This window comes from Haliotis rufescens, unplaced genomic scaffold (assembly GCF_023055435.1).
Source record: "Haliotis rufescens isolate VD_foot unplaced genomic scaffold, xgHalRufe1.0.p SCAF_17, whole genome shotgun sequence".
Lineage (NCBI taxonomy): Eukaryota > Metazoa > Mollusca > Gastropoda > Lepetellida > Haliotidae > Haliotis > Haliotis rufescens.
The window spans coordinates 27,670,590-27,742,678 of record NW_025963857.1 but is presented as its reverse complement, the minus strand read 5'-3'; the positions used below and the strand labels follow the sequence as shown (position 1 = coordinate 27,742,678).

General features: G+C 41.4%; 2 protein-coding genes across 2 annotated transcripts; one reads left to right on the top strand and one right to left on the bottom strand.

Annotated features, from left to right (window-relative positions):
- Nucleotides 1-27,968: 27,968 nt before the first annotated feature.
- LOC124138625 (growth hormone secretagogue receptor type 1-like) lies at nucleotides 27,969-53,167 on the top strand. The gene is made up of 3 exons (XM_046505362.2): nucleotides 27,969-28,070; nucleotides 47,163-47,484; nucleotides 51,339-53,167. The coding sequence occupies exons 2-3, from the start codon at nucleotides 47,172-47,174 to the stop codon at nucleotides 52,202-52,204; spliced, it is 1,179 nt and encodes a 392-aa protein (XP_046361318.1). The 5' UTR covers nucleotides 27,969-28,070; nucleotides 47,163-47,171; the 3' UTR covers nucleotides 52,205-53,167.
- On the bottom strand, nucleotides 42,570-45,044 carry LOC124138627 (probable inactive protein kinase DDB_G0270444). The gene is made up of 2 exons (XM_048397255.1): nucleotides 45,030-45,044; nucleotides 42,570-43,220 (listed from the first exon to the last, which is right to left on the bottom strand). The coding sequence occupies exons 1-2, from the start codon at nucleotides 45,042-45,044 to the stop codon at nucleotides 42,570-42,572; spliced, it is 666 nt and encodes a 221-aa protein (XP_048253212.1).
- Nucleotides 53,168-72,089: the final 18,922 nt, after the last annotated feature.

Here is a 72,089-nt window from a genome sequence, read left to right as displayed (position 1 = left end):
ATCATTTAATCCCTCAGTCGGGCATTTTAGTTTCATTTGATTTGTCATTTTGTCATCCACAGTTAGCCTTATACAATTAAGAAATTAGGGTGTTGACTGTATGTATATTGATGCGATACGTAAAGCTTGGGTCTTTATTCACAGCAGTTTCATTTTACATAAGTCAGTTTCAAAAGGTTTGGAAATAGCGTTAAAACAGTATCTATAAAATGTTATACAATTTCATGACATATTTCAACAAAAGGACTATTTTAGTTCGTACACGTTCTTTCAAATTATTATTTGCTACAACAAAATATTGCTTACACTTATTTACGCTTTTATGGCCCACCTCTCAGGCAACAACGTTATCTAAATTCGAAATAAAAGCAACATACCACAGCTGTTACCTGTGACACCTACATTAATGCAGCTATTTTGCTGCAATTAATGTATGTATTAATGTATTAATGTTTTGTAGCTTGTTCCAACGTTCAATTTAATAACTATCAAATACACTCGTCGATTTTGCACGTGGGTGTCGCACTCACTGTTTGTTGCGTGAGTGAGTAGGTTGGTTCAACGCCGCTGTGAACAGTATTCCACTACATTACGGCGTGTCAGTTTAACGTGGTTGTAAAGCCCCAAGTGATGCTGGTCCCAGACGTCGGACAACTTCGGTGAAACCCACGAGCTCGGTTATGGTGCTGACAAACCTAGAAACATAATCGGGGCGAGCCGGGATTCGAACCCAAAAATCATAGGTTTCTGGCGTGCCCAAGGGACGCAAATTTGCACAGTGAATTCAGGCGCCTCAGACGACTGGGCCGCCCTTGCCCCAATTTGTTCAATAGAAAATAAGGTTAATTGGACGTTGCAGTCACCTCCAAGAGTGTCCGTCATCTGATTATACAGATGTCAAGTTAAATGTTGACTTCTGTCAATCACTTTGACCACTTACCTCGTTTTTACACATGGATTGTGGCGCCATAGACGACTGGACAACCCGTGCTCCCCATCTTTTATTGAAACTGGTAGGCATGGCAGCAATCGGGTTCCACGGGAGGAATGATTGTGTATCATGAAAGCTTGACCCTTTTCTTGGTAGCAAATTCTTTTATTCCTTGTCACAAAGATAATGAATAAAAGAATTTGCTATCCATGACAAGTGTGTTTGTGCATCGCAACATCTTTTATGTCTTGTTACAAAGACAAAGAATAAAAGAAGTTGCTATCCATAAAAAGATTTATGTATTCATGTTCTTCCAACTTCCAATGTCCTATCAAAGACTTCACTGTGTGTCAGCGCTCTCAGTCTGCTAACCTTCAAATTAACAAAAATGTGCATGATCGTTTTGTTATTGTCTTCGTTTACGTCCGTGTTCATCTAAGGTATTAGTGATTTCAAAAGACCGATGCCAGTCAAATAAGCACTGTTGCTTTTTAACCGATACCACCTTGTGGTAATTGGATTGATGTATGTCCAAGTGCACAGCACACCATCACGTTATGTTTCATCATTGGGAGCGGTCGGGTAGCCTGGTGGTTAAAGCGTTTGCTCGTCACGCCGAAGACTCGGATTCGATTCCCGACATGGGTACAGAGTGTGAAGCCCATTTCTGGTGACCCCGCCGTGATATCGTGGAATATTGCTAAAAGCGGCGTAAAACCACACACACACACACACACACACACACACACACACACACACACACACACACACACACACTGTTTCATCATTGGGTGAGTTGCGGGTGCCGCCGGGAGAGCAGGGCCAGCCTATCATTTTCGCGAACACCTGGTGTCACTTATTTGAAATGATCCCTTTATATAATTTACTTCAATATTTTGCCCTAAACGCACTATGGAATCTGTTTCGACAGATATTCGAGACTGAAAAATATCGGTTTGAATTTAAGGTGCATGAGCTTCTGGTGGATAACACTAGAATAGTGATAGTGTGATACGAGAACTATGAGGGGTTGTAAATGTGGTGTTACCTGCGAAACACGCATCTTTTGTCGGATTGCAATATTGTCGCATGCAACATTCTAGTCCATTCTGGCTCGTAACAGGTTTGCATGTGAATCTGAATGTAAATGACTTGGGATTTCCATCGCATGCTACAAAAAGGTGGTCAATATCGCACCGTGTCAAACCTGTTGAAGGATTAGCTCCAAGCATGGCTTGGTAGATTTCCGTGATGTGGATGCTTCAACTTAATCTGGAATCTGCATGTGAGTGAGACAGGAGTCTGCATTCCCTATAGACTTTGACATTTTGATCAGTGGTGTGAGGAGATGTTCGGTTGAAAGTCATTTCCGATTTCCATTTCTGCGACTTGATTGACGAATTAGGTCGCCTTAATTTTTTTTAACGCAGTGCTGTATGTTCAAATACGTACTCATTATTTCCTTTCCGAGTAAGGCTAAAAAAATGTTTCCCAAGGATCGGCATGTGTCACTTTAAATCATTTAAATCCAGTTCATTTAATTGCAAAAAAAAATACTTCTACGTCATATGGGGGTAAAATAAAAAGGGTTCCTCCCGCATACAAATGTTTTTTTCAATACAAAGGGAGGTGGATTAGCCCAGTGGTTGAAGCGTCACACATAGTACCCATGTGGAAGCCCATTTCTGGTGTCCGCCGCCGTGATGTTGCTGGGATATTGCTAAAAGCGGCGTAAAACCACTACCTCACTCTTTCAATAAAGAAAAAATATACACATTCAATCCAACCGCCCTCGTGAGAAAAATGTGCTTGAAATAGTGGTTGAATGTAATGCCTACAACACTGTCAGTCATGCCATCAAGCAGAGAGCATCGCTCAAACAGAATGACACATTGTAACCTAATATCATGAATGCCCTTGCCAGTAATCGATAGACCTGTGACGATCCGGTTTAGAATTGGTCTTCAGCAACCCATGCTTGTCGCAAGGGGCGACTACGCTTGGCGATTAACGGGATCGGGTGGTCAGGATTGGTGACTTCGTCTTATCTCAATTGCGTAGAACGGTGCTCATGATGTCAACCACTGGATTGTCTGGTCAAGAATCGATTATTTACAGACCGTGGTCATATAGCTGGAACATCACTGAATGGAGCGTTAAACAAACTACAGCAATCGATATTGCTCATGTGAAGTCTCGTACATACAGTAATCTTTGTCAGAAAACGAGGTAAGTACTAGTGGTCGAAGTGATAGACATTTGTCAAAATAGTACTTATGCAGACATTAGTGTATTCAGAAGGCGGACACTCTTGGAGGTGACTGCAGCTTCCAGTTAACCTAATGTTCTATTGAACTGTCACTGAGCAAATTGGGGCACGGCTGTTCTCTGGGGCAACGCAATTCGCTGTGCAGATACGCGTCCCTTGGGCACGCCAGAAACCTATGATTATAAGTTCGAATCCCGATTATGTTTCTAGGTTTGTCAGCACCATATCCGTATTGTAGATGTCTCCTCCATATTCCCTCGTTGTCATTCAATCAAGCCGCTGGGCTGAAGCCTAGCATATACGTGTGGCAGTTTTAATGTCATATTTTTCTATGCCTGGATGAAAGGAGAATTTGAAGTTTCTCCATTTCAAGTAACCGTTATCGTCATTTTGAACGACCGGGTGCAGACTTAATATCAAAGTGTTCAGATGAAGAGGAATATCAAAGCCCATATAAGCTCTAAAACGAAATATGACTTTCTTTTTAAACCTTTGTCCACACAGCTTTTTGAAAGGGTACATGATAGTAATATTCATCAAATCAATATCCGTTAGAAGACACGGGCATTGGTACATGTACAAATTTAATGATATTTGAAGCATCAATTCTCCATATAACGATGTCTGAATCTCACCAGTGTCAACAATTGAACCATGTTTGACTAAACTGGATACTTCTTTTACATCATAGTCTTGTGGAAAAACAAATTGCCACAAACCATCAGTCAACAGAGATCAAGGCTGTTTCATCCAATCCGCCTACTGTGAATTCATTAAGCACTAATTCCCGCATCTATGGAACTAGTCCTGTTCAATTGTTACTGTTAATCCTCCACCACTATATATATTCTGTACAATGTTCCTCATTCATTCTTGCAACACAACGGTATAAGGATCTATACCGAAACGTCGCCTTTACGGTATTAAAGACGTTGTTGTCCATTAATTGTGTCTACTCTGTCAACCGTCAACTACTAAGTAATACCTATCAAACAATTTAAACCAACACCATCCGAAGAGAACGACCAATCCCAATGTACTCGACTGCAATCAACATCTGGAAATATTCTTTGAAAGGAAGATATACGATATTATTTACACATGTATGTTTAGTGTTTACTCCGGACATGGAATCTTGAAGCCTTCATTCCACGTGCATGAAATGCTGACAAATAACCCTCTTTCTTCCTGTGCAATTTCCTAACATCAGTGCAATTTGTGTCAATATATGCCGATGAGAAATACTGAAAAATTCAGTTTTGTTATATTGTCTTGTAGTTTTCAGAGGCACTCGATGCTCATGATATCAATCAATATCAACATCAATCACTGGATTGTCTGGTCCAGACTACAGACCTCCGTCATATAGCTGGAATATTGTTGAGTGCGTTTTACAGCAAAAAAAAAACAAAAAACAAACATGTGCTGGGACAGTTACTGACTATCACTGATATTTATTTAAGATTTGATTCTCACTTTGTATAAGTTCACTGGTGTGAGGGCAAAACTGTATGAACGTCGAACATGGCGTTGACCTTCATACAATATCTGGAAACCTTGAAGTTTAGCTCCATCACGATGAACGGCGGAGCGAGTTCAGCATTAAAGCAATGTTGTTCATTAGTCCTCCAGTAATTTGACATTTCATTCATGCAAGAGATAAGATGTAGCTCGAACGGCGCTAATTAAGTCACAGCGAAACATCACGTTGCACGTATTAGAGATATTATCACAGTTTGATGTAATGTTATTCATGTTCATAGAAATCATGTTAGGTGTGCAGGCAATTCAGTGACAACTGATGCCTGTTTTATACGGGACATGCCTTATGGCAAGTTATATTTAGGTAAATACAGAAAATATACCATCGATCTACTTATGACAACCTTAAATGCAGTTGACCTTAAAGGAAGTATACATTAAATCATCGTATTCGACTGTTGTGTACCGCAATGACAAGTGACTGTAATGACCAAGACAAATTGTCATGACCAATGCAATGTTTGTTCCTTACTTTATATACGAGACTTCACATGAACAATGTCGATTGCTGTTGTTTGTTCAACGCCGCACTCAGCAAAACTCCAGCTATATGACGGCGGTCTGTAAATAATCGAGTCTGGACCAGACAACCCAGTGATTGACATCATGAGCATCGATCCACGCAATTGAAATACGATGACATGCATCAACCAAGTCAGCGAGCCTGACCACCCGATCCTTTTAGTCGCCTCTTACGACAAGCACAGTCGCCTTTAACGGTAAGCGTGGGTTGCTGAAAACCTATTCTGCCCCGGATCTTCACGGGCGTCAATGTTATGAGCATCCAATTCGCCGCTGCAGCTGTGGTAACAAGGAAGGTTGATGGCAAAGTGACACCATTGCTTTGTACTATTTGTTGCTCCTCACAGTGAGAACCAGACTATACAATGTGTCGTTGAAAGAAATCAAAAGAAATCAGCACGTAAGAGACCACAGTATCTGTTCTGGTGAGTATCGTTTTTGATGTTGCTTTTAAACGTTTGGCCAAGTTAGAACATGATGGATGATTTGGGGCATACAGATAACAAACTGTTTTTATAACGACGAAGTGCTTTTATTGATATTCATTTACTGAATTCTATGATGACAACGGCTCTCTTAATTGTAAGTGACAAGCACACATACTAACATACATACACACATTGACTGGTGCCACTGTCAGTGGAACATATATTACCTAGTTCGATCAGCATAACAGATTAGATTATGTGCAGTCTCCACTGACACATTATCACTTTCCTGACAACGGCTTTCAACAAGTGAGACAGAGGACTTAATACATATAGATTATTCAGATTATAGTATTGATGAAAGGCTCGGGCGAACAAAGATTCATACAAAAAATCGTCTATTATGTCAAAATGATTATCGTCCACAATATTTATTTTTTTTAAAGAAAAGCTCAAAATATGATTTAGGTGCAAGACTTGACAAATGGTCCATGTTTCTTGAATTGACTGTGCATGGCAACTGCAAGAATTGCAACGATTGTGACCCTTCGCTTGTCTGCATCGTACGCGTGTGTGTTCTCTAATTGGTAAATCTCTCAGACCAGCTGCTTGCTTCGAGGTTTCCACAAATGTTTTTGACATGAATAACTAAAATAGCTTTCCACAAAAATGATTTTAACATGCTATAACTGAAATGACGTTAAGCAGTGATGAAGTAAATTCGCTCTCGCGCTCGAAACGTAACAATATGTACACGTCCCTGCAAGGTTAAGAACAGGATATTAAGTCAGAGTTGAAAATAACATATATATACCATAGTAACTTGAGCATGTGTTTATTAATCACTTTCAAATAATTATGATGGCTGGTGTTTGCGAAAAGTTGAGCGGATCCTGTCCCACGATGGCACCCGTCACAAACACATGCAAAGGCAAGTCGGTTGTTCATCTGAAAACACGCTTGAAAATATGGTACAAGTCAAAATAGGGAATTGCAGTGGACATTCTTTTTTTAATTAAGGTAAATATCTTTTTTACACCAATAACAGTTGGAAGATTGATCAATCTGTGAAGCCATATCGTCAACTTCCTATCAATTTTTATATGATCACTGTTTCTTTTTTACATTTGGTCATTCCAAAACATGACATAACACAACCATACATATGTAGATGTCTACGTATTTAGGTTTTTTCTAGCAGATCCGTTCTTGAAAGTCATCAAATTATCACACCTCAGAACGGTTTTCTGAGAACCGAATAATGAAAAACGCTTATATTCAGAACTCTTCAAGGAATAATGTAAATATCTGAGAGGAGGTTCTAAGAACGCGAATAATGGAACACACTTATATTCAGAACTCTGTCTTGATTGTATTATTTATGTGTTTTAGTCGTATACAACCAAAGTTATTCACATAAAGCCTAGTTGATGCTGCGAATACACACTGATTTTACATCTCGATCGATCCGGCGACGAAACTCTTCTGGACTAAGGGTGTATGTTTTATATCAGAAAGTGGGCGACCTCGCACCACAGGGAACTACACAGTACATCTTTACTTGAATCGTTAATGTGTCAGGCCTTTCGGAAAACTACATGATACCGCGTGGTTCAAGATGGAAATGTCAATTCGAGTTATTTATAACTTTAGAGCTTTATTGGCTTGAGAGTAAATGTCATTATTCATAAAAATCATAAAATGTGTTAGTCATAATTCAGATCATTAAATCCCTCAGTCTGGCATTTTAGTTTCATTTGTCATTTTGTCATCCACAATTAGTCTTAGACAATTAAGAAATTAGGGTGTTGACTGTATGTATATTGATGCGATACGTAAAGCTTGGGTCTTTATTCACAGCAGTTTCATTTACATAAGTCAGTTTCAAAAGGTTTGGAAATAGCGTTAAAACAGTATCTATAAAATGTTATACAATTTCATAACATATTTCAACAAAAGGACTATTTTAGTTCATAAACGTTCTTTTAAATTATTATTTGCTACAACAAAAATATTACTTACACTTATTAACGCTTTTATTGCCCACCTCTAACTAAACTTATCTAAATTCGAAATAAAAGCAACATACCACAGCTGTTACCTGTGACACCTACATTAATGCAGCTATTTTGCTGCAATTAATGTATGTATTAATGTTTTGTAGCTTGTTCCAACGTTCAATTTAATAACTATCAAATACACTCGTCGATTTTGCACGTGGGTGTCGCACTCACTGTTTGTTGCGTGAATGAGTAAGTTGGTTCAACGCCGCTGTGAACAGTATTCTACTACATCACGGCGTGTCAGTTTAACGTGGTTGTAAAGCCCCAAGTGATGCTGGTCCCAGACGTCGGACAACTTCGGTGAAACCCACGAGCTCGGTTATGGTGCTGACAAACCTAGAAACATAATCGGGGCGAGCCGGGATTCGAACCCAAAAATCATAGGTTTCTGGCGTGCCCAAAGGGACGCAAATTTGCACAGTGAATTAAGGCGCCTCAGACGACTGGGCCGCCCGTGCCCCCATTTGTTCAATAGAAAATAAGGTTAATTGGACGTTGCAGTCACCTCCAAGAGTGTCCATCTTCTGATTATACAGATGTCAAGTAAAATTTTGTTTTGTTAGTTGACATCTGTCAATCACTTTGACCACTTACCTCGTTTTTACACATGGGTTGTGGCGCCATAGACGACTGGACCACCCGTGCTCCCCATCTTTTAGTGAAACAGGTAGGCATGGCAGCAATCGGGTTCCACGGGAGTAATGATTGTGTATCATGAAAACTTGACCCTTTTCTGAGTAGCAAATTCTTTTATTCCTTGTCACAAAGATAATGAATAATAGAATTTGCTATCCATAACAAGTGTTTTTGTGCATTGCAACATCTTTTATGTCTTGTCACAAAGACAAAGAATAAAAGAAGTTGATCCATGAAAAGTGTTGTGTATTCATGTTCTTCCAACTTCCAATGTCCTATCAAAGATTTCACTGTGTATCAGCGCTCTCAGTCGGCTAACCTTCAAATTAACAAAAATGTGCATGATCGTTTTGTTATGGTCGTCGTTTACGTCAATATTCTGAAAAAACACTGCGACAAGGTCCGTGTCCATCTAAGGTATTCCTTTTTAACCGATACCACTTTGTGGTAATTGGATTGATGTATGTCCAACTGCGCAGCGACTTTAATAGTGTCACACTATGGTATCTTCGTTGTAATTGCCTGGCCATGCAACACATTATCTCTGTCTTCCGTTATACGGTTCCTACGCACGCCTCCAACCGCCAGAGTCTGTAAGATTCTGTATATTGTGCCAGGAGACACTCGTTCAGCCTTCGATAATTGCAACAAACAGCGATGATCACGATACACGAAGCAAAAAACGATTGAAGAGAGTAGTTAATTTACTTAATGGTGACACAGAAATATTGTAGGTGATTTTATATTTCATAAACATTTATGATACAGCACCGTAGCGTATCTCGTTATACACAAATGCGTTCACTTTAACAGCTTAAAATATATGTGTAGCACTTGTGAACATCATTATATTGATACATACACATTTATTATTTATATATACTCAAGTAATAATGATTTTCGGTGGAGATATCGGTGTATATATCCTGCAGCTGTTATATTTCTTTTCGCAAATATTGATTGGTTGCCTGGTCGCTTTCCTGATCCTCAGCTGGTTAACCGATAACATAAGACATATCAGTTCTCATACAATTCCGAAAGGATGCAGTTCTCTATCATGTTTCATCTCTAGAGAGGCCACGTTTGCTTTAAATTTTCTTTTCCTGTAAAGTTGGGTTTTTTTCAAGAAAGTTGTGAAACAAGTGAACTTAATAAATAAACAAATAATATGAAATGGTTAGGTAGAGTACGGTTTAGTAAACATATTGAGGTGAGGTGAAATGGGGTTTAACGTCGCGTTCAAGATTATTGCGCTATACTGCGACGTGCTTTTGTGTGTGGGGTGGGGGGTGTGTGTGTGGTGTGTGTGTGTGTGTATGTGTGTGTGGTGGTGGTGGGGGGGGGGGGGGGGGGTTGTTGGCTGCTTGTACGAGGTCCGGACTATTGCCGATCTCATAGTGCTTGCCCAATGAGATACCATACCGCAGTCTTGTTATATGAGCCCCTTAATGCCGAGCGCCAGGCATGGCAACAACAAGTGCTATCTTTTAACGTCTTTTGGTATGACGCGACCGGGCATAAAGATTCATTAATTATGATCATGTTGATTGCAATGTTCTTTTAACAGGACTGACTGTATATCTGTTTCTTATATAGGAGAAAAACAATTTAGAGCTATGTTACCAGCAGATTTAAGTGCGCGAAACTGAATTTGGAACCGAACGTGCAGACCGCGTGGCAATTTTTTTCACGCATATTTGTGTAGGTGTGGTTTCATTTACGGCTCGGAAAATGATGTGTGACCGAATTAAAATAGGGTAGAATTGCACTGAACTCAAAACTATTCTGTGGGCAGACCGAAGGAGCCACATTGCCACATTAAACGATATTAATCACGAACAGTAGGTTGCCTTTCCAGAAATAACAACATATTTGTAGCAAATCAGTACATTTCGCATCAGTCGTGTAATCGTTTGAAATGTATACACTGCCATTACATCCCGAAGTGATTGGTTTTCAAAGAGAAATATTTGTGTGAGTGACTTTGGTTTAAGGACTCATTGAACAACATTTCATTTATCACGGTATGTCGGGAGGAATATCCGAAGTGATGCAGCTATTATAATCAGACGTTTACCACTGAAACCAGGAAACATATTAGACAAATCTGGCATTCGCACCAACAAGTAAAGGTTTCAGAAACTGCGGCGCCTCAGACACCTGGGCCACACGTTATGGATGATGATGATGATGATGATGATGATGATTAAAACAAATCTGGCATTTGCACCCACACGTTTCAGCAAACTGCGGCGCCTCAGACATCTGAGCCACACGTCATGGATGAGGAGGAGGAGGAGGAGGAGGAGAAAGGGACGGAGGAGGAGGATGGCCCGCTCTACTGGTAGCAGTATGTTGGTGTATAGGTAACTTGACTGTGGTGATTAAACTGTTTTTGTTATGAACGTCATACAGATCATAGGTGAACACCGGTAACTGTTCAGGTGTCAGGTACTGTAACAAACGAGATCAAGTGGTGACAAACCCCGATACATACTCAGCCTGAATGTGGGTAATCAAACTAGTGGCCATTTTCTGGCAAGCGGCGCTTTGGAAGTCCCCCACAAGGCATAGACAATACTACTGACCATTGAAATACCTCGAAAGGCGGAATCTCCGCTCAGACTACAATCTCTGTTAGGATTTAACCCGGACCATTCAGTATCATTTTCTTTCCTGATACATCGATTTGATAGAGGGGAACAGTTTGGTTTTCCCCGCACTGAGCAATTTTCATTCCAGCAATATCACAACGAGGTTCGTCGAAAATCGGGAATCGAACCCCTTATGCCGCTAAGCTTCCTCACCGCCCCTTGAGTAGATGGGGTTTCACTATTGGTATCTTAACTCCTATATCTAACATGTGAAAATTAGCACGATCCGAATAATGTAATTCTGGTTCCTTGTTCTGGTTTGTCTTGGGACCTGAATTACAAATATGGAGAAATAAATCTCTTTGCGGACAACCTTGCAGATCGCAATGACAAAATCTACCCATATAAATTCGTTTGGTCTTTAGCATCTCGTCTATACTGACCAGTCGTTATTATTTGTTTTTAACTGTTGAAAATGATGCAATAGAACCAATTAGGTTAATTTAGTTAACATACACTATTGTCAATATTCCATACAAAACATTATATACTCAGCAACAAAAGAAGCTGCGAGTCCAAGTTTTTAAATAATTTCAATGAAAGTGTCTTTTTTGTTGCAAACATCATAGGTAATGTTTGAAACATACCGCTTAAACACACCAACTGCAAAGATATAAGGTAGGGATGAAAATCATGAAAAATTGGAAAGATTGTTGGATATAAAAAAATCATGCCTGGCATGTAAGCTTTTACACTTTATAGGAAACCATTAACCATCGGGAAAACGGTCGATTTATCCAACACAATTAAGCATAAGGATGCCACGCTTGTCCGAAAATAACCGTAACCATCACTGGTATGATGGATTCGGGAGCGTCTCAACAGTTCATACGTTCAACGTTCATTTGAAGACAATCTGGAACCTCTGGCAACGTTGGCAACAACAAAACCATGTAAGGGACAGACCCCGTCGTTGTAGACCACCTGTCACCATCATCAAACAGGACCCTTGTAGATACGGGGTAGAATAGGTCTTCAGCAACCCATTCGTGCCGTATAAGGCGCCTATTATTGTCGTAAGAGGCGACTAACGGGATCGGGTGGTCAGGTTGATGCATGTCATTGATCCCAATCGCTAATGATGTCAATCACTGGATTGTCTGGTCCAGACTCGATAATTTAGACCGCCGTCATATAGCTGGAATGTTGCTCTGCGCGGCGTTAAACAACAAACAAAGAAACAAACACCATCAGACAGGGCAGGTGGATTCGAAACACCAACCTACGACAACGGTTCCAATGATTAATACCAATACTATCCAAGGGCTCCGTAGCATATCGACAGCTCGACGCCGTTTACGACGTTATTGCAGGACGACTAATCTTGACTCCTAATCAGCGTTGACAGCGTTGTCAGTGGTACAGGCCAAGTGTACGCTGGACAGCTTATCAGTGGATAAGTGGAGGTGATGTTTACAGACAAATCTCGGTTTCGCCTCCACCAATCTGATGGACGTTTTCGAGTGAGCTGACGTTATGGTCAACGTCATGCCAATAACTGCCAAGGAGGAAGGTCGAGTCGGTGGGGAAGTGTTTCGGTATGGGGAGGGATAACAGCAAAGAAAAGATCACGGTGGGTGGTTTTTACCGGAAATATCAAAACGTAACAGAGATGTGATAATCCAGATTGTGGAGCTGCCTTTCCTTACCAACGTGATTTTCCAGCAAGACGACCTCATTGGCACAGCAAAGTCTTGTGCAGAATAGGGTTAATGTTCTACCCTGGCCTGTTTAATCTCCCGAACTGTCCCCCATCGAGCATAGACTTGTGAAAACATTTTTTGTTCTTCATTTTTGTGACGTCATATGGCAGTGAGTGGCCCTGCTCCTTCCTATTAATATTTTCAGTTGTTTCTCAAGTCTCTCGCTGGTCCGAATAAATGATTTCTTCATTGCCCCTTAGCGTGCAGTTATTTATATATAATTATAAACACTCCAAAGAGTCTTTGGTTGACGAGCTTACATCATAGAATGTGTTGTATAACGTTTACAAAAATAACCCCATGTGGCCGTGAATGATGAGTGGTATTAAGTTTCCCTTTACATAATGTGCAATACCGTCCTTGAAATATATTTATTAATATTTATAGGTTCTTGAAACCTATATAATGCGTCTCAGGCAAAGTGCGCACAATGACCCAAAAAAGTCTTCCACGAAAGTAGCTCTACTGAATGCACTGATGAAAAACATATTCTAGGGATTACAGTCTTGGTGAAACACAGTGAACCATGGCCACCAGCCCGGATGGAAGGAAATTGGGTTAAATGTCGCGTTCAATATTATTGCACTTGCATAGGGGCGTGCATGCACGTCTGTTTGTGTGGCTGCATGTGTCAGTCGGACTTATGCCGGGTTTATAGTTCTAGACCACTGAGATACCATGCCGCATTTCAAAATGGATACCCTCTCAGGCGCAGTGTACTGACTCCGATCCCACCGGTCTTTCTTGTATCTACTTAATGCCGAGCACCAGGCAGGGTAGCAACAAGTACCCTATTTTAACGTCTTTTGGTGTGACGCGGGCGTGAAGCAAACCACCTACCATCCGCTCTCTGTGCAGATGCTCTGTCCACTACACCACGGAGTCGGTCCTGCTCCCATTACATATTATTTAATGTGAAAATTCTACCAAATTTAGTTCAAACCGGTGTCCGATAACGGACACACGAAAACACTAAGTCTGGTCATGTGTCGTTTGAACTAGATAATCCTGTTTCAGAAGAAAGTTTCACGTTCACAGAGGATCACCACCATGATCACAAGCTAGGAGTAGACACGTGGGAGTTGATTTGCAGTATTCATGAGTGTCATCATTACGCTCGGTGCTGGATGAATACTTGTGTTGTAAATCTCTGGAGTTCATCAATTTGATATAATAGTTACACACAACAATACTACATGTAATGACCCCCTGCCCCTGAGGATTTGTACACTGCCGGTTCTCATTTCTTTCAATAGTATTACCCATTCTGCCAAGCCAGAATATCAGTCCATCTATTGATCAAGCTACGACGCTCGGGGCCATTGTTTGGAACTGTGGAACTCAAATATTTTGTATTGTGTTAATTCTAGCCTCACCACTAAGCATTAAACAACATCGTATGCAGAAGGTCTTCATACATAAAATTACGAGTGTTTGAGAAACGGACGTGGAACAATTTCTCGCGTTTGATAATGTTTTCAACAAACACTTTAATTAAATAATTTTTCATATGAAGTTTGCACCAATTACCCCTTCCGTGACAGACCAGTATCATGGCACCGAACTTAACGTTTATACGCGCATGAATTCGAACCAATCGAAACAATCTAAGGTTGCTTTTTGAAACAGGACCCAGATCTTCTACTCCGATACAATGCGTCCCTGTGCGAAGATCTGGTAACCCCTCCATAGAAGATCGCGTCATGGTCTTGAGGCGATCAGATGTCAGTTTTCTCAAATGAATCGGGTTCAATTCCTTATCATGTCTTTTAACAAACTTAAGACAAGCCACACAGAATACAGATATGCGTTGGAGTGTATGCCCTTTTAAGTGCAGATGGCAATGGCGCCCTGTAGCGACAGGGTGTATATAAAATGTCAACAACATTATAATGTCGCGGCTTAAATTATTTACATTCGGATCTAGCGGTTTAAGTTCGTTTTCGAGATAAAATAAGTCAGATAAGCAGATCAGAAAAAATGATGACCTTCACATCTTTCATTTTCTCGACATTAGAAAGGACGTAAACACTGCCGAATTACTTCTCTTTCCTGGACGAAAATACCTGGGTACCTAATGTCAAAAATATAGATCTATTCTTTGTGATATGTGCACGAAGACATCACGAAACAAGTATTTTGCATTAATGTGCATACACGTTGACTACATATCTGTACTCTTTACTTCGACCATTCCAGCACACAAAAGGAATAAATGTAGATTATATAAGGACGCCACGATAGTTTCGTTTTGAGTCCTACTTATATGATACGATGCTGTAAAAAGCCATCGAATATACTAACATAAGCGGCATTGTGAGTGATAAGACAGATGGAGAATGATGACGTATCTCATGGGGGGCAAGTATGTCCGGGGTATTTATTCTAGCTGAATGGAGAATAAAAATACTGAACAAAAAAGTATATTTGGCGGGGGGTGAAACATTTTTTGTTGTGAAGACTGAACACACAATTTCATAAACATATCCCAAAAAATATTCATGGTCCCTAACTTTTGTTGGTCTGTATATATTATTCTCTCTTTTTTCTTTAATGTTTTCCCAGAATACAGATAGCTTGATGCATACAGATGGCAACAGATGGGATGATAGCCTGGTTTCAAACATAATTGTGAGGTCTAAGTTTCACAAAATTTCCAAAGCTGATGATATTCCTCTTACACAGTGAGCATCCAGGCACCCACTCTGTGAGAAAGGTCTTGGTCTTTCTTAATGTAATCTAGCTTACATACGTTTCTTCCTGAGCCGAAACAGGTATCCGTACCAGGTTATCAAAAGATAATTACGTGGGTATTACAGGACCAAACAGACCCAAGTATGCCATGCTTGTGAGGAAAGAAAACAACACAAGTTCAAATGTGTGGTCTGGCTGATGTACTGACGAATTATGCTCAAGTTGCTAAAAAAAACGCCTATTTTGAAATGTACTCAGTCTGGTAAACTAAGAACCGACCAAGATTCCAAATGACATATTTTGGTGCCTTGACAACATGGCCTTTCCTGTCCCCCATAAGCAATGGGTTTACACGCAGAATGTTTAATATACAGTGTTGTGTGTGCAGTGCCTGTCCTTATACTCTTCAGTTTAATACACCGTTTGAGAGGAGGTGGTAGGGCTATTCGTGGCCCGATGGAAATGTCAATGGAAATATTTGTATGAAAGTTATCAGACATGCTCCAAAGGCTGACGTGGTCGTATACACAAATATTGCTAATATGGGTAAAACTGGCATAACTTGAAAATCTACGAATGAGCAAGTCGTGGACAAAGATGATTTTACAATCATACTGTTTGTGATGCTTTTATGTACAATTCCTATGAAAATCACACGAGAATATATGGAAAAAAACATGTCATGAAAACCTTTACAATCAGCCTTCTCGACACATTTTGTCCTTACCTAGCATACATTTAGTGTTGTTATTGGTCATGACGTGCAATTATTGAAATGAAAAAGGTTTAGTTCTTATTAACATTAAGATATCTCATAACTTCCACAACAATTTGTATTGCTGAATTCTTAAATTATGCAGATTCTGTGGTTGTACATCTAACACGGATGACTGAAAAGTTCTGAGCCAAACTACGAACTAGTACACACTTAACACTTTGGTTGTATTAAGTACAATACGCCCCATGCTTACATGCTGCATTTGAACTAAATATGAAACCAGACAGAATAATTCTGCCGGCATCAAAGTGACTGGGTAATTTCTGTTGATGATAATGGACAAGATTGGCTTCAATGGATCAAATTGTCATCATGTATCTCCAACTGAAAGAGCGAACGAGGATGGCCATACGTGCGGACATAGTGTCAACTTAAGGGCTATGATGCGCCGTCCCTTCCCACTGTTAGGTCAGACAAGGTGAGGTGAAATGGAGAGGAGAGAGCCTCGACGATGATCCAAGATCCGAATGACCTTCTACTCCACCACTAAGGACATGATTATGGGCTCACGACATGTGACATAGCCAATGCAGTAAGCTTCTCTCATAAAAGAGTTGAGGAAATTCTGAGGAATGAACTGGGCATATCAAAGGTCAACTGGTCAATTTGTAACTATAAATGCGTCTGGGTTCACCACAATCACCTAGAGACTAAACAACACCCAAAGTAGTGGAAACATCTAACGCCTGCTCCGAAGAAGTTGGCAAAAGTCTGTTCCATCACCGGGTAAGGTTTGGATGAAGTATTTGTCAGGTGATGGGAGGGAACTAGACTAACATTATCTCAACAAAAGTTCGGAGACTAAACAATCTGCAGCGTTATTATTGCTTGGAATTTCACAACACGTGTAAAGGTTCCTGTCGCCCATTACTCACATGCCACTGAAAGCGGGAAGATTTTTGGCCCCCATCACCTCTCCCCACCCGCTGGCAGCTGGGGGTCAGTTTAGAGGGCAGTAAGTGTCGAATGTCTAAAAATCTATTTTGAGACCAAGATCAGGGGTACCAGCTTAGGGAAAGCATTCCTATGTGATTCCTATGGCTATACCACTTGACCTCTCGAAAACTCCAAAGATACCAAAGTCGCTCAATATTCCTCCGAAGTCTTAAGGTCTTGTTTGCACAATATGTGGCAGTTTCATTGATGTAGTATTGTACAGGAGAACAATTGTGTGCCAAGTGTCTAGGTGAAGGACCTCGAGTGGACAATATTTAAGCCGACTTGTGACATCATTTGTTAAGACTGTTATTTATTTCTACCAGTCCCATGGAACTGAAGTTACAGGCTCTTCATCTGCTTTTACATACCACATGGATACCGACACCGTCAGAGAAAGTAGATTACAAATTATTATTAAACTGGCGCATGACAAACATGAAATAGGACTAATCATTTTCACTTTCGTGACAGTAATTTTGTTATGAATATGCACATGAGTGCACTCAAGTTGTACATGTCCCCACACACTTTGTAATAGGAAACGTTGTGCGGTCTCTATAACGTTTAATATTATTTATAAGAGGATATTTCATAAGAATAGAATTTGTGATCTTAATAATCACTGGATGTGACCATGTAGACAGGATCTCATTAGGGTTTGTGTTTTTGTTTAAATAGCCTGATGTGCATACTGAGTATTGCTCGGGGATACCAAAGGTAACAGTTCATTATTTGAGGAAATTGGTAGTGAATGCTAAACACCATGTAGATTTGATATCTCTAAGATTTTTAATCCTTTCTTTCACACTGAGGGAAGGAAGTCACTCAAATTGTTTATGTATTCTAGGTCAAAGAAAATCAAAGTTGGCTGCAATCCGCGTTCATCTAATACAACTTTCAGCATGTGACATTTTAGTGAACTTGACAAGTGATGATGACTTTTAATATTCATATTTCCATTAGGAAGATAATTTATGGATGTATACTTCTATAAGGAACACAACGTTTCGGGGTATATCCTTACTCCTTCGTCAGATGAATGAATGATATGACTTTACTTTACTTTACTTACTTTGGAGATTTAACGTGCGCTTTTCGACTGATGCGTATTTCGCACACGGGCCCGGCCAGGCCATTTAATGTGTTTCCGAAAGGGGCGAAAGTGGTCTGTGCAACCCAAGAGGGGGGTTTTAGGGGTTGCTTATATATAATTTGGGAATTTTGAGATTTGGAATAGATGCCGATGGGATTGGGGAGGAGAACTAAAGAGAGCTGAGTATGGTTGATGTTTGTTTGTTTATGTGATTTTGATTTGGTAGGTTATTGTGTTTTTAGATGCGTTTTATTAGTTCCGTTTTTATTAAGAATACGCCTAAGGCCTTGAAGTATTCTAGTTTATTTTGTGGGTTTAGTATTGCTTCTAGAGTTAGAGCCTTGTTTAGATTGAGGGTGGTTTGTAATGCGGTTCGATGTGTTAGGTAGTGTGTGCAGTGGATGAGTGCGTGTTCTGGGGTTTCTGGTTGTTTCATTTCTGAATGATATGAGGCAGAGGGCCTAATATATGTATACGTAGGAACAACAAGAGTAATAAGATAACAAAAGATGGAAACTAAACAAGGGAAGCCAACAGATAATTGGCGCTGATAGGCGATTAGCAACTGTAATACAGACAATGGAAGCCAACAATGTACAGTAATTAGCGCTGATAGTTATGGACAGATGGAAGCCAGACCTAAATCATCACTGATAGGTAAATGGCAATGAACAGTGGGGAAAACGGGAGGCCGGGGATTATTAGCACTGATAGGTAAACGGGAGGCCGGGGATAATTAGCACTGATAGGTAAACGGAAGGCCGGGGGTAATTAGCACTGATAGGTAAAGGAATATATATAGCAATGGGCAAATGGAAGCCAGCTAGATAATTGGCGCTGACAAAGGTGAAAGCAATAAGTCCCAAGCACTAGGCAGATAGGTTCCCTGATCACGGTTCATGGCTGGCTGGAGTCTCCTGATGTAAATGGCTTCTTGTAGTTTCCTTTGTCGCCAGTTGTTGTTGGCAGACAGGACTTTGGTGGCTTCCCACATGATGTTGTGGTCTTGGTTCTTGAGGATGTGTTCGGAAATAGCGGATTTCAGGTCTAGTTTGTTCGGATGTCCTTTGAGTCTGGTGTTGAGGGGTCTGAGGGTTTCTTCAATGTACTGGTGGCCACAGTTGCAGGGGATCTGGTATATACATTCTCGGGGGTTCGAACGTACACTGCTTGTGCCTCTGCCATTGGCTTGTAGATGGGTCTTGATGGACTTGCCGCTGGAAATGGTGACATCTATGTTGGCTTTGTTCTTGATGAGGCGGAAGATCTGATGAGTGACAGGGCCTTGGTTGGGTATGGTGATTCTGATGGGCGATGGAGCTGTTTGGGGCCTGGGGTCGGAGTTCTTGAGGGTCTTGCGGATGGTTTTGGAGACAAGGTGGGCAGGGTAACTTTTGAGGGACGTGAAGGTTGTCTTGAAGGGGTCCAATTCACTGTTGCGGACATCAGGGTGGCAAATGGATTTGGCACGTCGGGTGAGGGTGGCGATGATGGCGTGTTTGATCTTTGGATGGTGGCAGTAGTGGTGGATGAAAAGTATAGTTACTGGTGGCAGTAGAGTTGCAGTGGATGTACTCGTCCGTGTGTGTAGGCTTGCGGTACACTGATGTTCTTAATCCATCATCTGTGGTTTGGAGGGATAATGGACAGATGATGGACTAAGAACGTCAGTGTGTATCACCTCTAAATGCCTTTCAAATACTTCATATTATTATAGTTTGTCAATTGTAAATAAAAATAAGCAGGCAAAGTTACAACCGCTAGGCTACCCGACCGCACCGAATATGGCTGAGTGCGACGTTAAACAAACAAACAAACACGACGTATATATATTGTGTCTAGTGTGAGACAAAGCTCCATGAACCACAAGAAAACTTATGTGTCAGAGGACACATTACTACTGGCAGAACAACTTCACACTATGGAAATGTTTTTCATATTGACGACATGATCACATAGTTCATGATCAAATCAAAAGACCCATTACCATCCCTTAGCATGGAAGACATCCAAACTTGGATATCAGCAGTTTGAAAAAGTTTAGCAATAAACAGTTCCTTATATGAATTCATCAACTCTCCGAACTGTACGTCAAGACAGTAGGTTTTCTCCTGGTATCCTCATCAACCTCACTATCACTGGATACGTCGCCATCACCCGGCGGATCACGTCTTTCAGTTTCTGTATATAATCCTCAACATCATGCACTTGTCCTTAGTGAGTGAGTGAGTGAGTATGGTTTTACGCCGCTTTCAGCAATATTCCCGCAATATCACGACAGGGGACACCAGAAATGGGCTTCACACATTGCACCCATGTCAGGAATCCAACCCGGGTCTTCGGCGTGACGAGCGAACGCTTTAACAACTAGGCTACCCGACCGGCCCTCAGTGAATGACATGATCTACACCTTGAACATCTAGGCCAATGCTGAAGGGCCTTGATACTAAAACAACACGCTCTGTACCCTTCGGATCCATGAATGTAGAACAAATACTGTCTTTGACTTCAACGTCTTTTTTTTAGAGTGAAACATGTCAAATGGTTTATTTCGGTCACCATTGGGGCCCTCAGCTTAAACTTTGATTAAGCCTTGTCACGAAGAGAATAAATCAGATATTCCTTAAGATCACCTGTCTGACGCGTTCTGAAAATAAATTATCATTCTTAGAGTGTTCTGGCCCTTTTCAACAAGTACATCTACAAACCATGCAAAGTCTTCAGTAAGGTTGTGTTTAGTAGCACACAACCAATATTTGATAAGGCATTTATTTTGACTTACAATAACTTTTACACCTTTTTGATTGTACAATCTCCCCTATTGTCGCCCGTGTTTTTGTACATGCAGTGGCTGTAAGTGCAATCGCAGGGGCAGTTGACCTTAGCTTTCTGGTCGAAATAGAGCCTTGTTCTTTTCACTGGACATTCCACTGTAAAGACATGTGACAAGCGTATTACAGTCTATACTCATTAAAAACATGAACTAGTTCTGAACTTTAATTTCAGAGTTGTATTGATATGACTTGTGCAGTTAATTCAAATGTCAAATACTTTTTGAAAGTGTCCTAGTGTCGTGTTGACGCTTACTCTGCTTTAGGTATGAGAGTTCTTACGTGCTCATGTTGTGTTACTTTGTGTCGGTAAAAGTGATTTAAAAGTGTGTAAGTTAAGGAACATGATGAGGATCTAGTATATTGTCCAAAGCATCACAGATATATAAACGTCTGGTACAAGTATGTGTTCCGAGATAATGCATTATCCGGCTGACAATCTGCACATATTTTCATGCATATACTTATACACTTGTATTTTTAAGAGGTGCACCTGGTTCAGATTTCAATTTTAGGCATTGCCTATTATTTTGTTCAAAATGATTTGACTTTTGTGTAAAAAGAGCTGACATTTCAATTATGAAAAGAAACTCCTCTGTGCATGTATTATTTCAGCTACTGTGTGGTGTCTGTTTCTTATTACTAGTGTTAAGACAATGGATTTATCAAATACACATGTACTAGTCGCGTTAGACTCCTCCCATCCTATCCCTATCCAGGCGACTATGCTTGTCGTAAGAGGCGACTAACGGGATCGGGTGGTAAGGCTCGCTGACTTGGTTGATGCATGTCATCATATCCCAATTGTGTGGATCGATGCTCATGATTACAATCACTGGATTGTCTGGTCCAGACTCGATTATTTACAGACCGCCGTCATATAGTTCGAATATTGCTGAGTGCGGCGTCAAACAACAATAAAAAAAACTAAACCTATCCCAAAGGGCTAGCGCAAATTTCGAAAAGTAATTTCCCTCAAAAGAGAGTGAGTGTCAGCTTAATGTAGGAGGGAAGCCCGAAGTGATGCAGGTCTCAGACGTTTACCACTTCGGTGAAACCCACGAGCACGGGTATGGTGCTGACAAACCTAGAAACATAATCGGGGCGGACCGGGATTCGAACCAACAATCATTGGTTTCTGGCATGGCCAAGGGATGCAACTCTGCACAGCGAATCGCGGCGCCTTAGATGACTGGGCCACCCGTACCCCCACGAAAGAGAGAGATGCCATCTTGTATACTTACAATTTGGAAATACAGCGTGTTTCATCAATGAAAACATGTTTTTCTTTTTCCAATTCAGTCACTAAGTTCCGATGATGTCCAAGAATCGATTCTGGACTGGTGAATATTATATCAATATCTCCATCTCGTATAACATGGACAGTCATATTCTCTATAGAAGATACCAGACTGTCATCATTCGTCAGTGTTACCTCCTGTGTGACATCATTCAGGTACACAGCTTTTGATCCCCTATGACAAACATTTCTCCGTTTGTTTCTTCATTATTGCGATCAAGGGTGACACAACAATGACAGTAGCATGACTTGTTTAAACAGAGAGAAAGATCAAATGTCAATGATTTTCCCCTCCCGGTCTGAGAGTAAAACAACACATTGACCATTCAAGTACATTCCAATGACTCTCTTTTGATTTGGACGGATGATCTGAATGTCTTCTTTCATCAGTAATTAAGTAATACCTTCATCAGTGTTCCTATTATTCTTACCCAGCAATGCAAAACTTTCAGAAATCCTCCCCTCTCCTCACCAGAGGAACAATGAAACAAGGAAAGATAATATAGATATTGAGTATGTCACCAGGTCTCCAATGTAACCACATATGTTGCCTGGCAGGAGAGAGAGCTGGGCAGGAGCGAAAGGTTTTGGCTGAGTGTGGGGTCTTGGGTAGTGGTGGGGGAGCCTCGCCATGTGATAATACTAAACACTAATGACAGCTAGAGATTTACTGATAATTACAAGCTCTGTCCTCGCTTCCGAATTCAGCAGCTTTTTCCTGCAACCTCAGATATCGTGTTTAGTTTTGTTACCCACTAATTTAGCAATATTATATCATAACGTTGAAATTCAAAAGTCAACTCTGTTTTGATTGGTAATAAAGCTTCTAAAAGCATTGGTAATACTCGCATTTTTCTTTACATGTGTGCGTATGGCAATTCGGCGGCATTTTTTTATGAATAAAATTTCAATGTTTAGTTTTCGGTATATGTGCTTAAGGCAATAGTATGGCTGAATGACATTATTTTAGAGAGCCCCAGCGTGCTACTTTTCACTTGATTGATCGTATCTGATTTCGTTTGCGGCTTCCATTTCCGGTTGCCAGATAGTGGTAGTGTGCCAGATTGAGGGGTTGGCTATCTTAACGACATAGGACTGGAAGCCGCAGAGGACTTCCGCCCATGTCGATGGTGGTGATACCTATCGTAACTGATCATGAATTGTCCAATATGCATGTTTCCCCAACGTTAAGACAAATTTCTTTCTTTTAAGACCCTGTTGATATTTTGGAGTAGACTATGTCCCTAGTACACCCTTGGTGTTTCCTTGCGGGTCCATGGGAGTTAGAGAGGTTCATAGTGCTCTGACCCGTGAAGAGTAAAAGGCGACTATGATTGTCGTAAAAGGTAACTAACGGGATCGGGTGGTCAGGCTCGCTGACATGGTTTGATGCATGTCATCGTATCCCAATTGCGTGGATCGATGCTCATGATGTCAATCACAGGACTGTCTGGTCCAGACTCGATTATTTACAGACCGCCGTCATATAGCTGGAATATTGCTGAGTGCGGAGTTAAACAACAAACAAATCATAGTGCTCTTTTTGTGTTTTCCCGTGGGCTCGTTGGGATAGTATAGATTCACAGTGCTCAATTGTTGTTTTCTGAGGGGTCGTTGGGGTAGTAGTAGTAGTAGTAGTAGTAGTAGTAGTAGTAGTATATAGAGATTAAACTAAAAATGAAGCAGAGGGGTTGGGTGGTCCTGACACATCAGGATGGTTAGGCTTAGCTCAGGGCTCTAGCCCCTTCGACACGCAACCCAGACAGCACATGGTACTCCTCCTATGAAGAGCAGAAACCTGGGCATTTGCCCAATAGAAATCAAGAGGTATCAAACCGAGGTCACCGAGAACAATTGGAAATCTGACGTCTGCAGCTGTATACTTTGGATGCAAATTACATTCACTGCACAATCCTAAAGAATAAAATGTTTTGTTTCTTTTTTGTTTGTTTTTTGTTTAACGTCGCACTGAGCAATATTCTATCCATATGAGGTTAAATGTAAATGAAAGAGTCAGGACCAAACAAGCTAGTGAGCATCGCAATTGGGGAACGATGACATGTATCTGACTTACCACCCGATCCCGTTTATCGCATCTTGCGACAAGCATGGGTTGCTGAAGAATAACTGACGCGGTTCTTAATGGGGCAATAACATTTTGGAGTTGTAGTTGGAAGTGACAGGTCCTGGGCAGCCAAAGAAAGCCCTCTCTCTCTCACCTTTGAAACGGGCCGACTTCATCTAGGCTACGAAGTCAGTCGCGTTGCTATTCTGTTCGACACACTGCACATATACACGATGCAGTGGTTTCCCAGAAAGCGTCTCATCAAAGAGCTGAATCAGAGAAGCTTTGGTCATGGACTTCACCTGGTTGACTCATCTCAGTGCCGTGCATCAGTAGACATCAACAAATTAAAATTAACATCATAAAAGAGATTCTGTCCAGACGTACATTTTCATTAGGCGTGGAAGTCCCTTGCTTTCATTATGTGTGTTGATCATCCGATAAATAAATATGTACAAACTAAAATCCTGAGGAGCTTCTACATTAATCACACGCCGACCTCCAGAATTGATTAGTATAAGGATTAAGAGGCGAACGAGTGTTATGAGTTCTATTATCATACATGGTAATTTTGTGAGGCGGTCAAGACTCTTTATATCTTGTTGTCCAACTAACCACCCCACCGGAATACAAAAGGACAGGCACGTCACATGTATTGGTGGTTTGACCTAACTTCAAGGATTACGCGCTGAACTCCAGTTTTCATTAAACGAGATATATATTCTGCCCGAAGCTTAGCCTGTTTGTGGGTATTCATTCCCCGATTTGCATTGCCAAATATGCATAGTCCTGATCGTCCAAAATATGCCCAATTACTCCCTCTCTTTGTAACTCAACTGATCTACTTGCTACGGCCTTGCCACTTCTAGGTTTGATCAGTTTGTTGTTTAACTGCGCACTCAGCAATATGCCAGCTACTTGTATATTACGGCGGTCTGTAAATAATTGAGTCTGAACCAGACAATCCAGCGATTGGTATTTGTGTGCAGATACGCGCAATAGGGAAACGATGACATGCATCAACCAAGTCAGCGAGCCTGACCATCCGATACCGTAAGTCGGCTCTTACGCAAGCAAGGGTTAGTGAAGACCTATTCTAACCCGGATCTTCACGGGTAAGTGAAGGATATTACACTAGTGTGGAGTGTTGGAGATATGTGCCGAAATTATAACATCGAAATGTAGTAGAGATGCCATTTTTAGGCTAGAGTTATCCCATTTGTATTCTATTACTGTATATCATAGGTTCGCTTTGTGGGTTAAAACGATCTCTCGTCATACAGTATGTACACGTTGTAGGTCATCTGTGTGGTTTAGGTCTAACAATATGATTTTGAATAATACTTGACAGTGCTTTAGCATTTCAATTACCAAAATAATGTAGCATTTATTAAATTTAAACGTCACAGCGACAAAACAAATCTAAGATTTTTGAAGAATATATCCATTGTACCATGGCCAGAATCATCAACGCACATGTCTAATTTCTAATTCGAGTACAGGTGGTTTTACAGGACGTGAAAAAAATTTTTTTAGATTGAGAGAGACAGGAATATTGTTTTTAACATAATACAACTTGTCAGTCATATAAGGTGCGAAACATATTTTTTAATTCATTTATTCTTACGGTGTCGAACGGAAGCATAGTGAGTGAGTATGGTTTTACGCCGCTTTTAGCAATATTCGAGCAATATCACGGCGGGGGACGCCAGAAATGGGCTTCACACAGAACGGAAGCATAAATATGTATCACGTATGTTTCTAATGTGGTATGTACTTTAAGATCCAGGTTAAACAACAAACAAAGAAACAAACATTAAATTTGTTTGTTTGTTGTTTAACGCCGCCCTCAGCAATATTCAATCTATATGAAGGCGGTCTGTAAATAATCGAGTCTGGACCAGACAATCCGGTGATTAACATCATGAGCATCGATCCACGCATTTGGGATACGATGACATGCATCAACCAAGTCAGCGAGCCTGACCACCTGATCCCGTAGGTCGCCTCTTACGACAAGCATAGTCGCCTTTTAAGACAAGCATGGGTTGCTGAAGACCTACTCTACCCCGGATCTTCACGGGTCAAATCTAATGTAGTATTGATAGTACATTATTGGCAAGGCAATGATACTCTGAATACTCCCACGGGGCCATGTTTGAAATTGGATCGGATGAAAGAATAAAGATTTCACACTCGCTAGCTGTTTGCTATGGGTTACATTTTTTAAGCACTGTTGATGTTCGTATATATTGTTCCCAAAGGAAATAGACATATCTTTATGTCCTGATGGATCACGGCGCACCTAATATAGTGATCGATAACTGATTACTTTTGTTGCTCGTCTCTTTGTCTTTCGTTGGCAATAATTGTATTGCACATTTAGCCAAAAATGTCTCAATGACGAAGGTTGTCATAAGAAAGAGTGAATGTTTTTTAAGACTGTAACCACAAAGAACACAATTATGTCTCAGTGAATCGTCACCGCAAGACGGACCAGCGGCTAACAGGAATAAAGCGGTCATAGTTTGAGATGCACAAATACACATAATATAAATCTTAAGAATAAATACGCAATTCGGTCTAAACTATGGCTCGAACCGGACTTTTTTCCCATATATCCCAAACTTTATGAATGAATAATTAAATGTTATTCAGTTTAATAATTCAGTTGCATTATAAAAGTCATTCAGTTTAAAAATGCAGTTGCGTTATAAAATGTCATTCAGTTAAATAACAGTTGCATTATAAAATGTCATTCAGTTTACTAATGCAGTTGCATTATAAAAGTCATTCAGTTTAATAATGCAGTTGCATTTTAAAATGTCATTCAGTTAAATAACAGTTGCATTATAAAATGTCATTCAGTTTACTAATGCAGTTGCATTATAAAAGTCATTCAGTTTAATAATGCAGTTGCATTAGTGAATATGGAAAGTTCCGGCTATTCCCAACTTCAGCAACCCATGCTTGCCGTACGAGGCGACTAAGGGGATCGGGTGGTCAGGCTCGCTGACTTGGTTGATGCATGTCATCGTATCGCAATTGCGGGAATCGATGCTCATGATGTCAATCACTGTATTGTATGGTCCAGCCTCGATTATACACAGACCGCCGTAATATAGCTAGGATATTGCTGAATGCGACGTTAAACAACAAACAGACAAGATGACGCCAATTGTAGTTGGGAAAGTTGGGAAAGTGAGATAACAGAGATGATAAGCAATGGAGCAAATCACCATTCTTTCTTTCCGCGTGATAATCTCTGATTAACTATGACAGTCACACCCGGGGGGCGAATAACAAGTCTGGGATCTCGTAAACACAGCAAACCTAGATTGGTCAACTACCAATGTCAAACAATCTCCCGATGTCACGTACAGCGCCCACGGACAAGGTAAACACCAATCCAGTGTTGATGACAGCGACGGACGCCCGCTCACATCCTACAACCATCTTGTTCCATCGATTTTCCCCAAGAGCGTGCCATGCCGCCAATGTCATGTGCAGTGACAGCTTCTCTTCTTATTTGTAGGTTTCCGTCTAACTGGATATACAAGCTGCTACACTGACAGACGCATTGTGGCCACGATGGTCAACAGATAATTTTGCCGTTATTTAGGTGAGTTTTTATTTTACTTCTTAGTTTCACCATTGTCCTTGTAAATTAGAATTTCCTGATTTTCCGGGATGTTTTTTGCAACGTTGATAAAGCCTTGATACAATTTAATTTAATCAGCTCCCGAAATTGTATTTTATCGTTTTGATCTCAGCTAGTCTTGTCACACGAAGCCGTTATGATCTGTCGATTCAGTTTTATACAAAGTAATATTATGCTTCCGCTGTCGGTTTATTTACTTAGGAAAACGTACACTCTTACATTATTACATAGGGGCGAATCGGTAACCTGGTGGTTAAAGAGTTCTTTCATCATCAAGCTACCGGGTCCGATAACCCACTTAGGTGATGAGTGTGAAGCCTATTTCTGGTGTTTAGCTTCTTGATGTTGTCTGGTGTCTACCTTCTTGATGTTGCTGGGGCCCGTGAAGATCCGGGGTAGAATAGGTCTTCAGCAACCCATTCTTGCCGTGAAAGGCGACTATGATTGTCGTAAAAGGCGACTTACGGGATCGGGTGGACAGACTCGCTGACTTGGTTGATGCATGTCATCGTATCCCAATTGCGTGGATCGATGCTCATGATGTCAATCACTGGTTCGTCTTTTCAAGACGCGAAATTATGTTGCTGGAACATTGTTAAACGCGACTTAGATCCGACATCACACCTGCTGGTTGATGCCAACCATCTGAACATTTCTAGGAAACAATGTAGTGATAAGCGATAAAGTTATTGATTTGTTAAAAATATGATCGATGAATGATTAATCGTACGATTTTCAAGGCAACAGCATCGCAACTTTCATGTTAACAATGATGCCATGAACTAGACGACAATCTTCCTTAGCCTCACTGAAGACATCCGGATCCATTGTTGAGTGAGTGGATTTGGTGTAATACCACTATCATAAGTTTCTGGAACAGATAAGGGACACAACTCTACACAACACCATTTACCCCTTTATGTTGTGCGTTTGTTGTTTAACGTCACACTCAACAATATTCGAGCTCTATTACGGCGGTCTGACAATATTCGAGTCTCGACCAGACAATCCAGTGAATTTTATCATCGATTCACTCAGTTGGGTTACAATGACATGCATCAACCAATTCAGCGAGCCTGACTACCCGATCCCGTTAGTCGCCTTTTACGGCAAGCATGGGTTGCTGAAGACCCAACTCACTCACTCACTCACTCACTATTACACAAAGCATTACTAATTTACAGCGAGGAGATGCACTTTATTGTCAATTTCGTCTCAGAATCTACAGAAACGCGCCCCGAGACACACTAACATCCATTGAGTGTGTTTAACTATGTACCCTGTGTTGCTTTAGCTGTCAAGCTATTCCTCTTCATTGATAATTAACATCGGTCCATTTTATCCAACAAGTGCAGTAATTAGCTTCAATGTAAGTCGCTGATATGTTTTTATCAAATACAAATCGATGTTTCTAAGCATAGCCAACAATTACTATAACCTCAACCAGAGAGTGCCGCTACGTCAATTCAAATCTCATCACAGCGAAACCCGTGAAGATCCGATTAAGAATAGGTCTTCAGCAACCCACGCTTGACATAAAAGGAGACCCAACGAGATCGGGTGGTCAGGCCAGCTGGCGTGGGGGATGCATGTCATTGTATCCCAATTGAGTAGGTTGTCTGGGCAAGACTCCATTATTTGCAGACTACCGTCACATAGCTTGAACAAACCATGCTTTTGTCACAATATCAACATAATAGTACAATATACTTAAAATCAGTGTCAAAGCAACACGTTTTAGTTGGAACAATATTTCCTTTTGTACCTGTCCGACTGATTAATCAAAGATCTCGTGACGTGATATATTAATGCGCGCATTCAAGGAAAACGTGCTATGTTTGGGTACCGTTTGTGAGAGAGGAGAATAGTTTTCGAAGATATAGAATTTAAGAATATTATATGATAAAGAGGTACCAACTCACTCTAATATCACGCTTGTGTGTTTGGTGATGATAAATATCCTGATTATATATTTCCAATACAGGATAACTACCAACCCAAAATACGCCCGCGTGATAATCTCTGTATACGTATACGGACATGTATTTGTAGAACAGAGGTGAGGTGAGGTGAAATGGGGTTTAACGTCGCGTCCAAGATTATTGCACTTATATAGCGACGTGCATGTACGTGTGTGTGTTTGTGTGGCTGCTTGTACTAGTCCGGACTGATGCCGATTTATAGTGCTAGCTCACTGAGAAACCATGCCGCAGTTTAACATGAATACCCCACTCAGACACAGTAAAATGACTCCGAGCCGACCAGTCCTTGTTTTAGCCCCTTAATGCCGAGCGCCAGACAGGGTAACAACAAGTACCATCTTTTAACGTCTTTTGGTATGACGCGGTTGGGGATCGAACCCCGGACCTTCCGCTCTCCGGACGGACGCTCTACTTCTAGACCACGGAGGCGGTCTGTAGAACAGAGTATTGATAAACTTGCATTTGTACGTGACATATTCGTTAACCGAGGTGGCCGCGACCATCTTCACACAGACACTGACGACGTGGTCTAATCGCATGGTGGTGTTGCTTTTATTACCGATGTTATTTCCAGTAACGAGGGATCAAGCGGAATTATCTTGAAACACGATCGTGAATATACATTGGACTACTGGACGTTGCTTTGTTGTACTATAGCTTGGCATTAGAGGACTAAAATAAAGACTTTGTAGGAGTGATGGGGTAGTATACCGTTTGCTCGTTATGCCGAAGGCCGGGTTTCATTCCCAACATGGGTACAATAGGTGAAGCCCGTATATGGTGTCCCCTACTGTGATATTGCTAGAATATTGCTAAACACAATAAGTGAATGAGTATGGTTTTACGCCGCTTTTAGTATTTTTTAGCATTATCGGAGAAGGGGGGCACCAGGTGTGGTGAACGAACCCGGGTCTTTGGCGTGACGGGCGAACGCTTTAACTACTAGGCTACCCCACGACCCCTCACCAATTAGTGAGGGCAGCAGATAGGTGAGAATGAATGTTGTTTTCAGTCACCATCAGCAATAGGTGAGGTGAGGTGAAATTGGGTTTAACGTCGCGTCCAAGATTATTGCACTTATATAGCGACGTGCATTCACGTGTATGTGTGTGTGTGGCGGCTTGTACTAGTCCGGACTGATGCCGATTGATAGTGCTAGCTCACTGAGATACCATGCCTCAGTTTAACATGAATACCCCACTCAGACACAGTATACTGACTCCGAGCCGACCAGTCCTTGTTTTAGCCCCTTAATGCCGAGTGCCAGACAGGGTAACAACAAGTACCATCTTTTAACGTCTTTTTGTATGACGCGGCCGTCATATCGAACCCCGGACCTTCCGCTCTCCGGGCGGACGCTCTACCACAAGACCACGGAGGCTGTGCCACAAATGACTGTTAAAGTCTAATATGGGCCAGGCACACCAGCGGTTCGAGTATCAACAACGCTCCACAGACACACCGTCGAGCTTCGAGGACAGCCAGATGACACAGTGTGATCACACTGTCTTCAATCTCCATCTGACAAACATCGGGTGTTGACGTCCTCAGGTTACCCGAAACCTCAACTGGTCTCATATTGTATGATATTATCAATGTGTCAAGTATGGCAGCTGCTGATAATACGATGCATCAACGTTCAGCGATCAAGCCGTTGTATTGATGAAAACGGAGAAATCAATAAATGACAGTCATACGCTACAAGGTCAACCCTTAAACGAAGCATAACGGTGCCAATACTCAAACATTGTCTTTTTGTTTATATGATAACTACAATTATCACACATTTGACTGGCACCGATAGTCCCGCTTTTTGTAATAAGTGGGCATCCATAACGAAAATATAAGTTACCCATGCCACGTTTAGTTTTAACCGAACATCACTTTTATGACATTAGACGTTCCTTGTGACGTAAAAAGAAATTTGTCGAATATAGAAAAATGCCATATTTCGAACATTCTCTTGTACTTGAAAAACACTATTTTAATCGATTTCTTTCTTGTTTACTTCCAAAAATGCATTGGCACACATACATTGAATGTTGTAGTAAACGAATATTTGCTAGACCGGTAGTTTTGTTGAAACCACATTATCAGTTCTGAAGTTTTGAATACATTGATGATGACTGGATTTTAACTGTGTTTCTATGTGTTTCTCCATCTATATGTCTGTCTGTGTGTGTCTGTGTCTCAACCTTTATCTGTATGTACAGTTTGGATGTCTCTGTGACTCACACTCGGTGTGTCGTTATGTGTCGCAACGTGTTTCTCCATCTCTTTGCCACTGTGTCTCATGTACATGTTCCTCCATCTGTGTTTGCAGGAGTGTCATTGTGTTCCTCCATCTGTGTCTCTTTGGGAGTAAATTTGTTCTTCTACCTGCGTCTGTATTTGTTTCTGCAAGCCTTCATTCAATCTGTGTTTATATGAGTGTCAATGTGTGTCAATGTCTGTGTCTGTATGTGTCCACGTGTTCCTCCATCTGTGTCTGTATGTGTCCACGTGTTCCTCCATCTGTGTCTGTGTGTCCACGTGTTCCTCCATCTGTGTCTGTATGTGTCCACGTGTTCCTCCATCTGTGTCTGTATGTGTCCACGTGTTCCTCCATCTGTGTCTGTATGTGTCCACGTGTTCCTCCATCTGTGTCTGTATGTGTCCACGTGTTCCTCCATCTGTGTCTGTATGTGTCCACGTGTTCCTCCATCTGTGTCTGTATGTGTCCACGTGTTCCTCCATCTGTGTCTGTATGTGTCCACGTGTTCCCCCATCTGTGTCTGTATGTGTCCACGTGTTCCCCCATCTGTGTCTGCATGTGTCCAAGTGTTCCCCCATCTGTGTCTGTATGTGTCCACGTGTTCCTCCATCTGTGTCTGTATGTGTCCACGTGTTCCCCCATCTGTGTCTGTATGTGTCCACGTGTTCCTCCATCTGTGTCTGTATGTGTCCACGTGTTCCTCCATCTGTGTCTGTATGTGTCCACGTGTTCCCCCATCTGTGTCTGTATGTGTCCACGTGTTCCTCCATCTGTGTCTGCATGTGTCCACGTGTTCCTCCATCTGTGTCTGTATGTGTCCACGTGTTCCCCCATCTGTGTCTGTATGTGTCCACGTGTTCCTCCATCTGTGTCTGTATGTGTCCACGTGTTCCCCCATCTGTGTCTGTATGTGTCCACGTGTTCCTCCATCTGTGTCTGTATGTGTCCACGTGTTCCCCCATCTGTGTCTGTATGTGTCCACGTGTTCCCCCATCTGTGTCTGTATGTGTCCACGTGTTCCTCCATCTGTGTCTGTATGTGTCCACGTGTTCCTCCATCTGTGTCTGTATGTGTCCACGTGTTCCTCCATCTGTGTCTGTATGTGTCCACGTGTTCCTCCATCTGTGTCTGCATGTGTCCACGTGTTCCTCCATCTGTGTCTGTATGTGTCCACGTGTTCCTCCATCTATGTCTGTATGTGTCCACGTGTTCCTCCATCTGTGTCTGTATGTGTCCACGTGTTCCCCCATCTGTGTCTGTATGTGTCCACGTGTTCCCCCATCTGTGTCTGTATGTGTCCACGTGTTCCTCCATCTGTGTCTGTATGTGTCCACGTGTTCCTCCATCTGTGTCTGTATGTGTCCACGTGTTCCTCCATCTGTGTCTGTATGTGTCCACGTGTTCCCCCATCTGTGTCTGTATGTGTCCACGTGTTCCTCCATCTGTGTCTGTATGTGTCCACGTGTTCCTCCATCTGTGTCTGTATGTGTCCACGTGTTCCCCCATCTGTGTCTGTATGTGTCCACGTGTTCCTCCATCTGTGTCTGCATGTGTCCACGTGTTCCTCCATCTGTGTCTGTATGTGTCCACGTGTTCCTCCATCTGTGTCTGTATGTGTCCACGTGTTCCTCCATCTGTGTCTGTATGTGTCCACGTGTTCCTCCATCTGTGTCTGTATGTGTCCACGTGTTCCCCCATCTGTGTCTGTATGTGTCCACGTGTTCCTCCATCTGTGTCTGTATGTGTCCACGTGTTCCTCCATCTGTGTCTGTATGTGTCCACGTGTTCCCCCATCTGTGTCTGTATGTGTCCACGTGTTCCTCCATCTGTGTCTGTATGTGTCCACGTGTTCCCCCATCTGTGTCTGTATGTGTCCACGTGTTCCCCCATCTGTGTCTGTATGTGTCCACGTGTTCCTCCATCTGTGTCTGTATGTGTCCACGTGTTCCTCCATCTGTGTCTGTATGTGTCCACGTGTTCCTCCATCTGTGTCTGTATGTGTCCACGTGTTCCTCCATCTGTGTCTGTATGTGTCCACGTGTTCCCCCATCTGTGTCTGTATGTGTCCACGTGTTCCCCCATCTGTGTCTGTATGTGTCCACGTGTTCCCCCATCTGTGTCTGTATGTGTCCACGTGTTCCTCCATCTGTGTCTGTATGTGTCCACGTGTTCCTCCATCTGTGTCTGTATGTGTCCATGTGTTCCTCCATCTGTGTCTGTATGTGTCCACGTGTTCCCCCATCTGTGTCTGTATGTGTCCACGTGTTCCTCCATCTGTGTCTGTGTGTCCACGTGTTCCTCCACCTGTGTATGTATGTCTGGGCGGTCGGGTAGCCTTGTGGTTAAAGCATTCGCTCGTCACGCCGAAGACCCGGGTTCGATTCTCAACATAGGTACAATGTGTGAAGCCCATTTCTGGTGTCCCGCGCCGTGATATTACTGGAATATTGCTAAATGCGGCGTAAAACCATACTCACTCACTCACTGTATGTGTGCCAATGCTACGTGTTCCTCCATCTGTGTCTTAATGTGTCAACGTGTTCCTCCATTTTTTCTGTACGTGTGTCTCTTCGTTCCTCCAGCTGTGCCCCACTCTGTATCTGTTCAGTTCAGTTCAGTATCATGGCTGTGTATCAAATGTATCATTTCTCTCTTTCAAGTCAAAAATGCAAAACATCCCCATCTATATTTTCAGGACAGCAACACGGTTCACGTTAAAAACCAATGAATCAGTGAAACATGATTCCATATGTTAACAATATCAAATATCCAATAACAGGAACGTTTACTAATCATGATCCAAAGGCGTTTAATAACCCTGTTGGCTGGTTCATATTCACGAGTCAATAGTGTTTGGACTATTATTTTCCTTAACACTCATGACTACCTTGATGGTTTGGGGTTCGTGTTAAACGTGTTTAAAGTTTTAGATGGGCTGTTTGTCCCTTTCTTTCTTTGTTTGTTACAAGATAGAAACGCATTTCCTTTGGATTTACCCAACAATGCATCCAGCAGATTAAGCACACACTATTAATCTGAAACTCGCCTTTAGCAGGTCATCAACGTATTCGACATAGCCACTGAAGAACGCTTGATTATCTTTGGTCAATATGTGAAAACAAGATGGACAAGCCCTTTACAGCGATATATCGATAGCCTATTGATTCATATAACAATAGCTGCCGATAACTAATTACAACTGTTTTCGTCCGATATCGGAACACATAAAACGTACACGAACCACTGTTTCAGGTCCACAATAGTCACACTTCTGTGACACGCTGGCGGCGATAGCCGTGGAATTATGAAAATATTTTCTTTCTTGTCGTATAATGCCGACTCGTCTTCAGGTCAAAGACGGCGGTAGTAGGCCAAGGTCATACTTCAGAGTAGTTTCGTTGGTAACGAGGATGTGCCAGCAGGCTATTTACCATCAGAACATAATTACAGATTTGAGTTGTCATGTAATTTGTAAAGGCACTGTCACCTTGAACAACTATTTTGACAGCCATAGGCAGTAACTTCATTGCTGGTCCGAGCACGTTCAGCCTTAGTCATTCTCAATATGAATTGCTGCTATTGAGGAGTTCATACCAACTGGGGGCGGCGGGGTAGCCTAGTGGTTAAAGCGTTCGCTCGTCACGCCGAAGACCCGGGTTTGATTCCCGAAATGGGTACAATGTGTGAAGCCCATTTCTGGTGCTGGAATATTGCTAAAAGCGGCGTAAAATCAAACTTACTCACTCACTCACTCACTCATACCAACTGGCATGATACATAAGTTCAAACTCACTAAAGTATTATTATTATTATTATTATTATTATTATTATTATTATTATTATTATTATTAATTAATTAATAACGTTTGTTGGGCGGGACATGCTTACCCTTTTGGCGAAAATATTTCCAGTGACATATTCGCATAATTTGCACAGCTGTTTTGTCCCAGTGGAATCTCTTTCGTCGGGTAATCGAGACTGGTTATACGCTGGCGCTGACGTTTCAAATATATTTGAGAAACAAATTATATCAGCTATTTTGTGCGATGAAATTAAATAGATAGATATGATCACTTCATTCTGAAATAATATGGGTTTATTACCAGTCATGACTATAATTAAATAATATTGAGCTTAAACTTAACTTAATTAAAAATAATCTCTTTATCCACCCGTTGAATTGTATGTAGTCCATACAAGTTATAAACGCATTGGTTATCCAGTCCCAGCATCCTACAGGTTAGATACGCATCGAGCATCCCACGCAGGAAACAAGCAGAAGGATGACATTGATATGCATAGTGTCGTACATTACAAAACGAAACATCAGCCAAACTACCCTTCGCATTGTTCAGTTCAATCGTGTAGTTGTATGTATCTTGCTTTAGTTTCAAAGGGCGTTTTTCTCAACTCGTATCCGAGATGTAGGTAAACAATTCATTTTGAAAATGCAAGCGAAAATGTTCAATACATAATCATAATCGATTTACAATCCCGACTGTGTCATGATCATGTGTTTATGAATCACCACATAAGCACAATGTAGTAAATTCCACGAAACCTTCTCAAAGAACAATTCTGGTCATGGACTTCACCTGGTTGACACTCATCTAGTTATTCCTCGATCTTGTCCTACATAATAGTGAATGTTTATGCATAGATATACACACAGATAATAAATAATGTATGGAAGTAAAGACAGAGATACTGAAGCACTACAGCTTGACACAATCAATTATGAAAGGCTGAAAGGTTCTGAGCAATGATGGGCTGCGTTGAAGAGCTTGTTGTTGATTAGTTATCAACATAATCCCATAGGTGGAAGACCGCCTCCGTGGTCTAGTGGTAGAACGTCCACCCGGAGAGCGGAAGGTCCGGGGTTCGATCCCCGGCCTCGTCATACCAAAAGACGTTAAAAGATGGTACTTGTTGTTACCCTGTCTGGCGCTCGGCATTAAGGGGCTAAAACAAGGACTGGTCGGTTAGGAGTCAGTATACTGTGTCTGAGTGGGATATTCATGTTAAACTGCGGCATGGTATCTCAGTGAGCTAACACTTTAAATCGGCATCAGTCTGGACTAGTACAAACAGCCACACAAACACAAACACAAAAATTTGGACGCGACGTTAAACCCCATTTCACCTTACCTCACACATAGCTGGAATATTGCTGAGTGCGGCGTTAAACAACAAACAAACAAACCATGTTTTTGAATCAATATCAACATGATAGTATAAGATACGTAAAATAAGTGTCAAAGCAACACCTTTTAGTTGGAACTATATTTCCTGTTGTAACTGTCCGAGTGATTAATCAAAGACCTCTTTACGTGATATATTAATGCGTGCATTCAAGGAAAACGTGCTATGTATGGGTACCGTTTGTGTGAGAGGAGAATAGTTTTCGAGATCTGGTGGTCAGACTCGCTGACTTGGTTAATGCATGTCAACGTATCCCAATTGCGTGGATCGATGCTCATGATGTCTGATCACGGGATTGTCTGGTCCCGACTCGATTATTTACAGACCGCCGTCATATAGCTGGAATACTGCTGAGTGCGGCGTTGAACAACAAAACAAACAAACCAAACAATGTCACGTTGATGCCTGAAGACATTTGCTGCCTGGCTATGTATTGGGTCAAAGGCAGCCTGTGAGTGTGTAATGTATTGTACTTATGATGGGCGTACCATTCATCCTACCTAGTTAGTGTAAGAACGTTTCTGCCACCCCTCGTAATATGCCACACAATTATCTTTTTCTTGTGTTTTTGCTCACAAAATGCATCAAATACTAGTAGTTGTAGTTTTCCAACACAACGAGGTAGAAACATCGACTCTGACAGTGTTAAGATATCTGTCCACATATAAGTACATCTAGACCTTCATACTTTCACTTACATGCAGTTTCGAGATAACGAAATTGATTGTATGTAGTATAATATAGATTTGAAATTTAACCAGTTTTAATCAACTCTTTTAGTCCTTTTTGCTGAGAACGATATCTATGCCTGAAGGTACATGTTGTACATTGCTGACTTTGTGCGACATAAATATGAGATAAATATCATTATAAGCCTGATATTAAGATATGAGTGGATTTCTTGCGACATAAATACGAAATCAATATCGTAACAAAAGCCTGGCATTAAGATATCAGCTGAACTATATTTCTCATAATGCACAAGGTACTATGGCATGTGATGACTTGGCTGTGGTATTATGGTTCGTTCAAACAGAAATGTGCTAGATCAGAAAACATGTTAGGGATGCTCAATTCAAAAATCGAAAAGGGTCTTCTCCGTCATCATCAAACCCACTGACAATAAAGTACAGAAACATGAAACCGAGTATTGCATTTCAGAAATATTAACGTTTAGGTATTTTGACAATCACTGAAATACGCAGTTTAGGTGCCAGCTAATTCGAAAACGCCGATTTGAAATAAGACCCTCAAACTTTGCAGAAAATCAATAACTAATAAATACATCGCCTAAGAGGAATGTGTCACAGGATAAGAAATACCTTGCAACTTACTGACTCCCATAGCCTTTGTGTCTCCACATGTCTTCATATGTGTCCACCCATCTGTATCTGTACCTCCACATGTCTCCATATTTGTCCCTCCATCTGTATCTGTACCTCCACATGTCTACATATCTGTCCGTCCATCTGTATCTGTACCTCCTCATGTCTCCATATTAGTCCCTCCATCAGTATCTGTACCTCCACATGTCTACATATTTGTCCCTCCATCTGTATCTGTACCTCCACATGTCTACATATTTGTCCGTCCATCTGTATCTGTACCTCCTCGTGTCTCCATATGTGTCCCTCCATCTGTATCGGTACCTCCACATGTCTCCATATTTGTCCCTCCATCTGTATCGGTACCTCCACATGTCTCCATATTTGTCCCTCCATCTGTATCTGTACCTCCACATGTCTACATATTTCTCCCTCCATCTGTATCTGTACCTCCACATGTCTCCATATTTGTCCCTCCATCTGTATCGGTACCTCCACATGTCTCCATATTTGTCCTTCCATCTGTATCGGTACCTCCACATGTCTCCATATTTGTCCCTCCATCTGTATCTGTACCTCCACATGTCTCCATATTTGTCCCTCCATCTGTATCTGTACCCCCTCGTGCCCCATATTTGTCCCTCCATCTGTATCTGTACCTCCACATGTCTACATATTTGTCCCTCCATCTGTATCGGTACCTCCACATGTCTCCATATTTGTCCCTCCATCTGTATCTGTACCTCCACATGTCTCCATATTTGTCCCTCCATATGTATCTATACCTCCACATATCTCCATATTTGTCCGTCCATCTGTATCGGTAACTCAACATGTCTCCATATTTGTCCCTCAATCTGTGTCTGTATGTGGGTCTCTATCTGTCCCTCAATCTGGCTCTGTATGTGTGTCTCTATCTGTCCCTCAATCTGGCTCTGTATGTAGGTCTCTATATCTCCCTCAACCTATGTGGGTCTCTCTATGTCCCTAAATCTGGCTCTGTATGTGGTTCTCTATATGCCCCTCGACCTGGCTCTGTATATGGGTCTGTATCTGTCCCTCAGTCTGGCTCTGTATGTTGGTCTTTATCTGTCCCTCGTTTGGGCCTGTAATGTAGGTCTCTATCTGTCCCTCGATCTGGCTCTGTATGTAGGTCTCTATATGTCCTTCAATCTGGCTCTGTATGTGGGTCCCTATATGTCCCTCAATCTGGCTCTGTATGTGGGTCTCTATATGTCCCTCAAATCTGGCTCTGTATGTGGGTCTCTATATGTCCCTCGATCTGGCTCTCTATGTGGGTCTCTATATGTCGCTCAATCTGGATGTGTATGTGTGTCTCTATATGTCCTTCAATCTTGCTCCGTATGTGGGTCTCTATATGTCCCTCAATCTGGCTCTGTATGTGTGTCTCTATATGTCCCTCAATCTGGCTCTGTATGTGGGTCTCTATATGTCCCTCAATCTGGATGTGTATGTGTGTCCCTATATGTCCCTCAATCTGGCTCTGTATGTGGGTCTCTATATGTCCCTCAATCTGGCTCTGTATGTGTGTCTCTATCTGTCCCTCAATCTGGCTCTGTATGTGTGTCTCTATCTGTCCCTCAATCTGGCTCTGTATGTGTGTCTCTATCTGTCCCTCAATATGGCTCTGTATGTGTGTCTCTTTCTGTCCCTCAATCTTGGTCTGTATGCATGTCTCTCTCTACGTCCCTCCATCTGTGTCTCTATCTGTCCCTCGATCTGGCTCTGTATGTGTGTCTCTATATGTCACTCAGTCTGGCTCTGTATGTGGGTCTCTATATGTCCCTCAATCTGGCTCTGTATGTGTGTCTCTATATGTCCCTCAATCTGGCTCTGTATGTGTGTCTCTACATGTCACTCAGTCTGGCTCTGTATGTGTGTCTCTATATGTCCCTCGATCTGGCTCTGTATGTGTGTCTCTATATGTCCCTTAGTCTGGCTCTGTATGTGGGTCTTCATCTGCCCCTCGTTTGGGCCTGTTATGTAGGTCTCTATCTGTCCCTCAATCTGGCTCTGTATGTGGGTCTCTATATGTCCCTCAATCTGGCTCTGTATGTGGGTCTCTATCTGTCCCTCAATCTGGCTCTGTATGTGTGTCTCTATCTGTCCCTCAATCTGGCTCTGTATGTGTGTCTCTATCTGTCCTTCAATCTGGCTCTGTATGTGTGTCTCTTTCTGTCCCTCAATCTTGGTCTGTATGCATGTCTCTCTCTACGTCCCTCCATCTGTGTCTCTATCTGTCCCTCGATCTGGCTCTGTATGTGTGTCTCTATCTGTCCCTCAATCTGGCTCTGTATGTGTGTCTCTATCTGTCCCTCAATCTGGCTCTGTATGTGTGTCTCTTTCTGTCCCTCAATATTGGTCTGTATGCATGTCTCTCTCTACGTCCCTCCATCTGTGTCTCTATCTGTCCCTCGATCTGGCTCTGTATGTGTGTCTCTATATGTCACTCAGTCTGGCTCTGTATGTGGGTCTCTATATGTCCCTTAATCTGGCTCTGTATGTGTGTCTCTATCTGTCCCTCAATCTGGCTCTGTATGTGTGTCTCTATCTGTCCCTCAATCTGGCTCTGTATGTGTGTCTCTATCTGTCCCTCAATCTGGCTCTGTATGTGTGTCTCTTTCTGTCCCTCAATCTTGGTCTGTATGCATGTCTCTCTCTACGTCCTTCCATCTGTGTCTCTATCTGTCCCTCAATCTGGCTCTGTATGTGTGTCTCTATCTGTCCCTCAATCTGGCTCTGTATGTGTGTCTCTATCTGTCCCTCAATCTGGCTCTGTATGTGTGTCTCTTTCTGTCCCTCAATATTGGTCTGTATGCATGTCTCTCTCTACGTCCCTCCATCTGTGTCTCTATCTGTCCCTCGATCTGGCTCTGTATGTGTGTCTCTATATGTCACTCAGTCTGGCTCTGTATGTGGGTCTCTATATGTCCCTCAATCTGGCTCTGTATGTGTGTCTCTATCTGTCCCTCAATCTGGCTCTGTATGTGTGTCTCTATCTGTCCCTCAATCTGGCTCTGTATGTGTGTCTCTTTCTGTCCCTCAATCTTGGTCTGTATGCATGTCTCTCTCTACGTCCCTCCATCTGTGTCTCTATCTGTCCCTCGATCTGGCTCTTTATGTGTGTCTCTATATGTCCCTCGATCTGGCCCTGTATGTGTGTCTCTATATGTCCCTCGATCTGGCTCTGTATGCGTGTCTCTATCAGTCCCCCAATTTGGCTCTGTATGTGTGTCTCTATATGTCCCTCGATCTGGTTCTGTATGTGTGTCTCTATATGTCCCTCGATCTGGTTCTGTATGTGGGTCTCTATATATCTCTCAATCTGGCTCTGTATGTGTGTCTCTATATGTCCCTCAATCTGGCTCTGTATATGGGTCTCTTTCTGTCCCTCAATCTTGGTCTGTATGCATGTCTCATTACGTCCCTCCATCTGTGTCTCTATCTGTCCCTCGATCTGGCTCTGTATGTGTGTCTCTTCATGTCCGTCGATCTGGCCCTGTATGTGTGTCTCTATATGTCCCTCGATCTGGCTCTGTATGCGTGTCTCTCTAAGTCCCCCAATTTGGCTCTGTATGTGGGTCCATATATGTCCTTCAATCTGGCTCTGTATATGGGTATCATTCTGTCCCTCAATCCGGCTCTGTATGTGTGTCTCTATCTCTCCCTCAACCTGTTACTCTATGTGTGTCTGTATCTGATCCTCAATCTGGCTCTGTATGTGTGTCTCTATATGTCCCTCGATCTGGCCCAGTATGTGTGTCTCTATATGTCCCTCGATCTGGCTCTGTATGCGTGTCTCTATCAGTCCCCCAATTTGGCTCTGTATGTGTGTCTCTATATGTCCCTCGATCTGGTTCTGTATGTGTGTCTCTATATGTCCCTCGATCTGGTTCTGTATGTGGGTCTCTATATGTCTCTCAATCTGGCTGTGTATGTGTGTCTCTATATGTCCCTCGATCTGGTTCTGTATGTGGGTCTCTATCTGTCCCTCGATCTGGCTCTGTATGTGTGTCTCTATATGTCCCTCGATCTGGCTCTGTATGCGTGTCTCTATCAGTCCCCCAATCTGGCTCTGTATGTGTGTCTCTTCATGTCCCTCGATCTGGCTCTGTATGTGGGTCCATATATGTCCTTCAATCTGGCTCTGTATATCGGTATCATTCTGTCCCTCAATCCGGCTCTGTATGTGTGTCTCTATCTCTCCCTCAACCTGTGCCTCTATGTGTGTCTGTATCTGATCCTCAATCTGGCTCTGTATGTGTGTCTCTATATGTCCCTCGATCTGGCTCTGTATATGGGCCTCTATCTGTCCCTCAATCTGGCTCTGTATGCGTGTGTGTTTTCATTTGACATTAGGCCCTCAAACCTCATTTCGCCGAATCAATACCTTCGAGGTATCTGTCGAGGATAAAGAACAACTGCCTTTTTAGGAAATCAATTAAGCTTAATCTCTTGAACCTCATAGCAGATTGAAAGGTCTTCCCTGCAATGAAACCACTAGATGTTCAGTGAATGGCAACACGCATCGTGCGTTTGAGTTGACAGGAGAGAACATTCTGCGACAAATATTTCTCTTTGAAGTAATTAGTGGATGACGGTATTCGCAAGTGTTATCCCTGAGCTTAATTGACAGTTGCCCCCACATGGCATGCGTGAAAGAGGTTATCAATTGAACGGAACACGTCTTTCAACCAATTATTAAAGAACCTTGGTCCAAGGGAGGACAGCAGCGCGTGCTACTCTCATTAGAGTATTGGTAGCAAACGATGTATCACTGTGCTGTGGGAATACAGGGAATTCAGGTTGAGTTGTGGGAATTTTAAGAGAGCCCATGATGTTTGGATCAGTGGCGCGCAGTGACCATCTTATCCTTGTCATATACGTCTGCAATTCGCTGTGCAGTCCTGAGTCTCTTATAGGTGTGGGTTTAAATCTCGGTATCTAGGTTTGTCTGCACCATACACGGGCTCGTCCGTGTGACGAAAGTGGTAAACGTATAATACCTGTTTCAACTTTTCTCACATATCGAGCTGACACTCGATATTACTTAAATGTTGTTTAAAGTGACGTTACATTTCACCTGACTCTGACATTTGTTTCCATCAGTGCTAGACGTACATACATATTGATTCATGAAAGTGGATATCTTTCGTCATAAGTTTGATCGAATTCTACCAGGATACTATTATCAGAAATGCACTACACATTTCATCAGCTCAAAATGACAGAATAATAAAACGAATATGACCCTCTGGATTCATCTTCCCAATGGAATAATTGCTCCACCAATCAATAATGAGTGGTGAAGAAGTAATGCTCTGTTTTTCACCAGTTAACACAGACAGATGACATTTGCATCTGATAGTGACTGATTTTGGTTAAACGTCGCTTTAAATATAATTGCAAAACAATGAAGGCTTTGGAGGCGAGGTGAAATAGGATTTAAGATAGCGTTCAAGATTAATGCACTTATACAGTGACGTGAAAAGGCCACGCTGATGCAGATCGTGGGCGTTGCCACCTGGTATGGAAGTGTTAAACCGTAAATCTAAGTCAGGGGGATTCAAATCATGTACCATACATATCTGGTCTATGTATGAAAGTAACGCCTTGACAAAAAAATTCGTTTTAAATTTCTTTCGTTGAATGTAAAATATATTAAGAATAGGTTGATAACTTGTCTTGATATATTGCTCGTAACTGCGGACAATACGTGTACCAACAATACTACAGATGCAGATAAGTGAATAACAATCATCAACACATGTTTTCTATAACATGCAATATTAGAATATCCGTCATGTATCGAATATATTCATTTTTATCCTGAAAAGAATTTTTAAAATGTATTATTACCCAAAATATATATTAAGGTTTTTTTACACTGACGTATCCAGCTATATTGGGTTATTATTAACATGTACTTAAAGTCACTTAAATCTCACGAGTGTTAATATAATATGCAGCAGGCACTTGCCTGTTCCGTTGTCAAGATTGAGACGCGAGATGCTTCAAGTGTAGTGTATTGGCATATTGTACAAGCACATTTTGGAGAATACCTGTTCCCATAGTTGTTTTATTCCGAAATACGGATCACTCCCAACGAGCATACTCAATTAATAAAATAGCGTACCTCGTCTTTGTTCATTATTTCTTCGTGGAAAAGACATCACGTCCAGCATTTTACCAATTCACCTGTTCTGGTGGATGGAAAAGGGTTTGCTCTCAGGTTAACAGAATTCAGAATGACTGTAAACGTCTGTTACATGCAACACAAAAAAGTCACGAATAACGAACTGTAAAATGAGAGTGTAGCTCTGCAATCTGATTGGTTGATTTTGATATCCATGCTCGTAAGTGGTATAATGTTGTAAACAACACAAAACTTTAAGGCATATAATCTAATGCGAAGGTGAAACTGTCATGATGCGTCTACACATGCCATGTCAGATATGTGGCAGTTTGGTTCCACGTAACAACTTCCAGCGGATCAGAGGCATTGTTACGTACACTTTGCACCAGCTACATGCGCGTGGGCAGAGAAAGCCATACTTGACAGTTTCAATCATTCGTTTATGACATGCCCACGTGCACACATCAAGACAAATTGAGTACATGAAGCCCGTTAAGTCCACTTGACTTACTATTAGCTTGCTGAAGATGTCATCTCGAATATCCAACTTTAAGGGACTGTAGCATGTGTGTTTATGTTTTTTGTTTATGCTTCATAAAAAAAACCAAAACAGATATGTATTTTTTTGTATTTTTAATGTGTACTGGTGTTCAGCTCAAGTGAAGATGGACCCCATAAGGGTCTTTCAGTTTCACATACTGCCTTGAAATTTAAATCTGCCTCGTCAGATTTGTCATGCCTTACTTCCTGTAGGGGTACTCAGCGCCAAGATACATCTCACTCTGTCCAACGACTTACCGCCTCCGTGTCACCTTATTCCTCTCAGACTTTCATCGACTTTCATCGATCACTACGAACTAATTTTATGCACTACTTTTGTACAAGGTTATATACAGCATTATGGACTAGTTGTACTACTTCATGCATTTCTATTTGCACTAGTTTATGTACTGCATTATTGACAACGTGTACTATTTATATACTGCATAATACACCATTGATGCATTTTATAGTACATTATTGACCATTTTGCATCAATGTATGCACTACTTCATGCATTACATTCTTCACTAGTTTATGTATTCATTAGAGATTAGTTGTACCACTTTATGCATTGCTATGTGTACTAGTTTAGGTACTACATAATACACTTATGTGTGCACTACATTATGCAAGAGAATTAGAAAAATGACCATGAAGTGATCAACAGGTTTATCATCATCAAGTCAGCGAGGACAAATGCGTAAAATGAAAAAAGTTCCATTAAACCACCAAGTTTACGTGAAAACATAATACATTTCAGCGCATAGTGCACTGATTTGTGTACTACATAAATACACTCATGTATGCACTTTAAGCACAAAACAAATTCATGTACTACTTCATTTGCGGCAGCAAATAAAAGCAACAAAATCATTTCTATAGTCATGATAAGCATAAAGGTCCAATGTACGATTTTTTTTATGAACTTTTTATTTAATTATATGTTACCTCTTAATGATCATGAACTTTTTTTTTAACTAATGATGCACTACTTTATACACATTTATTTGTGATCATGACTATAAGAACTATTTCAATGACATAAAAGACCCGTAAAGATCCGAATTAGAATAGGTCTTCAGCAACCGATGCTTGTCGCAAAAGGCAACTAACCGGGTCAGGTGGTCATCCTCGCTGACTAGGTTGATGCATGTCGTCGTGTACCAATTGCGTAGATCGAGTACGAACTCTATTATTTACAGACCGCCGTCATACAGTTGGAATATTGCTGAGTGCGGCGTTAAACAACAAACTAACAAACAATAACATAGAAATGATACCTTCGTAATTTGGAAGCATTGGTCTCTCTGAATGGCTGGCTTCCATCTTTGTATTTCAGTAGTTTTTGCTTGAAGTTCCCCTTTTTCCAGTGATTGATATTGGTCTGGAGAACTTTTGTTTGTTGGCAGGAAATGTCGTCGTTATTTTTGCACATTAATCCAGCCTTATGTTAACATAAAATAACCATTAATATAATTCAATATGGGTCATCTTGTGAAGGGAAGCTGAAACGTCAATACAAAGAAGACAGTGGTTCGTGGAACTTATAATTGAATTAATGTTATACTCAAATGTTGTTTTGTTCAATAGGTCCTCGAGATGAACCTGTCTGACACCACAGTGCCATTGAGAGTACGGCAGTACGCCAACCTCACCAGCATTCCATACCCGGAACCTCCTGACCACCTCCTCGTGGCAACTACGGCATTCTACGTCATCATCTTCCTATTGGGCATCGGCGGGAATCTGCTCGTGCTGCTCGTCTTCCTGTCCTGTCGCTCTCTGCGCACCTTCATCAACTCCCTCTTCCTGAATCTGTGCCTAGCTGACTTCCTTGTCCTGCTGATCAGCGGACCGACTGCGGTGTTGGATATCTATGCCATGGAGGTGTGGTACCTTGGAGGAGTCATGTGTACGTAGATCAATGTCTGTCATCTTCGCGATGCAATCGCGTCCACTTGCCTATGTCAAAGCCTATTTTCTACACTTGCCACATCAAGGCCACTTGGCTCGACCCTGGCGCCACCTCGCATAGATCACGAGTTGTGCCGCTTGTAATGAAAATGCGATATCCAATCAGATCGCTGTTCTTATCTCGTATAGGTTCACAAAGATGGCGACTCAGTAGTCGAAGACCTAGTCGATCAGATAACGAAATCATTCGCAATTTCATCCCTGACACAAAACATAGACAATCCTTTTTCGAAGAAAAAGACGTGTCAACAAGGACAGGCAGCGGTAAATCACTTTCATACGATGGTGTACCATTCGTGGATGTTGATTTTGTGAAATGTTCCCTGATTGGACTATCGATATGCGCGATAGTCCCTCATATTTAGAACAGAAAAGTGGGCTTGATGTGGCAAGGGTGGAAACAAGACTTTAATAAAAAAGGGTAGCAGGCGCTTTCGCCTCGGAAAGATGAATGTCTATATACCCATAAACTTGTCTAGACTGAGTGAGTGAGTATGGTTTAACGAAGCTTTGAACAATATCGAATAATTATCTGACAGCTGTTATATGTATGATCCATGTTGTCTGTCCTCTTATTGTATTTTTGCACATAGACAAAATTATGCCAGTCCCATAGGTATTATTGTAAAGCATTTTCAAGTAATGCTTTTCAGAGCATGCTGAACAGATGACACATACATTCACGAAGGTGTCTGATGTAGCATGCTTACATATACTTACGTAGATTATTGCTTTTGATACTTGTCTTTCGTAGACGTTGGTCGAAATAACGCTAAACAAAAATCTTAGGACATCCCATTACGGGTCACGTCAGAACGACCTTTCATCCGACCATTAAGAGCATCGCCTACGAGATCAGGAAAGTGACAGTCGGAATGTATTTTGTAATCATACAACCTCCGTAGCGAGAACTAAGATCTGACTTTAATTTAAACTTTAATTTGATACAACCAGAAACGTGTCTACAGTGAGTTAGTGGGTGTGGTTTAACGCCGCGTTTAACAGTATTTCAGTTATATCACGTTTCTGCTTAATGTGGGAGGAAATCCCAAACTGATGCTGGTCTTACACGTTTACTACTTTGTTAAAACCAACGTTCAAGGGTATGGTGCAACGTCATCAGGATTCGAACCAGCGAGTAAAGGTTTCTTCTTGCCTAACTGATACTAAATTGCCGGACAAAGAAAGTTTAGACCCATGTTTCATGGTGCCCAAAACTGAATCAAACAATAAATAGTAATTCGATGAATATATTAGACGAGGATGGCAGAGTTGTGTTCAGGACCTTAAGTTTGCAGTGTTTCGGCGAATGTTGTCAGCCTAGTAAAGTGTTGATAATGTTCGCAATGTTTTAGTCAAATCCAATTTTCAAGTGTATACTTTCTTCTGCCCGGCAATTTAGTCCAAACCATTATGATCGGTACCGAAGACTGTGTATAACATTTAAACGAGCCAGGTCATGTTCAAAAAAGCGATCTTAGTGCTAAGTCACAGTAGATCGCAACGCTCATCCTTTAGCATTGATGTATCAAAATCTTGTCATAGCATCAGTCTGCTTCACAATCAACTGAATTTTAAAATACTTTGTTGTTGGCAATTCAGCAGTTTGACTTGGACTTTTTCATGTACACTCAGTAACAGGTTATTGATGTGGCGTTGAGGTTATGGTAAAATATGCATCATTAGATATGACACCGATTTAGTGAAAAACTTACCTTCAAATATGATAATTTATTGATGCATCCTATGGCTCCATTACCAGTACAGCATCTGCTCTTACTAAGAGATTACGCACAATAATCAATATTGTCTATTTCTGTATGTCACAAATTATCCCATATTCTGTTACCGCGCAATGTTCTCTAGAGGTTAGAAAATTGATTACAGAGAGACATGAATACCGACATTTGTTGAATGCCACTGGTTTTGTGCAGTGTGTTATGCCAAAACAAATTTGCACATGGCAATCCTCTCTGGATGTTGTCATAAATCAGTTATAAGCAAACAGAACTAAACAATCAAACTCATACACATAACAACAGCGGTTTCTTCGATTTTACAGCTAAATGCAATGGGATTCCCAAGGTGTCGTTATATGCCATGCTGTGTGTCATGAGGTATGGTAGATCATGAGACAAGACATGTTGCCTGTCAGGTCCCCATGACATCCTACCAAACACATTCCAAAAAAAATCTCGATACTGATGAGTGGTTCAGATGACTTGCACATCGGATTAGTCGAATTGTTCATCGGTTTTGTTAACTGTATATCGGTTTCGTGAACTTTCCACTGGGTCAGGTAAACTGTACACAGGGTTAGGTGACCGGTACATCGGGAAGGTGAATTATACATCGGGTAAGGTGAAGCATGAGATTATGGTATATCCCGTAGATACTATCAGGCATGAGAAGTTAGCTGTTCATTTAGCTATTGTGAAGCACGATGCTTAATTCCAGAAACCCTCGTGGTTCATTGCCCGATGGATTCATTCTGAAGAATACTAAACTGACAGGGCCTAAGCTTGCAGTGTTTCACTGTAATTTTTCAGATAAATCCAACTTCTACATGTATACTTTCTTTTGCCCTAAACCCTACAATATAACTACACCAAGCACAATTAAATTCGACCTTATGTTTTGGATTTGGATTAAATAATGTCTTCGAAAGAGTTTCAGACTAATTACCAACAGTATGCAGACCAGCAAACATACATCCAACACTCCATGCATGTCAGAAGCAAATATTGACTCACAAGTGGCTTACACAATTCCTATTCTTGACCATTTACATATGTACGTACACTCAGTAATAAATTCTTGAAAGACCTATTCGACAAAACATGATGATATCCGACATACACGTTGCCAAAAACATATACCTACCATTCACAATACGATAATTAATTGATGCATCTCTATGACTCCATTAAGACTTTAAGCTGATGCTGTTGCTACTTCCAGACATCTGCCGGTAACTTTCACAGTTACCTTTGCATCTTTCTTAAAATATTTTATTAAATATGAATAAGTATTTCTTAATGCCCGTCATTACCACTATTCACAGAAGAAGCATTAGATTCCATGTTGTTTGAAACTCAATACAAAAATTACCTCTCGGATACTATTCTATTCTTAATAAAACAGTCTTCATCCGACAATATTTTTAAAGTAATAATTACAATAATTGATAAATGAGAGCTCGTTGGGATTTTTATCTCAGTTAGATACCTTTTTGGGTTAATTCGACAAGAAAATCAATCTTATGACATTTCCTCTCATTCTAATTATGCCTTTTTATATAATTATATTAGCAAACACGTTTTATGCTATTATCTGTAGAGCGCCATATGAAGGGATGTAGTTATGAAATGTAAGTCGGCTGCTGGGTTTAGCTACATAATAACTATAGACACAAGAAGGCTCTCAAATCATATTTCGAAAAAAGGTTAATCAATGACATTAGGTATTTGATATTCTGGCTTTTATTCGGAAGAGGAACAGTTGTCGATCTTATACTTTCACCATTTTGGTGAAAACAAATAATATAATGAAGGCAAATTTGGGATTTGAAACGTTGATCACAGCTTTCTGGCTCACTAAGGTAAAGGAAATTCTGAGAATTTCGGCAACTTAGGCAACACAGGAAAACTTCTTTGCAATAAACCGAAACTCGAAAACAGAAAATACATGAACATCTGCATTGAATATACCTTTAAAGAAGTTTGAAATGTTTCATTTAAAAAAATCCTTATGACATACGAATAGGAATACTCCAAATACTCTTTTTTTCAGGCAAAACGGTGCCTTTCGTAGAGAACATGGTAGCCAACGCTTCCATCTTGTCAATCCTAGCTGTCAGCATAGAGCGGTATCGCGTTGCCAGCCGGCCCCTCAGTCAACACGGCGGGAGCTGCAATGCTGCTGTCAAGACAATGGTGATGATCTGGGTGATCTCAGCCACAGTGGCGTCCCCCATTCTGTTTATAGCCAAGTACAAAAGTGCCCTACTCTTGGATGGAACTTCTGTCAAAGTCTGTAAAACAACGTTACATCTCTCATGGCATAAAATATACGTTCTGTTATCGACAGTGCTCTTCTTTCTCATCCCTTTCGTTGTGCTGGTGTTTCTGTACTCGAAAATGTGTTTGCGGGTTCTGTCGTCCAGACGAAGTAGTATGGAGGAGATTCCTGCACAGATGAAGGAGGTGAACCGTCTGAAGAAACAACTTCTCCTTATTGTCTTAACTGTGGTGCTAGCGTTCTTTGTGTGCCAGACACCATATCGTGCCATTGTTTTATGGATGTTGTTTGACACAACAAAAAGTGTTCGGAATCTCGGTTTTGTCGGCTATTTAAGTTTGATCTACTTTACCAGGATACTTCTTTACTTAAACCACGCCATAAATCCTTTTTTGTATAACTTCGTGTCCAGAAAATTTCGACGTGCCTTAACCTCAATTTGTTGCAGGGCCTTCCGAAGAAAATCTTTCAATGACTTTCGTGAAGCAAGAAAAAGGAACTTCGCCGTTGAGATACAAAACAGACTCGGATGTGGGCAGCTGCGAAGTCTGGAGCACACGCATTGTCTGTCACCACGTCACCGGCATCGGCATCGTCAAAATGACTTTCTGATGTTGTATGAAAACCTTATTGAATGACATTATCACAATCATATATTCTTACTTGTTAAATGATCGACGAGAGGCCTCCGTATTTGTTCAAGACGTGTAAGTTATGTTAAACTGTGATAGACTTAGAGTAATCGTAACTATCTACATAATTGTTTGTTGCTGGTCTGTTTGGCAAGGCAAATGTCAAGCCATTAATCATTCCCCTGATTATATTAAACTTTGCATCCCTTAGTCGAACCAATTGACGCGGATCACTCGTTCGTTTCAAGGGAAACGCCTACGTCACACTTACGTCACTTTGGGGTTTTCACTCATATTGATATGGCACATCGATTCACATTGGTAAACACTAATTAATTCATTAATGAAATCTAAAATGAATCTATCATACAATTCTAAACTTTGGAGAATGTATATTTTGCGTTCATATCCGCGTTACGTCCTGATGATACAAAGCAAGGGATATGAGATCCTTTGTTTGAGATAGGACATAGTTTTGCTTCCTCAAGTAACCAATCCCGTCAAGAGAATAAAAAAGGGTTTCTGCAAAACTTGACCTGTTCTAAAAAATCAGCCACCCTCAGGCTCTCAGAATATAAATCTATCTGATTTAATTAATCGCCTGTGTTAACTACACTCTTCAAAAAAAGAAACGCATAGGTGTTTTGAGAATTCCATGTGAGATGTTTTTCCCCAGCAATCGTCATAAAGACAATTCTTATGTTTGATTCCCGTTAATCATGTAATGTTTGTTGTGCATTGCGCGCAAACACATCTCAAAATGTTTTTTTTGTAAACGTTTATCAGCAATAATGCAAAGGATGCACGGAAATTACTTTCAGAAAAAGTTTTCAGCACAATGCACATTCAAAGTATTGGAAACAAGAGTAGAGACACTGACTATAAAAGACCGTACAAAATTCATCAGTTCATTACGAATTTTCTGACGTGAACGGAGATCCAAAAATGTCAAGATTAACTGCAGCTGACCGAAATATCGCCATTGGACGTTTTGAAGCAGGGGAGTCCCAGTCTGCCGTTGCAAGACACGTCAACGTTCACCAAAGCACCATATCTCGACTATGGGATCGCACTAATTCGACTCAAGATCATCCCAGAAGTGGAAGACCAAGAGTGACCAACCCTGCTCAGGATCGGTACTTCCGGTTGCATCACCTTCGGAATCGATTTGCAACAGCAACGGACACTGCAGGACAAGTGCCTGGTACGCGAAGAATTTCCGACCAAACCATCAGAAATCGTCTGAGGGAAGTGGGAATTCGAGCGAGACGACCAAAAGTTGGACCTGTCTTGCGACGTCTACACCGTCAACAACGTGTCCGGTGGTGCGACAGAGTACAGGCATGGGATCTCAGGAACTGGCGACGCGTTTGGTTCAGCGATGAGTCACGTTTTCTTCTTCAACGACGGAATGGAAGACAATGTGTATACCGACGTCGACATGAACGTTTTGCGCCGAACTGCTTTCGACAGGTGGACCGATTTGGTGGAGGGAGTGTCATGGTGTGGGGAGCATTATCCTACACGGGTAGATCACAGTTAGTGGTTGTCCAGGACAATCTTACAGCAAACCGATACATAGACCAAATTCTGCGTCCTCACCTCCTCCCAACTTTCAACCGCCAGAGGGAGCTGTTCCAACATGACAACGCTCGGCCCCACACAGCCCGTGCAACAGTTAATTTCCTTGTTAATAAGAACATCAATGTCCTTCCATGGCCGTCTAAATCGCCTGATCTCAACCCGATTAAACATTTGTGGGACGAACTTGATCGAGGCGTCCATCAACGTCACCAGCGTCCCCACACACTGGCACAACTCGCCAACGCCTTACAGGAGGAATGGCGAAGAAAATCCGGTGACTTGTGCAATCTGTGCCAAGGAGGTGTCGAGCAGTGACGACTGCAAGAGGTGGTGTGACCAGGTACTGACCATGACGCCCCCTTGTTGCTACACATGTGCAATGATTGAACTGAATTAATGCTGACAATGACGACAATGCTTTTGTCTCTAATTTCAATTTCATGTTCTCGCATATTCTGTATAGATACTTTTACACCCGCTAAATAAATATCCTAATTTTTTAACAATGCGTTTCTTTTTTTGAAGAGTGTATAAGGGGCACACCAATCATCACGGGGATGGAGATACTAACCGGCATTTTCAGATCTGTACGACAATTTGGTCAAATGCATTTTTAAAATACTAAAATTCTATATTCCCTTAAAGTGTTGACTATGTTTGGGTGGAGTCACAATCCATCTAAACTGCCGGACAAAAGACAATACACACTTGAAAGTTGGATTTTATCAAATAATTACAAACGTTATCAAAACGTTACTAGGCGGAAAACAGTCGCCGAAACATTGTAGACTCAGTTCCAAAACGAACCAATGGACATGACCATTGCATAACCATTTCTTGATTGTTTCATTCTAGCCACCATCACATATGGGTTTATACTTTGAAGACAACGATTAAAGATGACATCACCTATAATGCAATGAGGGTCGGTCGGGTTATTGTGGTTAAAGCGTTCGCTGGTCACGCCGAAGACCCGGGTTCGATTCCCGACGTGGGTACAATGTGTGAAGTCCATTTCTGGTGTCCCCCGCCGTGATATTGCTGGAATAGTGCTAAAAGCGGCGTAAAACCAGACTCACTCACTATAATGCAATGATCAGTTATTCCTCTTTGTTGCATTTATGTACCTCCTAGCTGGAGTTTTGAGAATTTAATCTATGAAATTCACCTTGTATTTCGATGTTATATAAGTTCATGATATTAAAAGTTTGTTGCAGATTCAATTCTTTGTTGTATCCATTGAATGTCATTTACAAGATAAGCGCATATCATGCGTCACAAACGTACAAAGTCGATGCTGTTATCAATGAATGATTTGGAGTAAAGTGAATGTTTGAATCCATAATGGACGTGTAATTTGTCCTGTAATCCAGAGTGATAGATCCGAATCTACCAATTTAAAAACTCCGGTACCTCTGAGTGACAGTAAACGGATATTAACCATAACTGTTTGCAAAAGTATCAAATATATGGTGGATTTGGAAAGCAGTATCAGCTTTTAATGTAATAATCTGAAAATATTACAGAAAGACATATTGTTTGCTGATTGTCTGATATGATCATACTATACCGTATTGTGAGTGAGACAGTTTAGTTTAGCGACGGTATGAGCAAAATTTCAGCCATTTAACTGAGGGATGCCGTAGTGATTCAGATCTGAGACGTTTACGACTTTGTTAAAAAACACAAATAAATATCCCTGCCAGTAGCACCCGCAACTCACGCAATTTGCATAAAAAATTTAAGTGTTTGATTGTTGCCTAACTCCGCGAATCAATACTCAAGTAATTGTGAGGATACTTTTAATTAGACATCCTCAAAAGTATCACATATGCTGTCAGCCCTTTGCTTGTATAGGCATCATGTTCCGACACGAGAGATGTAATTACCTCGATGAAATCGTTATATGGTCAGACACATGATACTCAAATCTGGCGTAGTTTTGTCGATCATTGACGTATTTATACAGAACCTCTATGTCGGGAACGGATGACTGTCTGAAGGCCAAGTTGTTTACAAGAGAGCCGTTTGTGTTGTTCACAACAAACGGCTGTATAGTACATTTTTAGAACAGTTTTTAAAAGTACAACAAAACACCAAGCTTTTGTCACAGAAATACCATCTTTGACAAAATTATTGTTCTCATAAAGAAAATCAATTAACTCTCAAATATTGAAGATTAGACAACAGTGTGTCCGTGTTGATAAAATACAGATATGTTCCAGTGTTGTTTTCAGGTGGCCAATTGACTTGCATTTGCTTGTGCATATTTCTCGTGAAGAGTCGGGGTAGAATTATTATAGGTCTTCAGCAAGCCAGGCTTGCCGTAAGAGGCGACTATGCTTGTCGTAAGAGGCGACTAAAGGGATCGGGTGGTCAGGCTCGCTTACTTGGTTGATACATGTCCTTGTATCCCAATTGAATAGATCGATGCTCATGATGTCACCCACTTGATTGTCTCGCCAGACTCAATTAAATTTAGACCGCCGTCATACACCTGGAATATTGCTGAGTGCGGCGTTAAACAACAAGCAAACAAACAAATGCACGTGCATGTGTTGCCATCGATTGGACAGGATAGGCTCACCTTTTCGCGAACACCTGGTATCATCACTATTAAATATTGATTTAGAAACATATCCTTAATAAACAGTCGCAATCGTAATCGCAATGGTGTCTGCTTTTAAAGAGATTTCTTGTGGATATGGAAAGGTTTGTTGTCGCCTTTTTCAATACACTAGTTTGTAACCAGGTATATGTTCTATCAAGTATTGAGTCGGGATTAACAGTATTCAAAAACTATGCAGGTCTTTTGTGCCACTTTGCCACTTTGTTGAAACCCACGACCACGGGTATGGTGCTGATAAACCAAAAATGATATTTATCTTTGTAGCTATTTGATCGGCATTCTATGATATGCAGCAGATTAACATCAACACAATAGGTGAGGTGAGATAAATTTAACGTCGCGTCCAAGATTATTGCACTTATCAAGCGACGTGCATGCATCTGTGTATGGCTGCTTGTACTAGTCCGGAATGATATACAGTGCTAACCAACTTATCCCATGCCGCAATTTAACATGAATACACCACTCAGACAGGGTATACTGACTCCGAGCTGACCAGTCCTTGTTTTAGCCCCTTAATGCCGAGCGCAAATGCCGAGCGCCAGACAGGGTAACAACAATTACCATCTATTCACGTCCTTTGGTATGACGCGGCCGGGGATCGAACCCCTGACCTTCTGCTCTCCGGGCGGAAGCTCTACCACTAGACCACGGAGGCGGTCAACAACAACAGATAATTGGATGAAGCCAGATTTAAAGTATATATAGACGGAATATATATATATATATATATATATATATATATATATATATATATATATATATATATATATATATATATATATATATATATATATATATATCTCATCACTTGGTTGTAGTCACACCAGTATGAGAACGGTGTAAGAATCTACATGGAAACGTCGTTGAATGCAATAAACTGGAAGTTGTTTTCATATATTTCTGTGCAGCGCTTCAATCAATACAACCACATAATAAAAAAAAAAATTAAATATATAATTTATTAACTGAACAATCGAAAAGTAATTTGCAAGTGTTTGAGAGTGGGAAAGCAACAACACCCTTGGTATTTATTCTCAAGACCCTTCCACTGACTGATATCTGATAACATATAAGGCCTTTTTAGGTCACACCATGTTATGATATGATACTATTACACAAAGCCTAAATGTGGGGTAGAACATTTGAACGTTAAAAAACGTTGAACGTCTCTGGAATATCACTTGTAGAAGATGGTGTTTAAAGCTGCTTTGCAATTTGCACTCAGACAATATAGCCATTGGGAGTTGGTTTTCTACGAATCCATTTCACGCTACTTGATTGCTTATGGTAATGAAACTCGCATCTTGGACTGATATAGATATATATTATGATTTTAAACACTTCTGTGTCGCAGATTTCACGACACTCATCAGTACTTTGACATTGTTCCAGAAAGATAGATCCTCAACATTAAAAGCATTCAGATATGTGAGCAGAATGACTTGGCAGAAATAATGGTGTCCACCAGAAATTGCAGAGTAAATTGTGATTACGACACATTGGTCTCTTTCGAGAAGGTTGCTATTTGTATGTGGTAAAGATTGTTAAAATAATTCATGTTTAATACAGAACACGCATAAAATTGAAAACGTTATTGATTCACTCGTAAAAGTGTACATTGCATATATACTGAGTTAAATTAAAAACTTCACATTTTTAAAAGTAATCCAGTATATGATATACAACGGACAAATGTATCAGAAAAGGTAATTTTTAATCATTAATGTCCAAAAAAGGATTTTAATTAACGGTGGTAACCATAATTTGTTCCAAGCACCTGTATTCGGTAAAAACATCAACAGTTTAAATCATAAGTCCCAAGCACGAGAATATGATGGCACACAAGTTCAGTAGCGTGTATGGCCACCATGTGCGTTGACAGCTGCCACACAACGGCTCCGCATGGACCTTGTGATGCTTGTGAACACATGATTGGGAAGACGACGCCATTGTTGCTGCAAAATGGTGCTAAGATCTTTCAAATTCTGTGGTTGGTTGTGGAGAGTGCGCAGACTTCTGCCAAGAGCATCCCAGACGTGTTCGATTGGATTGAGGTCGGGAGACCTTGGCGGCCAGTCCATGACGTTGACTCCCGCATTCTGAAGGAAATTCCTTGTCAAAACTGCTGTGTGGGGTCTGGCATTGTCGTGTTGGAAGATCAAACCGGGTTCATGTGCTGCCATAAAAGGCAGAAGTTCTGGTGCCAGTACCTGGTCGCGGTAAGCAGCAGCGTTGAGGTTGCCACGGATGACAAGAAGCCTGGAACGTGCATTGCCACAGAAAGCACCCCACACCATGACACTTCCGCCTCGAAATCTGTCAACTTCCTGCACACAACACTGGTTGTAACGTTCATGACGGCGCCTCCGCATCCTCGCCCTGCCATCAGCAAATCGAAGATTAAATCGGGATTCATCACTGAAGACGACTTGATTCCAATTCCTCTGAGTCCATCGTAAGTGTTGCTGTTCCCACAATTGACGTTGACGTCTGTGTAATTGAGTCGGCCGGCAGTATGGCCGTCGTGCTTGCAGGTGAGCAGTTCTCAGACGGTTTCGAACAGTTTGCGCACTCAGTCTACCCCTAAAAAGTTCATTTCAGTGACGTAAGACAATCTGACGATCCTCTGCATGTGACGTCACACGTGGTCGACCTGGCCGAGGGCGATCAGCGGTGGTACCCGTTTGCTGTAGACGCGTCTGTAAATCATAAGCAGTCCGTCGACTACAACCCATCGTCCTTGCGACTTCAGCTACGGACGTTCCCGTCTGCAACATGCCAATGGCACGTTCACGTTGCACATTTGAAAGGCGTGGCATGACAAATGGCCGTAAAGACTTTTGTTTTCTTGTGTTTTTCTTTTTTTGTTAATGACTGCTAACGAGTATGGCTGAAAACACGTGCGGTATTATGGCCACGTGACCAGTTGCACGTGAAAAACCACTTTTGCCACTATAGTGCTGTGCACATGATTTTGATCGATTCACCTGCACAAAAACGGCTGTTATCTGAAGAAAATACGTGGCCATTACTGTTTAAATACACAAGAAGGTCCCACAATGATAACTGGTCAAAATGTTAAAATTTTAGGATTGTGAAGTTTTTAATTTGGTTCAGTATACATGAACTTTAACACTTTATCACTGGCTCGTCGGGAAGAACATAGGTCCCAATCAACCTTTGCTTGTCGTAAGAGGCGACTGTATGGATCTGTGACTTGGTCGATTCAATGTCATTGTATCCCACTGCGTAGCTCGATGCTTATGATGCCAATCACTGTATTGCCTGGTCCATATTCGATTATTTACAGCTGGAATATTGCTGGAGTGCGTCAAACAACAAATACACAAACACTATTTTAATGATCCAGGTGAACTATGATATAATAAACACATTTACCGTTATTATACCGCCCGTGAATATCCGATTAGAATAGATTTTCAACAACTAATGCTTGTCGTAAGAGGCGATCGGGTGGTCAAGCTCGGTGACTTGGTTGATGAATGTCATCGTCATCTTATGATCGGAGTTCATGATGTCAATCACTGAATTTTCTGGTCCAGGCTCGATTATTTATTCACCGCTGTGATGTGGCTGCACTAATGTTGAGTGCGGCGTTAAAGAACGAACAGAAAAAAATCCATGTATCTTTTTACCGAGGCTGCCGTCGTGTTCAAATGTTCTGTAATTATTGATTACCTCACAGGCATACACGTGCAGCCATGATATACCTTTGAGCACCAGAACTCATTTCACTTGTAAAAATACATAAATGTGAAAAGTCCGACTCAGAATCCCCGGAGAGATGTTATAGCACCAAGAAGACGGCTGTAACCAAAGGTTTCGCAGAGTCAGCCGAGATCAATGGATAACAGAGCTCTATTTTCATTTCAAAGTATCGATGGCACAAAAGAGCTGTAGTAATGTACTCCCTATGGATTTTGTGTAACACATTTAGACCCCAACATTGTTGCTCACGTCTTCATTACATGTATTTAACGCCTTGCGAGTAACCGTTATTTCCGTCCGGAATCACGTCTGACAGCCTTGTTTTGTGTTTCGGGAAATGTCTAAATGTCAAAAGTGATAATGGAACGAAAAACATGTGGACCATTTCAACTGTTTAGACTTTTTGAGAAATATATTTCCCTGTTATGGAAAACAAGTTTAGGATATCAAGTTTCCATTTAGTTTGGTTACATCTTTTGTCACGATTTCCTTTAAATATACAAGCATACAACCGATTAGCATTGTTCCTGTTAATTTCTTTATTGTGACATTTCATCGTATGTGCAGTATTTATGCAAACATCGTTATATCTGATACACAGTCAGGCTGTATCTCACAAAAGATAATCTGGGATCACAAAACATAAACAAGCGCTGGAGCAGTTCACAGAAAGACGCTAAAGTCATATAGAGACATTATTATACGTGCATATATGTCATAGTGATTTTACGAAACGAATGTCAGAACTCTTGTACTTCCCGGGCGGAAGCGAGGGTGGTGAGGTGAGGTGAAATTGGGTTTAACGTCGCGTCCAAGATTATTGCACTTATATAGCGACGTGCATGCACGTGTGTGTGTGGCTGCTTGAACTAGTCCGGACTGATGCCGATTTATAGTGCTAGCACACTGAGATACCATGCCGCAGTTTAACATGAATACCCCACTCAGACACAGTATACTGACTCCGAGCCAACCAGTCCTTGTTTCAGCCCTTAAACGCCGAGCGCCAGACAGGGTAACAACAAGTACCATCTTTTAACGTCTTTTGGTTTGACGCGGCCGGGGATCGAACCCTGGACCTTCCGCTCTCCGGGCGGACGCTCTACCACTAGACCACGGAGGCGGTCTTCCAGCTATGGGATTATGTTGATAACTAATCAGCAACAAGCTCTTCAACGCAGCCCATCATTGCTCAGAACCTTTCAGCCACATTTCATAATTGATTGTGTCAAGCTGTAGTGCTTCAGTATCTCTGGCTTTACTTCCATACATTATTTATTATCTGTGTGTATATCTATGCATAAACATTCACTATTATGTAGGACAAGATCGAAGAATAACTAGATGAGTTTCAACCAGGTGAAGTCCATGACCAGAATTAACCTTTGAGAAGGTTTCGTGGAATTTACTACAGTGTGCTTATGTGGTGATTCATAAACACATGATCATGACACAGTCGGGGCTGTAAATCGATTATGATTATGGATTGAACATTGTCGCTTGCATTTTCAAAATGAATTGTTTACCTACATCTCGGATACGAGTTGAGAAAAAACGCCCTTTGAAACTAAAGCAAGATACATACAACTACACGATTGTACTGAACAATGCGAAGGGTAGTTTGGCTGATGTTTCGTTTTGTAATGTACGATTCTATGCATATCAATGCCATCCTTCTGCTTGTTTCCTGCTTGGGATGCTCGGTACGTATCTAACCTGTGGGATGCTGGGACTGGATAACCAATGCGTTTATAACTTGTATGGACTACATAAAATTCAACGAGTGGATAAAGCGATTATTTTTAATTAAGTTAAATTTAAGTTCAATATTATTTAATTATAGTCATGACTGGTAAAAACCAGAATGAAGTGATCATAAACACTTACGCCGATATCTATTTAATTTCCGGGCGGACGCTCCACCACTAGACCACGGAGGCGGTCTGAAGCGAGGGTAATACGTGAATTCTTACACGAGTTTCGTAAAATCAGTTACACACATGTGAGTGTAATATTTCTTCATTACTTTTTATTTCTTATTCCCGTGGAGCTCCCCTTTATAAAAATGCACTGATCACCACTGCTGTCATAGATAAACATAATTTGTTGAATGGCATCTCCAGCTGTGACGTAGTTCTTAGTGTGACGTCATTGTGACCTTACATGTACGTCACAATATGATTCTAATGACGTTAACAATGCCGTCCGAATGACGGAAACAATAACCCAGTGAGCGAGAAGTGATATTTGCACTAGTGCACATACAATTTTATGAACTCGGTTATGTCTAACCCTTTGGGTAAGATATATATATATATATATTCGAATGTATGTAACAATGCAAGAGACATGAGGCAGTGGGCAGTAAGAATAAACGCACCCACGAACCTTCACTCCAGGGTCACCACAGCAAAAAGTATTCTTCAGATGTCATATCTCATAAACAAACGACTATTAAAAAAAGAAAAACAGCTGAGCACAACGTGTGTTTTTTTGTAAACTGGACACTTTGATTGGCGTTTTAAACCAGATGCAGACTTTGGCATTATATATTTATTTCAACCAGAGCTGTGTATTGGTCATCAGAGAGTGGAAGACAGTCAGTGAAATTCCACACCACCTAGGTATTACGACTGAAATCGATCGGGTCCAAACGACCAGACTTGCAGGTGTTCTCAACTGAAGAGCTGTTATTACTGTTGAAACGTTATTTGTTTTCGGATTTAGAAAATACACTGCCGTGCAAAAAAAGAGAATGTTTGATGGTGGCTAAAAAATGAAACAACCAAGAAATGATTATTGATATTTAATGATATGGGTATGAGAGTTTGAGGGTTTTTTCACCGTTAGTTTTCAGTTTTTCTTGTAATGTTTAGATAACGTTTGTAATCGTTTGGGCAAATCCAATTTTCAGATGTATGTTTTCTTTTTCCCAGCCGTGTATGTCTTGATGCAGCCGATACTGTAACTTTACCAGGTATAACATTTAATAGAAACATTAAAAATATTTTCACATGCAACGTTTTATCTACCATGTAATTTTGGGGATAATTCAAGGGATGGTAGCATGGCAATAATGATTCCAAAAGACATACAGTAAACTACGTTTATAACGAACACGCTTATAACGAAGTTACGGATATAACGAACTTACTTTTTTGGTCCCTACTATTTGCTGTTGTAATGCTGTATATATGCTTATAACGAACTACGGTTATACCGAACTAAAATTAGTAGTCCCTTTGAGTTCGTTATAACCGTACTTTACTGTACACACAAATATATATGTCACTACATTTAGGGTAAGAGGGACATTTTCAAGATTGTTGTAGTGACCGCTGGCATACTGGTGGCAGCGATTATACCGGGAGGAAGTTGAATTCACTGTGACCGGGAGACACCATATCCGATCGCATGTAGTTCGAAATGTGGGGCTGGTTACTCTTTATTTTTGTTCGTATATTTGTTGTTTAACGCCGCGCTCAGCATTATTCCACTGCATCAGGCGTACGTGCAGTGTGTTGAGAAAAAGGCAACCCTGCAGAATAATTTGGTTGGATGAAGTCGCTCAGGCAGTTTTGTGTCATACAATAATGTAAACTGACGGACAAAAGTAATTTTACCACTTCAAAAGGAAATTGCAGAAATTTTAAAACACAAGTTAAAACTAAGCCAATGCAAAACACATCGTCCAAACACAACAATGATGTATGCAACATTAAAAGCACGTGCCGCTTGGGCTGCTACGCGTGCATTAAGGGTATATAAATGATACGGACGGCATGTCAGACACTCACACTGATAAAAACAACCACACAGAAATACACGAACTTGGCCTCGGTATGATACAGGTGGGCGTTACCCATCCCAACATTGCTGGAACTTTTGGTTGCTCTCGGGTTGCTCTTACTAACCTGATGCAACGTTACAGACAGACCGAGCAGACAGGCAAAGGAAAGGCAGGCCCAGGGTAACTACGCCCAATGAAGACCGATACTTGCGTACTTTGCATCTACGGAATCGACAGTGACGTCATCAGCGACGAATGCCTTTGGGCATTCGACAGACAGTGGCCACGCGACTCGGGGTTTAAGGAATTCGGGCTTACAGACCTAACAGAGGACAGTTATTGACAGCGCAACATTTTCGTCAGAGATTGTAGATCGGTCCGGCCTGTACGTAGTTAGAAAGGTGGCATGTTGGGTTCAAGGGGTCCTGCCGTATGGTGGAGGAGGGGGAGGTGTTAACGTGTGGGGAGGAATTTGTGGGCAGGAGAGAACACCACTGGTCAGCGTTAACGGAAATTTCACGGCTTAGCGTAACATGGATGACATTCTTCGTCCGATTGTCCCACCATTTCTTCAACAGCGTCCTTTATCAGCATGACAACGGCAGACGTCATACAGCCCGAATCGTACAGAACGTCCTTGTAACCTAATACGTCAAGGTGTTGCCGTGGCCTGCACGCTCCACAGACATGTCCCCTATAGAACACCTCTGGGATGTCAGGGACCGTCGTGTTCGACAGCGACCACATCCTCCAGCCAACCGACAGGAACTGATCCTGGCCGTCCTAGAAGAATGGCAACGTATACAACGTGACGTCATCAGACGACTTACTCTTCCTGTGCGCCGGAGGGTTTTGACGAGTTTTGGGTGGCCATACACGCTATCAATGTGACGTTTCATTGAACTTTAGCGACATTGATGTGCGTGCCCTTTGTTCATAACGTTGAAATATTCATTTGGCTACCCCACCTCAGTTCGGGTGCCAATATCGGATGCGGTAAGACTGTCATCTTCAAAGCTTTCGTTGAGATTTTCATCATTTCAAAACATTTTACTTCATGCATCCATCTTTTGAGCGTTTTGAACTAGAGTGATTCAAAACCATAGTTAAGTTTCTATTGGTCGTCAGGTTATTCAAAGACGTATATAGATTGGTTTATTTGACAAGAAAAACCATCATGTATTTTCTTACTCTCAAAACCAAAAGTTTCTTCTTGGCATCTGACAGTAGTTCCGGCATAACATGATATTTCCCACTTGGAGAATATCGCTTATTATTCAGAAGAAAATAGTGCTTCATCACTGAGCACATCAACAAGGCAAATCAACAAGGAATATGTGGAAATGTATGCTTGATATTGTGATCGATCATAATACATTATATCCCGTTTACAACATAGCATCAATGGATTTGTCAACAAGAGACTTCCGAATCATTTTCGCAGCCTACTGTGTTTTCAATGATAGCAATCCTAGGTTTTAGGTTTTATCAAATTATTGAATCCTAAATACGTCGGATACCAAATTAATGAGATCCGCAATGTAAACAATGAGAGTGGAAGGTTCTACAGGTGCCTATAGTTATAAAACGGCTACTTCGATTGTTTAGCATGATTCAGGTACGGAGCCCCCTCAACATGGCAAGGATCTATCTTCTAGTTTCGTTCTCTTTAATTTCTCTGGAGCAGAATACTTTCAATTCGACCCTTGTCTTGGAGACAGCGAGTATCCTCACGTTCACAAACAGTTTTATTACATGCAAAGCCGTTTTTCTGAACTTCATAAGCCTTTGTGTAAATAGAACTCATCCTTGATGTAAAACCCTTACTATTTTAGAAATAGACATTACTCTCTTTGAATTCAAAGATGTTTACCACTCTGACTTGGTTGCAATAACTGCGCAGTGTTTTAAATTTTGTCCTTTTTTATCGAGTTGTTATGGTTGTATTGATTACATAAAGAATATCTATAGAAATCTCTATAACTAATATCTTTGATTCCTCAATAAATCTAAGTTGTAAATATTCAATTAAAGATTAAGGCGCCGCGATTCGCTGTGCACATTTACGTCCCTTGGCCATGCCAGAAACCTATGATTGTGGGTTCGAATCCCGGTTCGCCCCGATTATGTTTCTAGGTTTGTCAGCACCATACCCGTGCACGTGGGTTTCACCGAAGTGGTAAACGTCTGAGACCTGCATCACTTCGGGCTTTCCTCCCACATTAAGCTGACACGCCATGATATAACTGTAATACTGTTAAAAGCGGTGTTAAACCCAACGCACTCACTCACTCATTACGCACATGATTGATAGGAACACTAGGATTAACCATTTAAACATATCGGAGATGTTTCCTAATGTATTATTAACCAGAGACAACTGAGTGTATATGTTGATAATTTGTAATCAGAATCCTATAATTAGGGGTTCTGATCCCATATTCGCACTGAATGGAATTATTGAATTGTCACACATTGTCAGCACAAAACCTGTAAGTAAGTGTTTACACTGTGAATTCCAGACATACTGTTCAAAGCGGCGTTAAACCCAACTCACTCATCTAATGATCTAAGGCACCACGAGTGGATAAGTCGAGTTGCGTCCCTTAGTCATACTAGGATACACTAATCATGAATTTGGATCCTAGGTTCTCAAATATCACGTTAGTTTGGGGTCTCCTCTAAAATTGAGCTGATACGATATAACTAAAAAACAGTATTAACATGCTTATGGAGGAGGATTCAGACATATCTATATAGATAGATCTGCACAGCCTTCATGTCTGACGGACTACAGAACGGCAACTCTGATTGTACCAAAACTGATGTCACGAGTTCAACATGAAGCTGCAAAAAGTCATTTCGTAATATATTACTTCCTGTTCCTGAGCCTCATGTGGGTGGACATTTACAGTTTGTGAAAGGTGAAATAAATAGTTTTGTCTGGCTCTGAACCAATTTGCAGGAGTTGTTTATCGAACAACGTCATTAAGCTGACATGAAGTATTTAGAACCCCTTTGAATGTCAAATATATCCACTTGATGCGATTCAAGAAGCAAGACTTCGAGACGTTCTCTACTATATTCGACGAGCGCTGAGATACTTGAGCGCAAATTTCGCAATCTAATCAATTAGCACATGAAATAATGCTCGCTGGTCTGTATTCACACTATTTAACATTTCTGAGGCAGGTTCTCTTTTCAAATCTGGATGTCACCATCTGACTTTCCAATTGACAAAACAGAAGGTTAGAGTGTAATCTTTTGAACTAACACCTATACACTTTTCTGTAACTTCTTTGAGAGCCATTTAGAAGTTGGAGTCTAAGTAAGGATAAGATATATGGATGAACAACTTCGTTATTACAATTAGGAACGACCTTTTGGTGTAGGTTCTATCACCGGTATCACTTGCTTGATAACGGCGTTAACACCTACACCGAATCGTCGCTTCTTATTGTAATAAAGAAGTTGTTTATCAATATATCTTATCCTTACTCGCTTTACTGTCGAAATCTACAGGGAAGTCACTTATCGTCCTTGCAGTTGGGCATAAAAGTATGATTATACAACACTTAACTTTAACCACATTCGGATAAACGTTCATATATAAGATATCTTTATTTCTATATGTTATTGTGCTTTTTAGTAACTGGAAAGAATGGGAGTATTAACAAGGCTTTTTGACCATACAGAGGACAGCTATTGACAGCGCAACATCGTCGTCTGCGATTGAGATGGGCCCGGACTGTACGACGTTGGCAACGACGTGACTGGCAGAGGATTGTCTTCACTGACGAAAGTCGATTCTGTATGTTTAAGGCTGATGGAAGACAACGTATTTACCGCCGAAGGGGTGAACGAACGGCGGCGTGTTGCGTGCAGGAGGTCATACAATATGGTGGAGGGAGTGTCATGGTGTGGGGAGGGATCTGTGGGCAGGAGAGGACACCGCTGATCATCGTTGACAGAAACTTGACAGCTCAGCGTTACATGGATAACATTCTTCGTCCAGTTGTCCTACCATTTCTCCAACAGCAGCCACATGGTGTCATTTATCAGCATGAGCCCATACAGCCAAATTGTTACTAACTTCCTCGCTGCCAACAACGTCAACGGCCTGCCGTGGCCTGCACGCTCACCCGACATGTCCCCCATAGAACACCTCTGGGACTTGATGGATCGTCGTGTTTGACAACGACCACACTCTCCAGCCAACCGGCAAGAACTGATTCTGGCCCTCCAAGAAGAATGGCGTCAAATCCCACGTGACCTCATCAGACGACTGACTTTTTCTGTACGTCGAAGAGGTTTTGCGTGTATTGAGGCATTTGGTGGTCACACACGCTACTAATGACTTGTTATTGAACGTGAGCGATTGTTTATGTACTCTGCCTATTGTCATTGATTCTGAAAGCTCGATTTTTGTACCACACCCAACTTTGGGGGGCTCTGACGTCATTCTCGGTCCCGGTATGATTGTCATTGTCTGTTTTGATTATGTTGATATATTGATCTTCTCAATACGCTTTACTTCATGTATGTATGTTTTGCTGTTTTTGAGCAAGAGTGATTTCAAACTCTGGTAAAGTTTCTTTTAGATGTCAGTTTAGTTATTTGGTTGTAGCGTGGATTACATTTCATTTCTCATTATAAGTTATGAAAGCAGTTTTACGTAAAAGCCCTACATGAATTTTCTTCTTTTTTAAAACCATGATGGAATTTCACGGACACATATATGACTTATATTAAATTTTGATCTCGATATTAATATCGGAGAATTGACAACACTACACTTTAATACTGATACTCCAGACATAAATCAATCCTAATCACTTCGATATTTTTACGAACTGAAACATTGAATCTTTGATGACTTTTAACGAGAGTTGTTTGTCTTGGTATTTTTGTTACATACGTTTTTGTTAAGAGGATAACATTTATATATATTTATAACAATACTCAACCGCAAAAGAAACGTCACCATGGATAGATATATGAGAAACCCTATTTGTCCAAACACCGTAAACATACTTTGAGACATATCAAAATAAAGAAACTTGGCAAAACTGATCATCAAGGTTGAAATGAAAGTGTCAAATGTTCTTAAAGTGAAACACAACACTAGTCTCTCAGAAAATGACATCACAAGTTAGTATCTCGAGTGTCCGCCATGTGTATTGATGACTGCCGTGCAACGTCGATACATGGAAAGGCCATAGGCACTTGAGCCAACACTCTGAAGAACGCCTGACGCAGTTCAGCCGTCTTTGAATCACAGGTGCTCAATGGGATTTAAATCGGGACTGAGGTCAGGCCACTGCATGGTTCTGATGCCATTCTGCTGGAGGAAGTCTCTTGTTGCTCTCGCGGCGTGGGCACGGGCGTTATCATGCTGAAACTCGTGGTTGCGACGACGTGTCAAATGAGGTATGCCGTGTGCTTTCAAGACTTGATCAATGTACCGAGCTGCTGTGACACCATTGCCTCTCCCTGGACCGATGTTTTGGAAGACCACAGGGCCAACCCTCTGTGCAAGACCAATTCCACCCCACACTATGATGCTCGGACCAACCCTCGAGTCTCTGTCTTTGTCTCTGTCTCTCTCTCTGTCTCTCTCTGTCTCTCTCTGTCTCTCTCTCTTTCTCTGTCTCTGTCTCTCTCTGTCTCTCTCTGTCTCTGTCTCTCTGTCTCTCTGTCTCTTTTTCTCTTTCTCTCTCTGTCTCTGTGTCTCTCTGTCTGTCTCTCTCTGTCTGTCTCTATCTGTCTCTCTCGTCTCTGTCTCTCTGTCTCTTTGTGTCTCTCTCTGTCTCTCTCTCTATCTGTCTCTCTCTGTGTCTCTCTCGTCTCTGTCTCTCTCTGTCTCTCTGTGTCTCTCTCTGTCTCTGTCTCTGTCTCTCTGTCTCTCTGTCTCTCTCTCTCTTTCTCTGTCTATGTGTCTCTCTGTCTCTCTGTCTCTCTCTGTCTCTCTGTGTCTCTCTCTCTGTCTATGTGTCTCTCTGTCTATGTGTCTCTCTGTCTATGTGTCTCTCTGTCTATGTGTCTCTGTGTCTCTGTGTCTCTCTGTGTCTCTCTCTGTGTGTCTCTGTCTCTCTGTCTATGTGTCTCTCTGTCTCTCTGTCACTCTATCTCTGTCTCTGTCTCTGTGTCTCTGTGTCTCTGTCTCTGTGTCTCTGTGTCTCTGTCTCTGTCTCTCTCTGTGTCTCTGTCTCTCTCTCTCTGTGTCTCTGTCTCCAATCCGCTGTTCAATTACAGTAACGGCTCTCGTCTGAGAAGAGGACTCTTCTCCACTGCTGGTGGCGCCAATGCTGGTGCTGTGTTGCCCACTGAAGACGGTCCCGACGATGACGTGGTGTCAGAATGGGTCCACGGTGTGGCCTGTGACAGTAGAGGTGTCTGCTCGTCAATCGTCGACGCACGGTGTCCGCACTAATGTGTCGCTGGTGTGTCCCCATGGTCTGTCGAGCAGTTTCCGCAGCAGTAACAAAGCGATCTTGAAGATGCTGTCGCACAATCTGACGATCCTGATGTAGTGTTGATGGTCTGGTTCCGTTGCTGGAGCCTGTATATGGTCATTACGGGGAATCGAAATGCACTGGCTACTTGCTTGGCGGTTTGTCCTGCTTGCAATCGTTCAAAGGCTTGGTGTCGCTGATTTCTTGACAATCTTGGCATGTGGTAGCAATTCAATAACGAATGAATGTAATCCGATCGGAGTAGATTTTTATAAGGCAAGAAATGGGGGAACACATGTGCATTTCAATTAGCACGGAACTCAGGGGCATCGGGTTACCATGGCCGTTGCCGTGATGCGTTTGGGCGATCGGTTTTAGTGTCATCTGCTTTGTTTTTTTATCATCAAATTTTATTTTTCCGGACAAGATAATGTTAAACTTTAGAGACTGTGACAAAAATTACCAAGATATTTAAATGAAAACATTTCATGCAATGTTACTTGGGGTCACGTTTCTTTTGCGGTTCAGTATACTATTACTTTTTTTAACAGGCATTTAGAAGTTGGAAGAATATTAAGACATGAAACGTTTTATGGATAACCATTTCTTATTGTTTGTAACGTTTCAGGGTCTATTCAGCCTCTTCATGAGGTGAACAGCTTACGAATTAGCCCTGAAATATCGTTACAGACAATTAAGAAGTTGTTATCCATAAAACGTTTCATGTCGTCATGTGCATATTACTGACGTCAGTCTGAACTTTGAGTGAGTGAGTGAGTTTGATTTTACGCCGCTTTTAACAATATTCCAGCAATATCACGGCGGGGGGACACTAGAAATGGGCTTCACACATTGTACCCATGTCGGGAATCGAACTCGGGTCTTCGGCGTGACGAGCGAACACTTTAACCACAAGGCTACCCGACCGCCCTGAACTTTGAGTGACTGTTGTGTAACGCTGCAGTCCACACTATTCCATATATCATGGGGCTTATAAATAACTGAGATTTGGCCAGACAAACCAGTGACTAAAATCATGAGCGTTGATCCACCTGACCACAAGATACACTTTAGTCGGCATGAGGTACTTGGGACCTCGTTCGCCCCACACATGAATCTCTCTGTGATGCATGAATCTATAATTGCAATATATAAGGGTGCTATATTCACCAGTGTGAGATATTATCTGGAAGCAAGAACTTCACATTCATATTACTCTATTATTACTCATTACAGCTTCACGTAAGAGGCGACTAAAGGGATCGGGTGGTCAGGCTCGCTGACTTGGTTGATGAATGTCATCGTATCCCAATTTGGTTGATCGATGCTCGTGATATCAATCACCGGATTATCTGGTCCAGGCTCGATTATTTACACACCGCTGTCATATAGCTGAAATATTGCTGAGTGCGGCGTTAAACAACAAACAGAAAATAACGTTATAATTCATGCATCGTGTCACCGAGACTGCGTCGTGTTCAAATGTTCAGTATTTTACTAGCTCAAAAATCTACACGTGCAGCCATGATATACCTTGGTGCACTACATTTTGCAATTGAGCACCAGAACTCATTTCAGTTGTAAAAATACATACATGTGAAATATGTCGGAAGGCTGACCTTTATGGATGTCATGACGCCATATTTAATATGACGCTTTGCAAGCTTGACATACCCTTTCTATGTCATACTCTCTTGCTCA

Coding starts and splice junctions, on each gene's coding strand:
- LOC124138625 (XM_046505362.2), top strand. CDS start 47,172: ATGAACCTGTCTGACACCACAGTGCCATTGAGAGTACGGCAGTACGCC. Junction 47,485..51,338: donor GTACCTTGGAGGAGTCATGT/GTACGTAGATCA, acceptor TCTTTTTTTCAG/GCAAAACGGTGCCTTTCGTA.